At 42.6% G+C, this 72,089-nt stretch overlaps 1 protein-coding gene and 1 long non-coding RNA gene across 2 annotated transcripts; one reads left to right on the top strand and one right to left on the bottom strand.

Annotated features, from left to right (window-relative positions):
• Nucleotides 1-27,110: 27,110 nt before the first annotated feature.
• On the bottom strand, nucleotides 27,111-33,871 carry EDN1 (endothelin 1). Its single transcript, XM_043450608.1, has 5 exons — nucleotides 33,199-33,871; nucleotides 31,471-31,639; nucleotides 29,945-30,103; nucleotides 29,675-29,788; nucleotides 27,111-27,768 (listed from the first exon to the last, which is right to left on the bottom strand). Exons 1-5 carry the CDS (start codon nucleotides 33,260-33,262, stop codon nucleotides 27,666-27,668), a joined length of 609 nt encoding a protein of 202 aa, XP_043306543.1. The 5' UTR covers nucleotides 33,263-33,871; the 3' UTR covers nucleotides 27,111-27,665.
• Nucleotides 33,872-49,386: 15,515 nt separating this feature from the next.
• Nucleotides 49,387-69,679, top strand: LOC122429508. The gene is made up of 3 exons (XR_006266050.1): nucleotides 49,387-49,533; nucleotides 62,646-62,689; nucleotides 69,581-69,679. It is a non-coding gene; the product is annotated as an uncharacterized LOC122429508 (long non-coding RNA).
• The last annotated feature ends 2,410 nt before the right edge of the window (nucleotides 69,680-72,089 follow it).

Here is a 72,089-nt window from a genome sequence, read left to right as displayed (position 1 = left end):
ACACTGGCACCCACTGCTGCATTGTCAAAGACAATTAGAATCCAATTCTTGGAGCTTTTCTACTTACCTTCAATTCAGTACTTCTTAGAGTAACTATCAACTCTACTCAAGGCTACATTCTTCCCTCTCGTCTGTGAGAAAGAAAATAGCAAGGAGAAAGTTTTCCGAGAAGCAAAACTTCTAGATTCATTTAGTGCTTCCCGCCTTGATTTTTTTCCGTATATAAAATGGAGGGAATCCCCATCTTACAATGCTGTTGTGAAACGTGGGGATAAAATATGGAAATGGTCTTCTACTGAGCTTAGTGGGTGGAGGCACTCAGCAATCAGTGGACATTACAATTGACCCTTGGACAACACAGGTTTGAACTTCAGGAGTCCACTTACACGTGACTTTGTTTTCAATATTTTTTTAATTTTATTTTCAACTTTATTTTCAGTAAATATATTGAACAACTTTTTTGGAAATTTGCATCAATTTGAAAAAAAACTTGTAGACAAATTGTATGGACTAGAAATATTAAAAAAATAAAGAAAAAATTAGGCATGTCATAAATGCATGAAATATATGTAGATACTAGCATACTTCATATTTACTACCATAAAATATGTACAAATCTATTATAAAAAATTTAAAATTTATCAAAATATATGCACACACTTCCAGACTGTACCTGGCACCATCTATTAGACTAGAACTATCACAGAGCAGTCAGATTGGCGCTCTTCATCATCAATGTAGGAATCATCATACCTGTAATAAAATATAAATTTCTTATTCATATTTTCATTTTTAATGTCTAGAGTTAGGAATTTGTATAACATGACAATTTTTGTACCGTTTAAGGCAGTACTAATGTATTAATAGGTTGTAGTTCAGTTGCTGAGTTGTGGTCCAACTCTTTGTGACTCCATGGGCTGCAGCATGCCAGGCTCCTCCGTCCTCCACTCTCTCCCAGAGTTTACTCAAATTCATGTCCATTGAGTCGGTGATGCCCTCCAACCATCTCATCCTCTGTCACCACCTTCTCCTCCTGCCCTCAATCTCTCCCAGCATCAGGGTATTTTCCAATAAGTCACCATCAGTGGCCAAAGTACTGGAGCCTCAACTTCGGCATCACCTTCTAACGAATGTTCAGGGTTGATTTCCTTTAGGACTGACTGATTTGATCTCCTTGTAGTTCAAGGGACTCTCAGCAGTCTTTTCCCGCAGCGTAATTCAAAAGCATCAGTTCTTTGGCATTCAGACTTCTTAATGGTCCAACTCTCACTTCCATACATGACTACTGGAAAAATCATCTGTGTGTCTGTTAGTCACTCAGTCACGCTGGACTCTTTGCTATCCCATGGACTGCAACCCACCAGACTCCTCTGTCCATGGGATTTTCCAGGCAAGGATACTGGAGTGATTTGCCATTTACTTCTCCAGGGGATCTTCCCGATCCAGGGATCAAACCTGGGTCTCCTTCACTGCAGGCAGATTCTTTACCAACTGAGCTATCAGGGAAGCCCAGAAAAATTATAGCATTGACTAAATGTATTTCCTCTTCCTTGTAATTTTCCTAATAACATTTTCTTTTCACTCTTGCCATGGGAATGCAGAACATAATACATTTGTTGTTCAGTCGCTCAGCCGTGTCTGACCTTTTGCCACCCCACGGACTGCAGCATGCCAGACTTCCCTGTCCTTCACCGTTCTCCCAAAGTTTGTTCAAATTCATGTCCACTAATTCGATGATGCCATCCAACCATCTCATCCTCTATTGCCCTCTTCTCCAATTGCCCTCAGTCTTTCCCAATATACAAAATACGTGTTAATTGACTGTTTAGGTTATAGGTAAGGCTTTTGAGCAGCAGAAAAGTAGACTGTTTGTAGTTAAGTTTTGGGGGAGTCAAAAGTTATACTTTGGACTTTATAAGTGGTCAGTTCCTAACTTCTGTGTTGTTCAACGGCCAACTGGATTAGCATTATCATATATAGCATTTGTAGTGCCTTATTTTCTGAGATTTAAGTTCTAACCCAAGTATCTTTGATCTATCAAGAAAACAACCCAAGCAACTGCTGTTGTTTCTTCTCCTAGGTGGTGACACATGGTAGGAGGGACAGGAGAGAAGCAGTCCCTAATGGGATCAAACTCTACATCCTCATTCCCATCCCACCTGGCTGGTTGTTTATATGGTACTTATTCCAAATCTGTTCTTGGCTCCATGACTTTCTATTTTTCTTTCCTCTAGCTCTTCTTCATTCTCTGCTTTGTTCCCTGAGTTTTCACAGTTATTCTTTATGCTCCCAGCCTAAAGGGACCTTTGTCATCTGAAACAGGAAGTGACCTGGGTCTCAAGCCTTGGAAGGATAGACAGGCTGAATGATGGATAACAGCGCACACTTACCTAACTTCTTCCTCACCCCACCCACCTACCCAGGGTTCCTTGGCTTGGAATTTCTTGTTCAGAGGCCAGCTTTGCATCCCACCTCAAGGAGGTGGCCAGACCAACTGTCTCCCTCCTGCCTCCCTCAGGAAATCTCATTAGATAAAACAAAGCACATCACTGATGTGACCTGCTCCAAGCCAAGAAGAGAATGAATAAGGTTATTTGAAAACAATTCCCTGGTGTCTCAGTGGTAAAGAATCTGCCTACCAATGAAAGAGACACAGGAGACGCGGGCTCGATCCCTGGGTCAGGAAGATCCCCTGGAGAAGGAAATGACAACCCACCCCAGTATTCTTGCAGGGGTTATCTCTTGAACAGAGGAGCCTGGCAGGCTGCAGTCCATGGGGTCGCAAAGAGTAAGACATGACCTAGCAACTAAACAATAATTTTTAATTCTCAAGGGAAACCTTAGTGGCTGGCTAGGTTTTCACTCTGTTTCAAATCTCTCTTCACATTCTATGGTCTCTCCCTGTACAACCTCATTCATTCACTCATTCATTCATCCATTCATTCAATATTTATTTTTTGGTTATCTACCTTATATCAAGGGACTACTGTAGGATTTGGAGATATAACAACTCCAATAAAACCTATGCTCCTGTGAATTTACATTCTAACAATGTGGGGGTGGCAGACAAGAAACAAACATATAAACTCTGCAAATTAAAGGGAGCCAGGTCAGGGGTGGGGAGGGAGAGTGGAGGAAAGCTCAGCAAGGAAGGGATATTGGCAGCAATAAGATGGCATTTTTGGTGAAAGAAAGGGAAGATGAGTTAGGTGGACTTCTGAAGGAAGAGTATCCATGAGAACAAACAATGAACGCAAGTGGGTGACATGAAAAAGGGCTTCAAAGCGATCGAGCCAGAAGGAGAAGAAAGTCAGATGGATCAGAGTAAGAATCAGGGGAGTGGCAGGAGCGGGGCTCAGAGAAGAAGCCAGGGACCCACCCAGTAGGGCCTTATGGGGGTGGTTGAGAAAAGGGATTTCATTTTAAATGAAGTGGATACTATTGGAGAGTTTTTAACGGAATGCAATCTGACTCAGGTTTTAGATCATTTGGGCTACAGGGTGGGGGGAAAAATGAGACAGCAAGGGTGAAAAAGAGGAGATGGGTCAGGAGGCGGTTTCCTCTGTCCAGATGGTTGATGTTGTTTGCCATTGGCAGTGACGGAGTCCATGCCAGTTGTCACGCTCACCCCAGCCTCCCACCAAAGCAGATAGAACGTCACACGGGTTCTCAGATTCTTAAAAAATATACACAAAAGCCGTATCATCCTGAGTCTATTTTACTGAGGACTCCTTTGAGAGGCCGGCAGAGGAAGACTATTTATCTCACAAACCCCACAGGGAGCCATGTTGAAAACATCAATTGACTATTACACTCTCCTACTATTATGTTCTGCTGGGAAAGATTGAAGGCGGGAGGAGAAGGGGCCGACAGAGGATGAGATCATTTTATGGCATCACTGACTCAATGGACATGAGTTTGAGTAAACTCCGGGAGTTGGTGATGGACAGGGAAGCCTGGTGTGCTGCGGTCCATGGGGTTGCAAAGAGTTGGACACGACTGAACAGCTGAATTGAACTAAACTGAATTTATGTTCCTCTCTGGATAGCTCTCTTCTCCTCCCTCCAGAACCCCCACTCCCTATAGACTTACGATTTCCTTCCTCCTTACTGTGTGAGGATACCCATCTCTGCCCCAGATTCTGCTCTCACATTATAAAACCCCCACAGTGTTTGAAAAATAAAGCACCCCACCAGTTAAAAATATCTACCCTCCCCTCAAGGCAAAGCAGAAGCCATCCATTGGTATTGTCAGTGTATGTTTGCAATCTAACTCCCTGCCCCAAACAGTTCATCCAAACAAAATGTTTTCTCTAAAAAAGAATTCAGCCAGTTGAAATATTCTACATCTTGCCACACCTATATTTCACATATATTTCTTTTAGTCTTTCAGTGAATCTGTTTGTTCATGACAACATCCTTCAAAGGACTTAAACTTCCTAAGAATAGGCAATCCTGTCTAGCTCCACATGCCCATCATTTCGAGCACAGGCCCATCACTTAGCAAACAGCAGTGGAATAGAAACGAATGGACTGAAGTCTTTATCTTGCTATCATTTTATGAACCACATTGTATAGATCTGGAGCCTATGGGTTGATGCTTTTCTGAGTTTTGTACACTGCATGTGAACTAATAACCTGGGATTTCAAAGTGGAGTGCAAAAGTTTAGTGTCAATTGTTCTTGTCTGAGACACTAATAAAATCTTCACCTTTCTTCTTCTCTTTTTTCTTCCCTTCATTCCTGGATCAGGTGCGGAGGTTTCCGAGCCTTCCTCTTGCTTTGCCAATTCGTACGCCTGCAGCATTCCCGGGGTGAGGTGGGGAATATCAGTGTTCCATGGACACTGGAAACAGGGATGGGGGCCTACTGCCTTCATGTTCTGCTATTCAGCACCTGGGACATGTTTCTCTTACCCCCACACCAGGATGGACGCTTTCCTGGAAATTTGTCTAATTTCACTGAGCAGAATGTGGATGAATTAATTCGCTAAGTCCCCATGACCTCTCTCCACCTGGTTTCAGCGCTTTGTGTGAAGGGTGCCCCGTAATTACTGTGGATCAGCTGCCACCTGTTCACTTCCACCACCTCCGCATCAGCAGCTCAGTGAGTGTAGAGCCGAGGATGGAAGGCAGCCACAAGGTTGGCATGAGAAACCAATCAGCTGAGCTGTGACCAACCCACAAGCTCATCTATGAGTCCAGTCTTTAAAAAAGCAAACTGTGAAGCATAGAGGATCTCTAGCATCTAGCCTGATCTATGTAGAATGGCAGGCTTTAAAATTTAGTGTGTTGATATTACTAGATATTTTTATACTAAATAAAAAACATCTAGCAACCTCAATTGTTTAGTTGCTCAGTAGGTGTCCAACCCCATGGACTGTAGCCCACCAAGTTCCTCTGTCCTTGGGATTTTCCAGGAAAGAATATTGGAGTGGGTTGCCATTTCCCTCTCCGGGGCATCTTCCTGATCCAGGAATTGAACCCGTGTCTTCTGCACTGGCAGGTGGATTATTTACTATTGAACCACCTGGGCAGTCCTTGGAACCTCAGTAAATCATTGAATTCTATGGTCAGTAGATTATGAGCCATATGAGGGTTAAAGGCTGGCTCCAATTAACATTATTCCTCAGAATAACCTTGCATGCTGTCTGTCTCTTGGCAGGTGCTGAATTAACTTTTCTGGAGTGAATGAATAAATAATGTCCTGTGTGCTTCCTCCAGGCTGGCTTTATCTTGCTAATTACAGAGAAATTATGCTTAATCATGTTCTTGAAGATAGCTGGAGAAGAGGATCTCACCATATTTCTTAGTCTTAACAGTGACTGCCTAGGAATTCTTCCTGCTGGGAGTCTTTATGACTCTCTGGCATGTCTCAGAAGCTACTATACGTTTAAAGATTGTCATATCATCACCCCATTCCTGTTCCTTTCTCTTAAACCACTTTTACAAATAAAAAAAAAAAAAAAGAAAGAAACACTTCTAATTCCAACAGAAAAAGCCTAATTAGATGCCTGGATGCTGAAACAAAAGCTTAATGAGTGAGCTCCTGTTAACACCCTTGGGATGTTGCCAATGTCCCTCCTCAGCTGAATCTCCCACTGGGAGCTGGCAGGGCGCCGACCACCCAGGAAAGTGATAGACAAACCAAATTTAATGCCTTGCCCCGAGGGCTTACTGCAAACTGGAAACGCAAGGCAGGGCCGCAGCCAGAGCAGAGAGTGGGGTAACCTGCTAGGCTGTGTGTGGGGGGGCGTGGGGGGCTCCCTGTCTCTGTTTCCTCACTGCATCCTTGCTGAAGGAGCAGAGGAGGAGATGGAGTCTCAATTAGTCACCAGCAGCTTCAGCCTGTATCTACTGATCTTATCTTCATGACGATCACACAGTCAGAGCTGGAAGGGTGCACACCTCTGTCTCCTTTCCCAGCGTGAACATGAAAAGAGACCCACATGGAGGGAAATAGGAGAAACACTGATCTGAACCCTGTCCTCCACTGACGAGATCGGCCTTCCTGAGTCCAGACCTCATGAGAAATAAAGAGCACATGCTTGCCCCATGATCTCAGACAAGGTAGGTGCACGAAGATCAACAAAGATCCAGGGTTTCAGATTACAGATTCCCTCTTTCTAAGTCAGAATCATGCAGCCCTGTTTGGCTGAATAAAAAGCGCTATGAGGATAACAAACACTGTCTGTGGCCTCCTTAGGCTGAGTTAACAAGTTTTACGCTGGTGAATCACACCCGGGACACATCTTGTCCCCTGAGCCCTGGAGAAAGGAGTCGTTAGGCACTGAATACCTTTCACTTTTTTACACTTCTTCCATAGACTGACCTTTTTATTTGAGATGGCCTTTCCCCTCTCTGACTTATGTGGTGGTTTGATGGTTTAGTCGCTCAGGTGTGTCTAACTCTTGCGACCCTATGGACAGCAGCCTGCCAGGCTCCTCTGTCCATGAGATTTTCCAAGCAAGGATACTGGAGTGGCTTGCCATTTCCTTCTCCAGGGGCTCTTCCTGACCCAGGAATGGAGCCCAGGTCTCCAGCATTGGCAAGTGGATCTTTTGCCACTGAGCCCCCTGGGAAGTCCTTCCCCTCTTTGACTTATAGGGTCATTTAAGAGGACCCCATTCATGCAACATATCTGGGGGTGAATACTTTGAGTGGGACCGTGAGCAAATGGACCCAGCTGGGGTCCTATGTCAAGGTGGGTTTCAGGGGACCAGGTATGTGTTCCAAATACTCACCCATGCTGGCCACCTGGCAATGGCACATCCCCACCCCTCCACCAGAACTCTTAAAACTACAGCAATTTTAAGAAGGCACCCAGGACATCTACTTTAAAAATCAAATGGGTAATTAGGGGACAATAATGAAAAGGCTTCACGAAAAGATGAATAAATTGTATTTCATCCATTCATGAGATTCTCATTATTTATGAGTCTGAGCAGCTTTTTAAAGGAAAGCAAAAACTGCTAGAGCTTTCTGTGAGAAAGTTGTATGACAACACACAGAACACAAATATACATGCCCACACATACACACGTGATTTACTTAAATTGTTTGAATTGGAATATATTTGAAAAACATTTCCCCACTAACTATTCAAGCCTCAGTGAAAAAGCCTCAGGACTCAAGCATTATAATAAATCATCCATTCAAATATTTACATCAGATAACTAGAGCAAAAATAACAAAAATAAAAGCCAGCAACCCACGTAAGTCTAACTCATAATACTTCTCTGTCTGGGTACATTGATGGTAAGACTTGCATCTTGTCTCCAGAATGATTTTAGAAAATATACACTTCTTCTGGTAATTGGTTTTAAAAACACCGAGTTTCAGCAAGTGAGTTAAATTTATTACTCTAGACTATGCCTAATCTGTTGTTTATCTTTTCAGGATTTAAACAGCATTTGAGGCGATGCTTTCAGAATAGCCAAGATCAGGAACAAGGCTTCACTGACTTGCTTTTCTGTTGAGCAGATACTGAGAAGGATCCCCTAAAAACAAAATCCGAGTGTGTGCATGCTCAGTCGCTCAATCGTGTCTGACTCTTTGCAACCCCATGAGACTGTATCCCCCCAGGCTTCTCTGTCCATGGGGATTCTCCAGGCAAGAATACAGGAGTGGGTTGCCATGTCCTCCTCCAAGGGATTTTCTCAACCCAGGGATCAAACCTGAGTCTCTTGCATTAGCAGGCAGATTCTTTACCACTGAGCCACCCAGGAAGCCCTAACATCCATGTAGTTGCCAATATATTATCTCAGGGCCCAACACAGTGGCCAGTCATGAATGTGGAAATGGTTTTGCAAGAACACCCAAACAAAGTAAGGAGATACTTGACCTAGTTAACTTCAAAATTCAGGATATAACTGTATTAACTCTTGGGACATGTATTTCACATGCCTTAGTCCTTTAACAAGTACTGGAATGCAGACACTGGAATGCTTGGGGAAAGGCTTTATAGAGGGGACCTACCAGATGGCAGTTGGCTTCTAAATCTTATCCCCTGAGTCATTCACTCATTCATGCATTCATTCTGTCAACATCTATGACCAACCTGACTATGGCAAGTCACTGTGGCCAGGGATGTGTTGTGTGTAAATACACTCACTGTTTTCCTGGGATCAGGGAGATAATACATCTATTTTTCCTTTCTCTACCATTTCTTTTTGATTTTCTTGGTAGCCACCCCCAGCTGAGAACCACTGATTTCAAAGAGGTGGGCAACAGAAGGTGGTTTGGATGGCAGAATAGGGAAACACTTCAGAGAAATTAAGAAATAGGGAGTTGCTTTATTTTTTTAATGGTTCGTATAGAATTTCAGTTGCCAGATACTTTTTAAATATTATTTTTAGACATTTGCTTCCTGCTGGGATAAAAAATATAGAAGATTATTGCTTCTACCTTTACAGCAAATCACATCCAGAGAATCTATGTAATTGTAGTTGTAAGAAACCTATGAAAGAACCATGGAGCAAGAAAACCTAAACAAGATGAATTTGAGGACAGAGAAGCCCGTGGCCTTGACTGAAACCCTGGCCTAAAGAGGAGTCTACTGAGGAGGGAGTGCGGAGAAGTCAGCTGAGCTTTCGAGAGACTTCTGATCCCAGAGGTTAGCTGGGGTGGTGGACTGGAGTCTCAAGGAGCCCTAGTCACACACTGAGTGTCTCACCGTCTCATTCTTTCCTCCAGGCCTTCCCCAGGCACATGAGGCCGTGCACAGAAGTCTGGGAGCAGGGCAGTGTCCTGAGGGACTCACATGAGATACACGGGGGCTTGACTAGTTCAAGGCAGAGGCTGCCAAGGGCTGGAGGCAGGGCAGGAGAGCTGATACGAGCCCAGTAAGGCGCTCTGGGTTGGAAGCCGGAAGCAGGGTAGGAGCCGTACAGGATGGACCCCTGAGATACCCCAGGGCCTTGCTGAGAACAGCCCAGTGGCCTGCTGAAGGCTGGAGTTAGGACATAAGAACTGAGATAAAGCCTTTCATGGTACCCTTACCCACAGTCACCACCCGTTTGGGTGTAGGACACAAGGCAGACTCTTAAAGACCGGAGGAGAGAACCAGAAGGAAAACCTGGTAGGGAAATCCGGCCTCCAGACTGAAAGGTAGAGAGAGCAGTCTCAAGAGTCAGAAAGCTGAGTCTCCAAGCCCAGGTGAATAAAAAGCCCCGAGGGTGTCTTCAAAGATTCAAGCCAACGGTGAATGGAAGCTCATGAGGCATGCCCACTACTTAAGCCTGAAGGGAGAGTGGAATAACCGAGAACACTGCCCCATCCTTCAGGCCTTGCGCCAAGCCCCGCTGGGAGAGGGTTGGAATCCTGAGGAAGGCGAGAGAGGGTCATGTGCCTGTGTGAGGGCAAAGCCGGAGTGTGAAGAAATCGGTCGAATCCATCTAGATTCCAGAACCTGCACAGAGAATCAGGCAGGAACAGCCCACTGCCAGAAGGGTCGGAGTGAGGGGAGGAACCTCCCGGAAGCTCAGCTCCACGGGGCCCGTGGAAGGCTGAGGGAGGAGCCTGGAACCAAGCCTGGACCAGACGCCAGGGAAGGGGCACCGTTGTCGGCCTGTGGGGTCGGGGCAGGGAAGCCGAGAAGGCACCGGTGCAGGAGGCCCGTGAGAGCCTCCAGGTGGGCCGGAAGCGCGCAGAGATGCCCACTCACCCGGCTCCACACCCAGTGCCGCCCATCTCCGGAGTAAGGGACAAATGCCGAGAGAGACGCCCTCCTGCTGTGGAGGGACCGGGGACTCCTGAAGTCTGCGGGCTGAACAGGGGCCTGCGGGACACTTTCTGGGACCCCGGTGTTCATACGAAATAGGAGGCTGCAGAAAGGCTATGCTGGGAAGGGTGTGGTTTATGGACATAACCCCAGCGACTCAGAGCCTAATCTACCCCAACTGCAATCGTTACTGACCAAACCACTCTGCTAGAAGTTTGACAGAAGATGAGACATGCCCTTTCCTGAGTGGAAATAAGTTTGTCTTGGTCTCTTTCTTTGGCCACCTGATGTGAAGTGTTGACTCACTGGAAAAGACCCTGATGCTAGGAAAGATTGAGGGCAGGAGGAGAAGCGGGCAACAGAGGATGAGAAGATGGTTGGATGGCATCACTGACTCAATGGACATGAGTTTGAGCAAATTCCGGGAGACAGTGAAGGACAGGGAAGCTGGCCTGATGCAGTCTATCAGTCTAGGGGGTCGTCAAGAGTCAGACATGACCTAGCAACTGAACAACAGCTTGCTCTTTTAAAAAGCACATCATTTGCCATTAAATCTAAAGTTGAGAGAAAGCAAGAAAACAAAAAAGCAAAAAAGAAATTATTGTCAAAAGAAAGGCGGTATAACTAGACCTCAAGAAATATTGGTATTTTCAAAAGGAACTTGAAAGTTATAGCTATTATAATGTACACATAAATAATATATTCAATCCTTGATGAAATATTAGTATATAATATCTAACAACATGCAGACAGTCATAATTAACAAGTAAAAGCCACAGCAAGTAGGTCTTATCCAGATATGCAAGATAGATTATTTCACAAGGCAAAGTTAAAAATCAATGTAATTTTCTAAATCAGAAGAATAAAGAAAAAAATATCTCAATAGATGCAGAAAATGCACTTGGCAAGATAAATCCCCCACTCATGATAGAAAACTACCAGAAACTAGAAATAGAAGAAAACTTTCTTGATCTAATTACAAGCTACTGTTCAAACTAGTAACTTTGAATGTTTTTCCTTTAAGATTGGGAGAAAGGTAAAAAAATGTCTACTCATTACACTTCTAACATGGACAATTCATAAAAACATTATGCTTAGCAAAATTTAGCCAGACCCAAAAGAATACAAATTGTATGACTCCAGAGCTATTGAGGAACCTGGAAGGCTATACTCCATGGGGTCATAAAAGAGATGGATATGACTTTGCAACATTACTAATTTATGACAAGAGAAACCAGAATATGATAAGAGAAATAAATTTTCCTCTAAGTCCCATTGGACACAGGGTGAGGAAAGAAGGAGTGTGTGTGTGTGTGTGTGTGTGTGTGTGTGTGTGCAATTGCGTCTAGCATAGTAGAGATACAAAGTTCCTCTGGCCCTGGGTCAGATAGTCGTGGAATTGACCGAGTGGAAGGACCAGTGGAATTGACCAAAAGAAAGCAAATGCTTGGTTTGGTCTTGAAGTCGAGACCAAAGACATACTGCCAAGGGATGCTCATCCTCACCCCTGGTTTCACGTCACAGGTGGAGAGAAAGACGCTCTTAGGGAGCTTACTTCTGTCGGTGAGTTCTAGGAGTCACATTCTCCAAGCTGCTCAAGGCAGCCAGTGATAGATACCAAAGAATTGCACTCGCACAGGCCAGTCTTCCCTGGTGCTGTTTCTTTTCCTGGATGTGCATGTTGATGGGTGTGACCAACAAAGAGAGCTTAGAGTGAAAACCAAGCATTAGTAAGAAATCGGAGTTGAGGGTTCCCTTTTCTCCACACCCTCTCCAGCATTTATTGCTTGTAGACTTTTGGATAGCAGCCATTCTGACTGGCGTGTAATGGTACCTCATTGTGGTTTTGATTTGCATTTCTCTAATTATGAGTGATGTTGAGCATCTTTTCATGTGTTTGTTAGCCATCTGTATGTCTTCTTTGGAGAAATGTCTGTTTAGTTCTTTGGCCCATTTTTTGATTGGGGTCATTTATTTTTCTGGAATTGAGCTTCAGGAGTTGCTTGTATATTTTTGAGATTAATCCTTTGTCTGTTTCTTCATTTGCTATTATTTTCTCCCAATCTGAGGGCTGTCTTTTCACCTTACTTATAGTTTCCTTTGTAGTGCAAAAGCTTTTAAGTTTCATTAGGTCCCATTTGTTTATTTTTGCTTTTATTTCCAATATTCTGGGAGGTGGGTCATAGAGGATCTTGCTGTGATTTATATCAGAGAGTGTTTTGCCTATGTTCTCCTCTAGGAGTTTTATAGTTTCTGGTCTTACATTTAGATCTTTAATCCATTTTGAGTTTATTTTTGTGTATGGTGTTAGAAAGTGTTCTAGTTTCATTCTTTTACAAGTGGTTGACCAGTTTTCCCAGCACCACTTGTTAAAGAGGTTGTCTTTTTTCCATTGTATATCCTTGCCTCCTTTGTCAAAGATAAGGTGTCCATAGGTTCGTGGATTTATCTCTGGGCTTTCTATTCTGTTCCATTGATCTATATTTCTGTCTTTGTGCCAGGGAACCCTCTTACACTGTTGGTGGGAATGCAAACTAGTACAGCCGCTATGGAAAAACAGTGTGGAGATTTCTTAAAAAACTGGAAATAGAACTGCCATATGACCCAGCAATCCCACTTCTGGGCATACACACTGAGGAAACCAGATCTGAAAGAGACACGTGCACCCCAATGTTCATCGCAGCACTGTTTATAATAGCCAGGACATGGAAGCAACCTAGATGCCCATCAGCAGATGAATGGATAAGGAAGCTGTGGTACATATACACCATGGAATATTACTCAGCCATTAAAAAGAATTCATTTGAACCAGTCCTAATGAGATGGATGAAGCTGGAGCCCATTATACAGAGTGAAGTAAGCCAGAAAGATAAAGAACATTACAGCATACTAACACATATATATGGAATTTAGAAAGGTGATAACGATAACCCTATATGCAAAACAGAAAAAGAGACACAGAAATACAGAACAGACTTTTGAACTCTGTGGGAGAAGGTGAGGGTGGGATATTTCAGAAGAACAGCATGTATACTATCTATGGTGAAACAGATCACCAGCCCAGGTGGGATGCATGAGACAAGTGCTCCGGCCTGGTGCACTGGGAAGACCCAGAGGAATCGGGTGGAGAGGGAGGTGGGAGGGGGGATCGGGATTGGGAATACATGTAAATCCATGGCTGATTCAAAGAATAAAAAAAATTAAATTAAATTAAAAAAAAAAAAAAAAAAGAAATCGGAGTTGATACATCAGTGTGGAGTGGGTGGGGGAGGAGGGAGTGGGGACAGCATCTCCCATGTCAAGCGTATTTCCCATTAGTTACAATGCTCTGTATTCTCTGATATGTCCTTTCCCAGGCAGGAAGTTCTTTGTGAGACAGGGGGACGTGAGCTAGCTCGTGGGAAAAAAATGTCCCAGGCTGTGAGCAGTAAACTGGCTCATTCCCAAGCAATGTCCTCCAGGTGTGCCACGAGAGATGAAATCACCTGGCTCATTTTACCATCTTCAGGATGGTGTCAAGACCAGACAAACCCAGGCAACATGTACAAGGAAGTTAACCTGAGACACAGCAATGGTGCTCATGGCGCCTTTTGTAGGCAGCCAAGATGGGGACCTTATTTGGGGCGGGGGGAATGTTAAGGAGGCCTTTACTCCAGAAAGGAGAGTGAGGTCATGGACCAATGAAATGAGTTGCATCATGTGAAATGCACAGCTGATGGCCAGACAGAACCAAAGCATCTATGCCCCTGCAGCACGCTATAATTCTGGCACCACTTCAAACTATCCTTCTGCGTATATTTGTTTGGCACTTATTTACTGAAGTAAGGGGGAGAAAAAAAACAAAACAAAACTTCTTTTGGGGAGAGAGAAGCTTTCTTGAAGTATAAGACACAGAAAAGAGCATATGTCATAATGGACAGCTCGAATTCCCCCAAAGTCAACACAAACATGTTTTCCACACCTAAAGCAAGAAATAGAATATCACAAGCCCCTCAGGCTCTCTACCACTCTTAGCACGCAGTCTTAGCACACATGCTAAGTCGCTTCAGTCGTGTCTAACTCTTTGTGACCCTATGGACCGTAGGCCGTCAGGCTCCTCTGTCCATGGGATTCTCCAGGCACATATACTAGAGTGGGTTGTCATGCCCTCCTCCAGCGGATTTTCCCAACCCAGGGATCGAACGCACATCTCTTATATCTCCTGCATTGGCATTGGGTTCTTTACCACTAGCGCCAACCTGGGAAGCCCCTACTAGTCATGACCACCTCTCAAAGCGAGCAACTGTCTTCACTTCTAGCATTGACACAGCTTTCTTCCTCATGAGGTTGTAAGACTCTCTATGTTCACATGTTACAAAGTTTATCACTTGAACTTATTGGGAATTATCTTCCATTTTGTGGCTTCTTTGGTTGTCCACAGCTAGAGAGTAATGTTTATTTACACTCCTAAGTAAAGGTTAGCAAATAATTACAGAACTTTGTTCCCTAGAAAGACCGTCTCATCATGCTTTGTTTGGGTTCAGAATGGCGGCGGCCTGTTACTGCTGACTCTGGGTGCTTTCAAGGGGCTGGACTCAAGTGCCTTGTCCTGGCTCTAGTAACATGCTAAGTCACTTCAGTCTGTCCAACCCTGTGCGACCCCATAGACGGCAGCCCACCAGGCTCCCCCATCCCTGGGATTCTCCAGGCAAGAACACTGGAGTGGGTTGCCATTTCCTTCTCCAATGTGTGAAAGTGAAAAGTGAAAGTAAAGTCTCTCAGTCACGTCTGACTTGTAGTGACCGGATGGACTGCAGCCTACCAGGCTCCTCCGTCCATGGGATTTTCCAGGCAAGAGTACTGGAGTGGGGTGCCATTGCCTTCTCCACTAGTAACATATCCATGTACAAAAAGTACAGGGATAAGTTGATGTTATTGCTTTGTTTTGCATACCACTAAACAACCAAAATTTCTTTGTCAGTTGCATTTTTTTTATGATGAACCATCATTAGACATTTCACTATTTTTAAAAAAGTAATAACATGGTATATTAATAAAATATTAGTCATTAAAAAGAATGAAATGATGCCATTTGCAACAACATGGATGAGCCTGGAGATCTTTATACTAAGTGAAGTAAGTCAGAGAAAGACAAATATCATATGATATCACTTACATGCGGAATCTAAAATATGGAATCATTTACAAAGCAGAAACAGACTCCCAGACTTAGAGAAGGAACTTATGGTTACCACGGGGAAGGACTGGGGTGATAGATGGGGAGTTTGGAACTGACATGTATGAGATTGCTGTATTTAAAATAGATAAGCAACAACAACCTACATATAGCACAGGGATCTCTGCTCTGTAATAATCTACATGGGGAAAGAATTTGAAAAAAAAAACAACAGATACATATACATGTATAACTGAATCACTTTGCTCAATACCCAAAACTAACACAACATTGTTAATCAACTGTACTCCAATATAAAATTTTTAAAAATATATATTTAATTAATCAGTAATAAGTTAACCACAGAGATTTTATCTATTGTCATATGCAGGTAATTTTTTGGTTTGTTTTAAACTCTGTAATCCCATAGTCATTCCACTTTGCCAACGAAGGTCCATAAAGTCAGATATGGTTTTTCCAGTAGTCCTATATGGGTGTGAGAGTTAGACCATAAAGAAGGCTGAACACTGAAGAACTGATGCTTTCAAATTGTGATGCTGGAGAAGGCTCTTGAGAGTCCCTTGGATTGCAAGGAGATCAAACCAGTCAATCCTAAAGGAAATCAGTCCCGAATATTCATTGGAAGGACTGATGCTGAAGCTCCCGTACTTTAGCCACATGATGTGAAGAGCCAATACATTGGAAAAGACCCTGATGCTGGGAAAGACGGAAGGCAAAAGGAGAAGTGAGTGGCAGAGAATGAAGTGGTTAGATAGCATCACTGACTTCAAGACCATGAGTCTGAGCAAACTCTGGAAGATCGTGGAGGCCAGAGGAGCCTGGTGTGCTGCAGTCAATGGGGTCGCAAAGAGTTGGATATGATTTAGGGACTGAACTCATGAACTCATGAAAAGGGCTATGTCAAGTGCTTTTGGGTCCAGAGTTCCAACGGTGTTGCTTAACAACTTGGAGATCATACCAGTGGAATGAATCAGGATTTCTAGACTCTAGTTGAGAAACAGTTGGATTATGACACCAACCAACAGTTGGATTATGACACTGCTAACTCCAGACTGAACAGAATAAGACTGAATTACGTAACACTGAACGAACTGATGAAGAAAGACTGTGTTTTTTGTTTGGTTATTCTAATAACTCAATTTTTTAAATATATATAGGGAAGGCCTTTCTTTTTCCTCTTAAGCTTTCTATAACTCATGGTAATTGAGTAGACTTTTGTAAACTGAAATGAAACATTTATACATGATATATTTTCCCTGCTGGATTCTTCCAGAATTCAGAGAAATCTTGCTAAGTATTTTTATTCCTATGACAATGTACGTGCATAGGTTCAACACAAATGTCTCTTTCTTGTTACTGTGACATAATTTAAATCTTAAAGTATGCAACCAAGGTCTTACCTGGAGTGCCCTATTTGACTCATTTAATCATATATGACCAGATACTTTCAAAGAATGAAGGGTGGCTTTATGAAACCATTGTTCACAAGGCCCTCGTGGGCAAATAGGTCTAACACTGGCTTACAGATTCCCAGCCTCATAGGTGAGTAAGAAGGTCTCTTCATGGTTGACCAGGAATCTTAGGATACTGGGGAGACTTGAAGAAGAGAGGAATTTGCCCAAATTTATAGCTACTCCAGGCAAAACCTGGTAGCAAGTTCTTGACTTGACCCCCTAGCTTTAAAAGGCTTTTATAAAAGCCCAATCCGAAATTCCTATAAAACAGTCCAGAAAGCGACTTAAAATGGCCTACTTGATACATTACCATTCTTGCCATGTCTATCTAAATATGTATGTTAAATTTAATGAGACTAGGCTGATTTTGCCCTCAAGAATAATCTTTCTTTGAGTTTCTCGTTCATCAAAAGTATGGTGACTGTAGAGGGGAATTTTCTGTTTTAATGGAAAACAGTTTGTTATATAGCACAACCTTCCAGGATATCAGATTCTAGCTCTGTTCATTGCTTTTGAGATATTTTAGATCTCTTTTCAAACTGGATAACTAATGCAGATACAAACTCTGTCTTGTCTGGTGGAAAGTTAGTTGACCTTCTCCCCAACTCTGGAAAAATCACTTTGGGTTCCTGACTGTAAATTGAACCGACTCCTGTTACCGTCCCAAATAGTCAACCCTTATCAGATTTTTGATCCTTCAAATTTCCTTCAAGGTCTGACTATAAGCCTTCAAACTAATGTTTTCAGTTTTTCTCTCTGATCCCTAATGCAGTGTCACTGTGAACTTAGAGCACATTACCCGAAGTCCCTACGGCATGTTTCCCTAGAACTTGCAGAAGCACTGTGACTAAAAGCCCAATGACCTGATGTGAACTTGGAAGGACTGACCATCATATAAGACCATTCACAGGTCTGATTTCCCCCTGGAAAAGGCACTGTCTGGACCACTCAGCAAACTTGGTGGAATTCAAGGGTCCAGGCATGCCCTATAAATGCCAGGACCAAAACCACCAACATCCCAGTTCAAGAGTTCCAAGAAACTCACTTAGCAGTACTGCATACCTGGAAGATATTCCTCCACTGACCTCCTGGAATCCACTGGGCTGATTAATACAATTTGTTATATTAATATTTCCCTTTTTGTGTGTCTGGCGTCCATTCTTTTTAAAGGAATCTGATCTTCAGGACTCTAAAACCACAGGCCTTTGTCATCACTTTTGTACAGTTCAGCTGATTTTACAGTAGCAGCATGAAGTCACCTTGAGAAACTATTTCTGAGATCTTGCTTCACTTCACTCAGAAGGTTTAGGATTATTGTCTGGTTACTCACTGATGATGCTTGTTCTTCTTGAACAAAAGGAGAACAATGTTGAACTTGATCTGAGCCTGTGTTCCCAAAGCGTAAGAAGTCCCCCTCAGGGTTCTGAGAAATAGCTAACCTCAAATGGCCCTGCATCTCTCATATTCCCCTCCACCCCTTCTCTACAATTCAGAGAAGACCATCTCCATCTCTCTCATAACTCCCATTAGACTCAAGGACAGCTTCCTTGTTTACCTGCTTCAATAAAATCCCAAGCCTCCTTCCTTTTCTTGAAACATTCTCTCTCAATGAACAGTGTCCTTATTGCAGTAACCTGCATAGAATTATCTCCTTAACTTCCTTGTGCATGTTATCTTTCACCAAACTGAGGGGCACCATCAATGGCCATTTGATCAGAGCAAAAGGAGCGGTTATTGTTGTTGTTGTTTAATCACTAATTTGTGTCCGACTCTTTGTGACCCCATGGACTGCGGCGTACAAGGCTCTTCTGTCGTCCAGTCTCTCTCAGAGTTTTGCTCAAATTCATGTCCATTGAGTCAGTGATGCTATCTAGTCATCTCATCCTCCACCATTCCCTTCTCCTTTTGCCTTCAATCTTTCCTAGCATCAGGATCTTTTCCAGTGCATTGGCACTTTGCATCTGGTGGCCAACGTATTGGAGCTTCAGGTTTAGCAACAGTTTTTCCAATGAATATTCAAGGTTGATTTCCTTTAGGATTGACCAGTTTGAACCGGTTATGGGGGGAAACAAATCAGTAAGCAACATACTCTACAAGGTGATTGCCAGTGGTATCGTACAAATTCTTCCAGCCTAAAGAAGACACTCAAGTTGACAGGGAGTTAAGCAATCCCTACCCATACTTTAAGTGGGAATTCACAAATCGGTGAAAGGACATTTTTGACCATGTGACAAACAGTACGAAATTAGCAGAACACTTGAGCTATACAATAAATTCCACTTTTGGTTAAGTACAGAGACTTCTAGTGGAATCATTTCATCTTATTAGCCACAAATCTAGTTACATTTTCCAAATATATTTGAAATGTATTCAAGTGGATCTATTTTTATTTTTAAAAGCACATCCCCAAATTTCAAATCCAGTTGATGTCACTTGAAACTAAGATATTGCAGTCCCATTTATTGTTGTTATGTTCTTTAAAGATTTTCAATATCACTGAATTACTTATCCTTTCTGGATTTTAGCAGGATAATTTAGCAGAAGAATCAACATCACTTAGGAAGATAGAATTTTTATTCTCTTAATGTGGTCATGATGCTGGAAGATTTTTAGTATCATTGAATTAAATATCCTTTCCAAATTTTAGTAGGATAAATTACCTCTTGATAAGATAAATACCTGCTTACTTACCTTTCTGATGAATCAACCATATGAGCACATTAGGCTACCCTCTTCTTATCAAGTTCTCCATAGATGAAGTATTTTATTGAGACTCTTCCATACTTTTGATTGAGTTATAAAACTCTTGAGTGCTTTCTTACTTAGGTAAGGCCTCAAGGCCCATCCTCCTAGTCTTTTCCCAGAAACCTACACACTTCCTGTCTCCTCCCCTAGGAAGAGTACCTCACTGTCACTTTTCCATCAATCTAGGACTGGTTCATCCCACAGTGTAGCCTTTATTGCCGAATTCTCCTTAGTCACAAAGCTTGGTGAACTAGTTTATCTGGGTCATACCAAGCTCTGCCTTTTAATTAACTGCCTGACCTTGGACAGCTTACTACTTAATCTGTCCCTGAGTTTCCTCATCCATAAAGTAGAGCAAATGAAAGTGCCTACTTCACTCTGTGATAGTAAGAAGGAAATGAGTTGATGCCTGCACACCTCTCAAGAGAGTATTTGGCATGCTGCATAAATATTAGCTATTACACGTTTGCCACCTTTGTCTTGGTGGGTCCCCTGAGGTCTGGGAACATGTATTGTTCATTCCCTCTAAGCTCCAGACCCACATACCCAATTGGCTATTTCACATTTGACTTGGTTGAACAAAGCATATCTATACCCTCAACTCACTATATCCTCGTTGAAATACCTACAGATGAGACGAAAATGATACTTGCTGCTGCTGCTAAGTCGCTTCAGTCATGTCTAACTCTATGCAACCCCATAGACGGCAGCCTACTAGGCTCCCCCATCCCTGGGATTCTCCAGGCAAGAACACTGGAGTGGGTTGCCATTTCTTTCTCCAATGCATGAAAATGAAAACTGAAAATGAAATCACTCAGTCATGTCCAACTCAGCAACCCCATGGACTGCAGCCCAACAGGCTCTTCCGTCCACGGGATTTTCCAGGCAAGAGTACTGGAGTGGGGTGCCATTGCCTTCTCCAGTGATACTTAGGGTTGCTTCAAAGTCATCCAGGAAGGCAGAGTGTTAGTAGAGGTGAAACAGTATCAGTCAAATTTTGACAACTGGGACTTTCCTGGTGGTCCAGTCATTAAGAATTCGCCTGCTAATGGAGGGAATGTGGGTTTGATCCCTGATCCAGGAAGATACCACATGCTGCAGAGCAACTAAGCCACAACTACTGAACCTCAATGCTTCAACTACTGAAGCCCTAGAGCCCGTGCTCTGCAACCAGAGAACCCACCACAAAGAGAAGCCCACACACTGCAGGAAGATTAGCCCCTGCTCACTGCAGCTAGAGAAAGCCTGAGCACAGCAACAAAGACCCAGCACCACCAAAAAAAAAAAAAAACAGTTCTTAAAAAAGAAAATGTTTGCCAACTGTTAAACTGTATGATGTGTATGATGGCTTTATTATACTCTTCTCTCACATGTGGGCTATGTTTGAAAATATTTATAATAAAGAATGAAGAACTCAGAAATTATAATACTGCTTTCAAACCTGTCTTTCTATCTGGCCCTTCTTACTCACTGTCAGTAGATAATATTTTGTACTCTATGAAGCAGAGAGTGAGTGGCAATGGGAGATTTTTTGAGATGGGGAGAAAATATAAATTATTTTTTAAGTTCTTTCTAGCTGTGCATCCATGGCAATTGTGACTGAAGCACAGGGGGAAGATTGTTATTATAGTGGTAATATTGGGGTGAACTGGAGTACAAAGAAAGAGAAAGACTCACCCCAAACTGGGACAATTGTCACTAAAGTGGAGCCTGAATAAAAGAATATTTTAGCCACACATACTCTCCAGAGATCCCTATAAGTGGGTGTTATAAATCTTCTGAAGTCTCATTATTACCTTTGCCTTTCTCTTACTGAACCCTGTCACCCATTTGTACGTTTATTAATTCATTGATATACTATGCCTGAAAAGCTATGCTCAAGGTTGGAGGCACCAGAGAAGGTGAAAGTTCTCTGTCCTTGCCTGGTCTGAAGATAAAGAGATACAGACATCAAGTCTACTTAAACAGGGCCAAGGTCCAGGTCGTCTCTAAGAGACCAAGGTGGATCTGAAATTCTAACCTCCTTCAAGGCTTCTCCTGTTTTAGAGTGATCATACTTCCCAGTTTGCCCATGACAGGCTGTGATCATTGCTAAGAGCATCACCAAGCACCATTTGAAGTGTCACAGATTTAATGAGAAATTATCTGGCTACCTTTTCTGGGTCCAAATTTAATCTAAGAGGCCAAGACCCAATCTTACAAGCAACTCCTTCTTGACAATCTTTTGTCAAATCAGACAAAGACAAAGATCATATACTATCACTTAGATGTGGAATCTGAAATAATGATACAAATGAACTTGTTTACCAAACAGAAACAGATCCACAGACGTAGAGAATGAACCAAGGGGGAAAGGTAGGAGGGGAAAGGATAGACTGGGAATCTGGGATGAAGATGTACACGTAGCTATATTTAAAATAGATAACCAGTGGACTTCCCTAGTGGTGAAGTGATTAGAACTCCATGCTTCCAGTATAAGGGGCTAGAAGTTCTGGTAGATCAAGGACCCTAGTAAGTTCTGGTCTGAGGCAAACCTTAGTTTAGGCCACCATCAAATTGTCCTGCTAAAAACCTCCAAGGAGACCAAGAATACCTTCAGTTCAGTTCAGTTCAGTTGCTCAGTCGTGTCCAACTCTGGGCTCCATGGACTGCAGCACGCCAGGCCTCCCTATCCATCACCAACTCCCGGAGTTTACTCAAACTCATGTCCATTGAGTAGGTGATGCCATAAAACCACCTCATCCTCTGTCGTCCCCTTCTCCTCTGGCCTTCAATCTTTCCCAGCATCAGGATCTTTTCAAATGAGTCAGTTCTTTTCATCAGGTGTCCAAAGAATTGGAGTTTCAGCTTCAGCATCAGTCCTTCCAATGAATATTCAGGACTGATTTCCTTTAGGATTGACATGTTGGATCTCCTTGCAGTCCAAGGAACTCTCAAGAGTCTTCTCCAACACCACAGTTCAAAAACATCAATTCTTCAGCCAGAGGAGATCAGTATATGAGAGAGGTAGGCATGGAGAGTGAAAAGATGACCCAGAGGGATGATGTAGCAAGTTCTCGACCAGGGACCAAACCTGTGCCCTTTGTATTGGAAGCATTGAATTCTAATCACTAGGAAAGTCCCCTGGTTATCCATTTTAAATATTGCCATGTGTACATGTTGATCCCAGACTCCCAGTCTATCCTTCTCCACCCACCCCCCACCTTTCCCCCTTGGTTCATTCTCTACATCTGTGGATCTGTTCCTGTTTGGTAAACAAGTTCATTTGTATCATTATTTCAGATTCCATGTCTAAGTGATAGTAAATAATATTTGCCTTTGTCTGACTTACTTCACTTAATATGACAATCTCCAGGTCCATCCATATTGCTATACACCCCATTATTTCATTCTCTTTAATGGCTGAGTATTATTCCATTGTACATACATACCACAAGATCTTTATCCATTCATCTATTGATGGACATTTAGGTTGCTTCCATTTAGGTAGCTTCTTGGCTACGGCTGAGATATTTACTTTCATAATAGCTAGTAAACAGCCATGGAGCAAGAAGTCTAGAAATTCCATCCTGGCTCCCTTTGGCTTCCCCAGACTTCTGGACTTTTCCACACTTGGAGGTTTAACATCTGGCCTAACTGGAGACCACCAGGAACCTGGTGGAGCCATAGAACCACCCCATGACTGTCCTGGCCTGTTCCAATCGGTCAGTGTCCTTGCTGTGCCAATGATTGTTAATTTCATCCCTGGACACTTCCACAGCAGTTTCGGGTGGAGGCTTGGAATGACTCAGAATATAAAAGAGGAAAATGAGCTGCAGAAAGAAGACTTGGCGTGTCAGAGTCCTGAAGGGCTGCCTCCCAGAGCACGCTGCCTGTCAGGCTGGGAATACATCACTTGCCTCAGTTGGTGACCCCCACAGCTGAGGCCCTTCTCTTCTCACTATCCAAAGGCACCAGCCCTAGATCTTTCTCTGATCATCCCCCAGGGCTTGAGGAAACACTACCACCTCTGCCATCACATTCATCACCATTGCACTCTCTTCCTGTGTGTTGGATCTTCTAGAAGTTGTCAGTGAAGCCCTCATGGCACCAGATTTGAAGGCAGACATTGTAAATTGCAGTGATTTTCTGCCTTCTGTGCATGGGAGTCATGAAGATGAGGCAGTGAACAAGTATCATACAACTGAAATGTTCATGAGCGGGCTTCTGGGCACAGTGATGCTCCTGAGAGGGTACTAAGAAGAATGGGTCTGGCAGCCCTCGCCAGGAAGGCTAGAAGGCACAGCTTCGATGAAGAGTGATTTTGCTTCACCACCTAGAACCCTCTCATAAGGTTTGCTTGAGCCTCTGCCTCCATGGACCTCCAATCATCTCTGAGTGAAACAGCCATGCTCAAGGTCTCAGGCTCCAGAGGTGCTTGCCGTGTGACCTCGGGAAAGTCACTTCCCTCTCTGAGCCTTGGCTTTTTTGTCCGGTAAAGCCAAAGATTGCTCTTCCTTTCCTGAGAGAACTCCTGCTTAGTATGACACTGGTGGTTGTGAAAGCTCTAGTTGGTCAGTCTAACACCCCGAGCATCCCAGGGAAATGCAGGCAGGAGAAAGGGCAATGGTTTCCATCACACAAGAAGTCCATCCCTGGAGTGAGAGTGAAGTGTGCTAGCAGGCAGCTCTCACTTCACCAAAGACCACTTCTCCCCACCCGGGATCCTCTGGTCCGTAGAGCCCTGAAATCAAAGCTCCGCCTGCTCCTGACCATGAAGAGAGAAATAAACGTGAAGAGAGAAATCTTAAGTGAGCTTCTAGAATGCATGCTTTCACTGGAAAAACAGCAAAAATCATGACCGGCCATGCCATGAGTTTTCATCCCTTGAGTAATATTTGACTTTTCCTCTACATACTCCAAAAATATTGACTTACTAAGAACCTTCCAGTTTATTTTACTATGGACTCTCATGCCCTAAGAGCACTGCTTCATGCTTTTTTTTTTTTTAAACTTTTCTTGCTGGTTACTGAGGCAGGAAGCATGGAGGAAGAGGATTTAAGAGTCTGAATAATAATTTTTTTTAAGAAAGAAAGAAAAAGAAAATCTTATCTCTGCTGCTTCCTGTGTTTTGCTTTTGCTCAGTCGCTTCTCCCCATGGCAGCTCCCTCTTAAATATCTTAGATCCCCATCCTCCAAGCTCGGATGCTCACTATTGCCCACCACCTCCACTTCTTCACGTGATCTCAGGCTTGCTCTTACCGGCTGTTAGAGGAGTTCCTCCTCTTCAGTTCACAGATGAGGAAATTCACGATGCCAGGGAATGGAAAAGCTATTCAGGATTAAGCAGGGGCTAAACTCAGGCCAAGGCCCTTGTCAATGTGGGCAAAACTTCACTATCCTCTTGAGAACCGCACACGGAGAAACAGTGTGCTAAATACAGTGAGCTCTATAAGCAATCCCCCCAAAGACGATGGTGCGTGCGTGCGTGAGCAGTTGTGTCCTGCTCCTGGTGACCTCATGGACTGTAGCCCGCTAGGATCTTCTGTCTTTCTCCAGGGTATGTTCCCTGGAGAGCATTCCTTCTCTGGGGTATGCTCCCACCCCAGGGATCAGACCCATGTCTCCTGCATCGCAGGCAGATTCTTTACCATTGAGCCATTCCCAAAGACACTGGACTGTCTCCTAAAAAGAAAACAGTGAAAGATGAAAACTGATGCCTGGAAAGCTGGAAACCCTGCCCAGGGCACTGGCTCTGCCTACCTGAAGACTGTCACTGAACATCCTTCAGACGTGTCACTGTTGGAGAATGGTAACCCCCAGGAGCGGCTATTTGAGGAAAAACCAGGCATTCTTTGAGGCTTCCCAGGTGACTCAGTGGTAAAGAATCTGCCTTCCAAACAGGAGACTCGGGTTTGATCTCTGGGTCAGAAAGATCCCCGGGAGGAGGAAATGGCAACCCACTTCAGTTATTCTTGCCTGGGAAATCCCGTGGACAGAGGAGCCAGGTAGGCTACAGCCCATGGGGTTGCAAAAGAGTTGGACACGACTGAGCGACTAAGGCAGCAAACACCAACACGGGCATTCTTTCAGACCCTGTTAGAGAAAAGCGGTGAAGATTCTCAGAAGCGGATCAAGCTCTCATGGGCTTCTATGGACAAGCATCTGCAGAGCTGTTCTCCCCACTGGGCTGGCAGGTCAGCCGAGGCAAAGTGGAGAGAGGGGAGGGGGCGAGAAGCAGGAGCGGCCTGGAATCAGCATTTGGCATCTCTGCCTCCATGGGCGTGTGTCCAGGGCTGGGCTACCGGGAAAGAGCAGAAGTACTTGGTGTTCCTCAATAAACAAACTTCTTAATCTGAGCAAATAAAAAAGCCACTGGGAGCCCTGACTCGCTCTGAGCGGGCCGTTTTCTCAAAGCGACTCTGGTGTGGAATGCGTGTAATTAGGTACCTTCAGGGGGGTGGCCTTGGCATCACTTCCTTTAGTTTATTAACATGGAGAAAGCACCTCTCACCACACCATCAGCTTAAACTGTTGGATCCTAACAGGACAAGCCAAGTTAATGGATGAAGTCCCTGGAGAGTCTGCAGGTGCGAGGAAGCAGAGAGTGGCTATGCAGGAAAAGACAGAGGTGTGAAAGCTGAATTTTTGTTTTGTGTTTAGTTAAACGCAATGGCAACCCAGTACTCTTGCCTGGAAAATTCCATGGACGGAGGAGCCTGGTAGGCTACAATCCATGGGGTCGCAAAGAGTCGGACACGACTGAGCAGCTTCACAAATGCAATCTAAAAGCAACTTTTAAGATATAAATCAAATTCTCGTTGTCGTTAGCGAAGATCCTTTTTTTCTCCTGATTGTCACCTTTCCAAGAAACCATCTTTAATCATTCCATTTTTTGAATCTTACCACTGTGGCTCACCTCTCAGAAATTTCAGAAATGATTTGGAATCAGTACAGTAGGGGAAAAAAAATATTTATTTTCTAAGGTCATTACCTTGACAGGCAAAACAAAGCATTTTTTCAATTTCATTCAGAAATACATTTAAAAAAATACATAGACCAATATGGCCTGCCCAAACGTATATTTAACATGGTAAATATAAGGAATAAACTGTTTGAATATAAATATCTATAAAAATATAAGTACATCAAAATGTAATCCAACCTCTTCCATGAGCCAATAAAGGAAAATAATTTTACTGCTTTAAAGCATCACCAATGTTTACCCTTCAATATCTCTCCACAACAACCCTATACCATTGTGTTTCCAAAAATCAAGGTAAGTAAGGGAAAGTCTTGATTCAATTGATCTTTTCATTTTTCCTTAGGGAACAGAGCTAGTGGACGACCATGAAAACGTTATATCTACTATTGATGCATTAGACAGACTTCCACGAGGCTAGGATTTAGGATGGGGTTTTTTTCTGGGGGGGAAGAGTTTGGGGAGGCAATAATTAAAGGTGGGAAATGCTTTGTCAGAGTGCAATACAGATGAGGTAGTCTCCTATGCATGAAACTCAGATTCTGATTTTCAGTAGTAACAGTTTCTTTCAGTTTTGCATTTTACGAATTAGAAAAACAAGTCTTTTTTTTTTTTTTTTTTAACTCGAGTGTTTGTCCTTCGAGTGTTTTCAATTTGTGCATTCCTTAGAAAAATCTTCTCGGGGCTTTGGAGTTTCTCCCTGAAATGTGCCAGGCGCCTGAGAGAGACACAGACAGTCCCTTCGGACCCTCTTGGGAACTCCGCCCACAAGTGGAATCTCCTCTCCGCCTCTGGCCGGAGGAGGAATCCCAATCTGCAGGTCACTGGGTCTCTTTGCCTTCTTTGCGGGCCCCATTGTCACCCCCACGGAGGAGAGACGGATGAAAACAGTCAGCTCAGATGCAGACAAATGAAGACTGGCTGGGGGCACTCCTTAACCTTTCCTGGAATGCTTGCGTCCAGGGCGCTGGTCCCCTGCCAGTCTGGAACAAGAAACCGTCTGAGCAGGCAGGACGCGTTTGCCTCGATCCCAGCCCCGTGGGCAGCGCAGAGTCAGGCCCAGGGCTCTCCGTGGACGAGGAGCTTCAGACAGGCCCCCAAATCCCGCCCTCAGTGAGCACGGTTGTAGGTCGCTGTCTTATCTCTGTAGAGCTGGGCTTTCAGCTTGGCAACATGAAAAGATGTTTTGATGCTGTTGCGGATGGCCTCCAACCTATTAAACCAGACAAGAGAAAATAAATTTTTTTTTTTTTTTAGAAAAAATTATTCTTGGGCAAAAGAAACATCCAAAATTAGAATCTGGCACAAACAAATCTAAATCTGGATCCTCAACTTTCACCCTCAACCACGACCGCGTGCTTCTCTACTAACCTCAAATGAAAACAAACTGCCTCTGATGCCTAGGGTGAGGCAGGGTTCGGTGAGCAAGGAGAGGGGGTGATGCGGTCAAATCTACAGGGGCTGGGAATTAAAGAAATCTTAAAGCACGAGTTTAAGGTGGACTAGAGAGACTTTCTTTTCTTTTTTAGCCCTATTCCAAGCACTGTTCCAACTCTGGTGGGATTGTATGGAGACACTTAAACTCAGCAAAGGTTTCAAATTCTCAATCACATAAAGAATTGAAGTGGGCTTTGAGAGGGAAAGGAATTCAAAAGGATCAGGCCTACAGGCAGGACCCAAAGCAAACGTTTTATGGCAATTAAAAATTATCGTTTTTGCAGGTTTAATATTCTCTTTGGGTGGGAAGAACAGTAACATTGATTCAATAGTTGATGTAATGGAAACTAATAGAAAAAAATAACAACTTCCAAGTTAGTTCAGAAAGGGTGGTTTACATAATCTTGCCATCTGGAGAAGCACTGTGCTGTTCTCAGTCGTGTCCGACTCTCTGCGACCCCATGGATTGCAGCCCTCCAGGCTCCTCTGTCCATGGGGATTCTCCAGGCAAGAATATTGGAGTGGGTAGCCATGCCCTCCTCCAAGAGATCTTCCCAACCCAGGGGCTGAACCCAGATCTCCCACACTGCAGGTGGATTCTTTACCATCTGTGCCAGCAGGGAAGCTCAAGAATACTGGAGTAGGAAGCCTATCCCTTCTCCAGGGGGTCTTCCTGACTCAGGAATCGAAACCCGGTCTCCTGAATTGCAGGCGGATTCTTTACCAGCTGAGCTACCAGGGAAGCTCGGAGGGGCACTAGTGGCCTGATTTCATAAACATGGAGAGTTCAAGGTCACGTGGGAAGCGCTGAGCATGGCCTCAGACAGTAGTAAACAACTCAGAAGTCGTTCATGACCTCCTGGCCTGTGCTCAGAACACTTGGATCCTAGAATTTCTTGCTACTGGATTTCTAGGAAAAAAATGCCTCTGACCATGAGAGGGAATCATACGCTATAGGACAGATCTGAAAGCAGGATTCTTCCCCCGTAGCTTGTGAATTTCAGGATGCTTAGGTTGTGGAAGGTTTATCACTATAGACCCCCTCAGAGCAACCCTGTGGTATTACTAATCCAGATCCCTGCTCATGACTGATTAAAAAATAAGAAAGCTGTTGAGAATGACATTGGGTCTCCACCGAATGCATTTCCCTATTAAAAAAGTGAATAAATCAACCTGAAAAACGACATGTTCTAACTCTCACCAACCCTACTTAATGACTTTATTTTCCCTTTGGCCATCTGAATAACTGCTATGTTTTTGAAGAATTTGATTATACGTGATTTAAAAAAATAAATTTTCCCTGAAATGATTCTTAATTTCTCAGGGAAAGCTGTAAATATGTTGACCGAGAGATGCAAAAACTCGACGTGACCAAATGACAGAGGTGTCCCTAGATAGATTTTGTTTGGATGAGTGGTGTGTGTGCTAAAGGGCAGCAGACCGCATTATGTAAGCCACTGTTTCTGAACCGACTTGGAAATTATTGCTATTTTTCTGTTAGTTTCCATTACATCAAAAAAACTTTTGAGAAGGATTCTTTGGCTCTTTTAAATCTAGAGAACACAAAGCTCTCCCCTTCCTCCCTTCCCTTTATATTGTCTCTAAGCCTTTCTCCCAGAGGTAAGAATGACTGCAGGCTCTTTATAGGTGGAGGGGACCAGATGTTCCTAAGAGTCTCTTACCTTCTCGTTTTCCTTCCGGCCACGAGCTGCTGATGAAGACACTTCTCTCCGAGTTTAGAATGGTCTTTTCCTCTCTTTTGGTTGTTCCAGGCTTTCTCCATGGAGTCTTGGTCCCTGTCAAAATACAGATAGAGAGGACATTTCAGCAATAGGAACTCTGGTTGTTCTCAATGTCTCTGCTGCTTTCTTCAAAACAAGAAGACAGCATCACAAGAGGAAGAAGGTCAGGGGGCCAAAAAGCTGATCAAAAACAAAGGTGTTTCTACTCACCTGAGTTCTTTTCCTGCTTGGCAAAAATTCCAGCATTTCTTGTCTGTCTGGCTAGCACACTGGCATCTCTTCCTGTGGACTGTCGCCTTTGTAGGAAAGAAGTCCTTTAAGGAGCGCTTGGACCTAGCAGGGCTCCCGAGTCCATATGGAACAATGTGCCTATTATGGAAAGAGAGAAACAAAAGCTATGAGCATAATTAATCCTCTCCAAAGGCTGCATTCTTTGGGGGCAACCTCCTTCCATTAAGACAGAAGGAGAGCATGAATGGAGGGAAGTGGCTCAGGGCAGTGGAGGGAACAGCATTTGGTAGTGAAACTTAAAAGAGTCAAAGGTGGTAACAGCGCCCATCAATGGCCCTGAGGGTGTGGACCCAACCGGGAGAAAACCACTTTCTCTAAGTCGATGACATTCCATGTCAACTCTGGACACAGTTCAGTTCCTTCTTGACACGGCAGCCTTGTTTTGTGGCCCAAACTATGACATTTCTGCTTTGGTATCTGTTTCATATTTTCTTCCTTTTCTCTCTACTTAGTTAACAGCCCTTGGGAGGCAGGGGACTTCCGTGCAAAACCATGACTCACAAGATTTTGAAAACCGATTTTCAACTCAAGTGATACGCGGATATGCTAAAAGGGGCCCCCGGGGAGGCTGGAGGAGACACACTGCCTGGAGAGCAGTTCATACCATATCTGCACACCTCCGGTGATTTTGGTGATTATCATGTGGCTATAGAAGGACTCTTTGCCAGAAGGCTCTCCAGCAATTTCCAATGTGTTCATTATGATTCTCACCCAAGGAGTAAAGTCCTCCCCTTGGTAGTATCACCTTACTAAATATTAGGCTTGCCGTGGTTTTTGTTTGGTTTGACTTGATTGTATTTGGATTTTGGTCATCCTCGCTATAACAGGACTCTGCAGGTACAATCAGTGCGTTTTTGTTTACAGCTCTTTCTGGTGAATGAATTACTTTGCAGGGAGTAAGGGGAGAAACTGCTCTCTTCACTCTGGAGGCAGAAGAGATATCTGATTAAGGCGTTCCTCCTGCTGTCTTGAAATAGGCTTTTCCAAAGGGCAAGGGCAAAGGAGTCGGGACACTCAAGTTCCAGGTCTCACTCCGCACAAACTCAACCTTGCAAATGACTTCAACAATCTGGGTCTTAGTTTTTTCCAAAAGTAAACTGAGGAGACAGCCTGTAAGTCTCTGTCATCACTTCTGCCTCTTAAGTCTCTACGCCCCCATGAGAAGCACAGGTTGGACTAACCCACAGATGACCTCAGCAGTGGCTTCTTTAAACCCAGGGAATGAGAGAACATTCACCCCTAGGCCTGATACAAAGATGTTCCCCCCAACCCCCGAGATGCGTGACACCTCTGGAGGGGCGTTTTGCCCACGGAGGCACTTTCCTGTGGTCAACAGTGCTACCTTCAGAGACCACGCCAGACAGTAACCAGAGAAACAGGGCTCCGGTCTCCCGTGGAGCCAGAGGGGAGAAAGCCTAGAGTAAGGATGCCCTCTAGAGACTCACTCTGGAGTGTTGACCCAGATGATGTCCAGGTGGCAGAAGTAGACACACTCCTTATCCATCAAGGAGGAGCAGGAGCAGCGCTTGGACCGGCGGGGCCTCCAGGGCGTGACGGGAGCGGGCTTCTCCCCGCCGCTCTCTGCTCCCTCGCGGAGCTCGGTGCCCAGGACCGCTGCGGAGAGAGACACAGCGGGTCAGAGGGAGGTGTCTGCTCCGAGGCCCGGAGGCACACGGGCCACAGCTTGGATGCCAGACCCAGCAGAGCAGGTAAAAGCAGATGAAGCATGCTACCAGCCTCCAGCAAGGAACACAGAGGAGAAAGGATGATTTTTTTTTTTTTCCCCTCCTCAACATGACTTCACCTGTGTCGCCACTGGTTTATCTGCCTTCAGAGAGATTAAACAAGTGCAGGGGAAACAGCTACCTAGAAAAGGACTTACCAGCCCCACGAAGGACACAGCCTTCAAGGAAATACTTAGAAACACTGCGTATGAGACATTTAGGTTGGCTTCTACATGGAACCGAGCGCAGCCTACTGTGGCTTAAAATGGGCTGATGACCAAAACAACCTGCAACTAAATAAGTCATACTGTCTTTCCCTGGACTCAGAGCCACTTCCCTCCATTCAGTACCCACCACTTCCCACCTTGTGTTAAGGCAGGGAGTAGCTCAGAAGAGTGGCACCTTCAGAACTTAGGTGGAAATCCAAAGCTTCGGGGAGGTGACTGGAAACAGAGAAGTCAGCTGAATAGGCAAAACCCGGACTGAAGGGAGCACAAAGCAGCCGCTCTCGGAACCCAGATAAAGGTTCTGTGGGCTTTGGATTCTGATTCCCGGGAGCAGGAGGGCGTGCGTGGGATCTACCAGCTCCCCCTTCCTCACGGCAGCCTTGCCTCCTCTTACTGACAAGTTAGCCCTGCAGCTTATCTGCCCAATTTTGTACATTTCAAATGATCAGACACATTCCAGGATTTTCATTCCCTTGACATCCTTTTCTCTTCAATCGGGGTCACGAAAAGACAAAAAACGTGCACTGACCCTAGAAAGAGAGAAACGGGCAGATGCTCACACACTATCTAAATCCCTCGGTAGCCAAGATTTATTCTAGCTCCCCTCCCAGGACAGGTGAAGAACACTGGAAATGGAGCTCACACTGCTGTGAGCGCCAAAAACCTGCCAAAAGAAACCCAAAGTCAATAATGACAAAGTTTAAAGAAAACATCTGCTTCGCCCTGAAACTGCCTGGAGGGTTTTTTCCCCCAGACTGTTCTGCAGGTGATTTTAGTGTGCATACACTGCTTGAATGACTTGAATAAAATTCCTTGGCTTCGAGTTGAAAAGCATGAATGTTCTACACATTAACACACTATTAAAACAGTATTTGAATAAGATGTAAATAGCTATATGTCCTTTTACCTGTATGAACAGAAAGATTGCAAACACACATTTAGCTGAATTACATCTTGTCTTTAAGTCATATTTTTCAAAACCAAGAAACACACTAGGCAATAATAATCATGTCACTTTAATGCTAGAGGAGCAATGGTCTTCCATGGAGAATTCCACCCCCCCCCCCCCAGAAAACTTCAGGAGCTCTGAGTACTAACTCCCCTGCACTTGATCTCTGAGCGGCAGTCATAAAACTCAGTGGGAGAAACAGAAGCAAGAAAAGCATTAAGGTGGAAAAAAAAGACCGGAGCATTCAAGGATTTTACAAGTCGCCGTGCCTACCTGCTTCTGGAGCTCCTTGGAAAACCACAAACAGCAGAGCGAAAATCATGGGGAAATAATCCATTCTGGGAGGGGGGGCGATTAAAGGAGGGGTTCAAAATCTTTCCCCCTGCAAACTAAACTCGAAGGGGAAAAAAAAAAAAGGGTAGGAAAAAAAAAATCAGCTTCAGTTCTTTCCAAGCGCTTCGGGTTCTCCGGATCTCAAAATGGTACTTCGTCCTGATTGCTGTTTAACGGGGAGAAAAAAAGAAGTTTCTTCCCTGCAGAGAGGCAGAGCGAGCGGTCCCAGTACGCACGCGGCGGCGGCGGCGCGCGGACCCTGGAGGCGCCGGTCCCAGTGCGGAGGCAGGAGCGCTTCTGACCCGGACAGCTCTCGGCCGGCTTTTTATATTGAACCCCTATAGAGTGGGGGTAAACAGCTCCGATTTTATTCCAGCCCCCAGACAATGTTATTGTGTCATTAGTCACCACCAGGCAACGTGCAGCCGGAGATAAGGCCGGGCTCTAGAGGAAATCACTGCTAACTTCAGAGGCAGACGCCGTCTGACAATTCAGGGGCAGGGCTAAGAAAAAGAAAATACCCATTAGAGAGAGACCTTTGGTAAACCTGCCCGTGCGGCGCGCAGCCGTCTGCTTCCCCTTTGCAAGCTGCCAGCCCCGGAGTTCAAGAATCAGAAGAGGGACTCCAGCAAAGTCATACCATTGGTATGAAAAGTATGAGCTCCAGTTTAAATAGATTGTATTGTTGTGTGCGGGGGGAATTTTTTTTATTATTATTATTGTTCGCTTCACTTGCCTTTTATGTCTCTCTGATTCCTTAGTGCTGATCAGACCGGGGGACTCTCTCCCTCCATTCCCCTCCCCACCGACTCGGGGTCAGTTTATCTTGGCAGATAGATCCATACACTTTTCTCTGACTTCTGACCCCCCTCCCCTCGAGTCTGTTGGGCTCGAGTTCTTTGCGTCCACAGTGGGAAAGATCGGAGAAGGATTGGCAAGGAAAGGAAGTTTTTTTTAAAAAAGAACCCTTTTAGGCACATACCCAATCCTTTTAGGATTGCTGATTAGAAACCCCCATGAACTTTTTATTTTTGTATCCACCCTCTTCGCTTCCCCGGATCCCCTCCACCTTGGAGGGGGTGAGGCACCAATCTTAAGAAATAGGCAGAGAGGAACGCCAGGGGGAGACGGAGAGCTACGGGGGCGGATGTTTTAGGACAAAAAGGCACAGCCTCGGCTTCCAAATAAGTAACAGAAGGAAAGGCAGCCACCTGAGGAGGGAGCTTAGGAAGGGAAGGGCTGACGCCTGACCCAGAAAGCAGCCTGCCCCTCGGAATAGTCTACATACTCCCTACATCGGGACATCTTTTCTGGATCATTGTTTTCCTTTGGCTTTTGCTTGTATGTCCAAGGGGTGTCCTTGTGCAGGGTTAGGTGGACATGCCATGGGGGTCGTGTTGGGAAGGAGGAAGTGCCCTCATTGAATAAGGGATCAGATAATGCCTCACATTTAATAATAATGTGTTTATGTTTTCCAAGCGATTTCCTGTCTCTGCAACCATGACATAGCCCCCGAGGTTCCCACAGGGCAGTTATCCGAGGAGGAGACAACCTGCTGTTCCGTGCAAAGCAAAACATGAAGACAAGACACTTGGCCTTTTCAATTAGCCTCATTTTTCAAGTGAGACAGCTGAGGTGCCCAGGATTTCCTGGCTTCCTCAAAGTCCTCTGTGCTGCTGAGTTAGGCCCCTGGGATAAATTTACAGCATCTTTCCTGCCCCAGAGAAAGATGTGTCTGTGTCTCACTCCTGGGGACACCATCAAATAGATGCTTCTTCCATTTCCTCATCGTGTGTCACTCTAAATCCACCTCCACACACCCACCCTTGGGGAGATTCGAACTTGGATTCATTTCTAATACTCGGGAGAATTCCACAGAGCCACCTCCTCCGCCTTCTCTGCTTCCTCTTTACTCTAGAATCACAAGGACAGAATTTTGTCCCCACACCTAAGCTGTGGACCTGGGCACACTGGTCTCCCTGGATCCCCTTGGAGTCACAGTTGGGGGGACAGTGAGGAGCAGTATCAGATCCATAAGGAGGTCTGTCCCCTAAACCAGCCATCGAAGAGCTGAAGATGGGGGAAAGTCAGGAACCCTCCCTCCCCCACCCCCAGGAGAGGCCTCCACCCAGGGGTCCCTGTCTGGGCCCTCTGCCTCCCGCCCTGTATGCTGACCTCTGCCCCGCCCTGGGGGCCAAGGAGGGCCCAGCTTCCCTCAGACTGGCTGCCACCTGGCAGGGAGCCAGCTCTGGCCAGCATCTTCCAAACCTCCTCCCACCAGCAGGACCCAGAAGCGCAGAGAAGACCCAAGTCCCACTCACAGGATCCAAGCTTCCCCCAAGGAGGCAGAGGTGCCCTGGGCAATGTGTCTCGGCAGGAAATGTGTCCCACCCCCATTCTTTTTTTTTTTTTAACCTCCTGCAAAATTTAACAAAACACTGGCCACAGTTAGTACCTACCTGTTTTCCCCAGAAACTACTGCCCAGCCCCTCCCAGTCTCTCTGGGTCCAGCCTGGAATACCCTCTGGCAAAGAAGCCCATCTCTTAACCACCCCCACTTTGGTGAGGTTGCCCCTGCAGGTGCCAGCAGCGCCCAGCGATCAGGTGGAAAAGTGAAGCAAAATGCACCTGCCCACACACCTTCCCACAGCCTGCCGTCCCCTCCTCAGCTGTGTCATCCAGTGAATTATTTAAATTATAAATACAAAACGGAGGCAGCAGCTTCTGCCCCCCTCCCAGCACCCCTGACCTTCTGTTCAAATCAATGCCCGGGGTTTCAGATCCGGGAGGGTCCCGTGGTTCCAAGACCCATCCAGCCCCCATCTCTTTGAGTCTGGAGTTTCTGGGATGCACACAGACAAGAATGGACGTATGTGTGTGTGTGTGTGTCTGTGTGTGTGTCTGTGTTTCCATTTTTCTTTGTGCATCTTGGGGCAATGGCTGTGTCTGTCCTCCCGTCTTGCCTACTGGAGGAGGAAGTGGGAGCCCCTTCCAAGTGCAGAGAAGGCAGCTATCTGCAGGGCAGCTGCCCAACAAAACATTTTGCCAAGAAGCAAGAGCGGGAGGGAGGAAGCACCCCAACAAACCAGTTTTACAAGCTGGATGCTGCCACTGCTTCTCCCCGAAGGCTGGCCGGGGAGGGAGGAGGAGAGGAGAAGGGTAAAGTCACTGGACAAAGTAATAAAAGGGAAGATCCCACCTCCCTGCCCCAGGCCCCAGGCTCCCACCCAGCCCTCCAGAACCCAGCTCTTTGCAGCCACAATCCAGCTCAGAGAGGAAAGGGAAGGGAAGGGAGAGAAGAGGTCAACAAGATGGCTTTTCTCCCCCAGTAGAATAGTTTTCTGTTGCTGTTCTTGCTTTTAAGGTTACACTTGAACACTGGCAACTATTTGATAAAGCTATTTTGTGTGTGTGTTTCTTTCTGTATCTTTTGCTAATGTATTAATAGATAGCTATAAATAAAATACCCTGCTCCCCAAATACAGATGCTACACAGTAGCAAAGGGTACTGTTTTTAGCACTCCTCAGCTTCGCTCTTTCTCAACTTTTGCGTAATAAAATTTGCAACTTTGCCAAGCCAGTAAATTTGGGGTGAGACAATGTGCATTGAGCTCAGCAAAGAAAAAAAAAAAACAAAAAACGGCCCTTAGGTCGCTGGGAGAGCGCAAGAGAAGTAGGGAGCTGGTTTTGTGTGGGCTCGTCGAAGCTGTCCAGGCCACCAGTTCAGTCATGCATTGTTGACTGTTTTAAGTTCCTACTTTGCATAGCACTGTGCACTGCGGGCGTTACCCTGTGACATATTATAACCTCCAGGAGTCATGGACAAACAGCTTCTCCTTCTGTCAAGATCTAATGGTATTTAGCACAGGAAGTTGGATGGTGCTCTGGAGAGCTTCATCCTATGCATCTGAAAACATGGAACGTAAGAGCCCATTGATACGGTAGATGAATGCATAAAGGTGTGGTGTATAGATACACATATACAATTCCACGTGTATATAATGGAATACTACTCAGCCATAAAAGGAAACATGGCTAGTATGAGAGGGTATTATGCTCCTTGAAATAAATCAGACAGATAAAGAAAATGCCATATGATTTTACTTACATGTGAAATCTTAAAAACAACAACAAAAATAACAAAACCAAAACAGACTCATGGATACAGAGACCAAGCTGGTGGCTGCCAGAGGGGAGGGAGGAGAGGACTGAGTGTAATAGGTGAGGGAGATTGAGAGGTACAGACTTCCACTTGTGGAATCAATAGACCATGGGGATTTAATGTATGGCACAGGGAATATGGATAATAATAACTTTGATAATGACTTTGTATGCTGACAGATGGTAATTGGACTCATCATGGTGATCATTTTGTAATGCATAAGAGTATCAAATCACTATGCCGTACATCTGAAGCTAATATAATATTGTAATACAGGTATTTGAAATGTAATATCTACAAAACAGAAACAGCATCACAGACCCAGAGAATGAACTTCTGGTTACCAGGTGGGAAGGATGGGGGAAAGGGATGGTTAGGGAATTTGGGAGTGACATGTAGACACTGCTATATTTAAAATGGTTAATCAACAAGGACCTACTATATAGCATAGGGGATTCTGCTCAATGTAAAAAAGAAAAATAAGTTTCTTGTAAAATGGTGGTTTTCAGGAGATGGAGGTGAGGTGGATGAGGGAAATGGAAGTCATGTTGGTCAAAGGATATAAACTTAGAAAATGAGTAAGATCTGAGGATGTAGTGTGTAACCTGGTGATTATAGTCAACAATATTGTGTTCTATGGCTGAAAGTTTCTAAGAGTAGATCTCAAATGTTTTCACCACAAAAATAGAATGGTAATTATGTGATGTAATGAAGGCGCTAGCTAACACTATGGTGGTAATAATTTGCAACATATAAATGTATCAAATCAACACACCATACCCCTTAAACTTACACAAACTTATGTGTCAACCATGTCTCTATTTGAAAAAAGTTTCTTTTGCACCTCATATAAAACGGCAAAAAATAAGCCAAAGGTCCATCCTTGTTATCAACTTCTGTGTAATAAAAATCCTTTGGTATCCTGCTGAAATTTATAAAGCTACCCTAAGAAAGTAGCAAGAAAATGATTCATTTGAAACTCATTTTCATATTAGAAATCAGAAATCAGGAAGCTTCTAATATTCAATATCATGTGCACATATGATAACTAAGTCCACGTGGGTGCCAACAAGTGATTCTAAGCAGTTTGTATGTTCCAGGCTCAGTTCAGTTCAGTCACCAGGGTCTTTTACACTGCAGGTGGATTCTTTACCAATTGAGCTATCAGGGAAGCAGGAATATGGTGATCCTAGAATGATTCAAGAGCTAATCATGGAATGAAAGAGGCTAAATGGATGTTTTAAAGAATAGCAAAAAGATCTTCAGAGATGAGAGGGATTAGGAGCTGTGGCCAAGGGTCTAAGAATGGGCAGAGAATGTTAGCAAGATGGGTTGGTTATTGGATTTACAGTTTCATTGGATCGAACGATTGATGAAGATATAAGAGAGCAAGATTGTCCTGGTGATGTGTGCAGGTAATTCTAATATCTCAGTGACGCGTCAGCATAATGTTCAATGTCTGAAGGGCTCACACTGTGACATCCTCAGGATGCATATGGGGCACAAAAAAGAAAAGCCACAGAAACCATGAAGAACTCCTTCTTAGTGAATCAGCTGATTTTGACAGTTCAGTGTATGGACTATGTCACCATTAGAAGGTCTGGATTTTATTTGTATTAGAAAAATATTGAATGAGTTAAAATTATTCCCACATTTTGCAAATCTCCTTTTTTGGACTTAGTCATTTACAGTAGGGCAAAGTCTTCACTATAGTGTTAGTTTATTAGCCATTCAGTCGTGTCCAACTCTTTGTGAACCCATGGACTATAGCCCTTCAGGCTCCTCTGTCCATGAGATTTCCCAGGCAAGAATACTGAAGTGAGTTGCCATTTCCTTCTCCAGGGAATCTTCCCACTCCAGGGATGGATCCTGGGTCTCCTGCTTTGTAGGCAGATTCTTCACCATCTGAGCCACCAAGAGTTTTAGAAATGTTCTCTGACTGCCTGCATTTTCTTTTCATCCCCTTCCTTTCATGAGAAAAGATTTGATATAAGGATTATTTTTATTATTCTCATCAGCTGCCCACCAACATGTAATTCAAGTTTTCCTCTTTAAACTAGGATTTTGATGGAAGAAAATTTCTCTTCCAACAATATGTTTTCTTAAATATGAGTATGCAGTGAACTGCATGTGTGCTGACTGTCATCATAGGGAAAAAAAATTGGGAAAGAGAAGGTTACTTATTTAAAGGGGCATTTGGATTCATTTTAAAATGCTAATTCAATTTCACAAGTTCCAGAATATATCTAATGCTAAGGGATTGTTTGATTTGGCATTTCTAGTTCTTTAGTTTGTTCTTTTGATGGGAAAAAAAAGAAAAAGCTTTTTGGACTGGTTACAAGAATAATTTTCCTGGAAATTGATGTCTTTAAATTTTTTTTTTCTGTGAAGTTTAAAAAACATCCATATACTTTTTGTTCATATTCAATTCAGTTCAGCTCAGTTCAGCTCAGTCACTCAGTCGTGTCCAACTCTCTGCGACCCCCATGGACTGCAGCACTCCAGGCTTCCCTGTCCATTACCAACTCCCAGAGCTTGCTCAAACTCATGTCAATCGAGTCGGTGATGCCATCCAACCATCTTATCCTCTGCCGTCCCTTTCTCCTACTGCCCTCAATCTTTCCCATAATCAGGGTCTTTTCAAATGAGTCAATTCTCTGCATCAAGTGGCCTAAGTATTGGAGCTTCAGCTTCAGCATCAGTCCTTCCAATGAATATTCAGGGCTGATTTCCGTTAGGATTGACTGGTTGGATCTCCTTGCAGTCCAAGGGACTCTCAAGAGTCTTCTCCAATACCACAGTGCAAAAGCATCAACTTTTCTGTGCTCAGCTTTCTTTATAGTCCATCTCTCACATCCATACATGACTATTGTAGACTAGACAGACCTTGGTTGGCAAAGTTAATATCTCTGCTTTTTAATATGCTGTCTAGGTTGGTCATAGTTTTTCTTCCAAGGAGCAAGTGTCTTTTAACTTCATGGCTGCAGTCATCATCTGCAGTGATTTTGGAGCCCAAGAAAATAAAGTCTCTCACTGTTTCCATTGTTTCCCCATCTATTTGCCATGAGGTGATGGGACTGGATGCCATGATCTTTGTTTTCTGAATGTTGAATTTTACATCAGCTTTTTCACTCTCCTCTTTCACTTGCATCAAGAGGTTCTTTAATTCCTTTAGTTTGTTCATATTATTTAATATTTATTGATTATTGTCTTTCTCTGACAGTTTTTACTAAGGACAGTGAAATAAGTCAAAAGGCTTTGAAGTACATTTCTTCCCTACATACAACTCACAAGAGCAAAGATGAAGTAAGCCAGAAAGATAAACACCAATACAGTACACTAACACATATATATGGAATTTAGAAAGATGGTAACAATAACCCTATATGTAAGAGAGAAAAAGAGACACAGATGTATAGAACAGACTTTTGGACTCTGTGGGAGAAGGCGAGGGTGGGATGTTTCGAGAGAACAGCATCAAAACATGTATATTATCAAGTGTGAAACAGATCACCAGTCCAGGTTGGATGCATGAGACAAGTGCTCGGGGCTGGTGCACTGGGAAGACCCAGAGGGATCGGGTAGAGAGGGAGGTGGGAGGGGGGATCGGGATGGGGAACGCATGCAAATCCATGGCTGATTCATGTCAATGTATGGCAAAAACCACTACAATGTTGTAAAGTAATTAGCCTCCAACTAATAAAAATAAATGAAAAAAAAAATGAGCAGAGAATGTGGGGTGATGATATTGTGTTTGCTGCTACCTTATTGTGTTGATTCATTGTAGAGAAATATGGGGGAAAGAAAAATGGAACAAAATGGAAGCTTTTAGGAGATGTCTGCTTTTGGCTGAATTTCAGGCTATAGTAAGAGTCCAGGGAAAGCAGTGTCGAAGACTATTTTTTGTCGTTGATTTGCAATATGACATTAGCGTCAGGCAAACAACATGGTATGTGGGCTTCCTTGGTGGCTCAGACTGTGAAGAAACTGCTGCAATGCAGGAGACCAGGATTTGATCTCTGTGTCAGGAAGATCCCTTGGAGAAGGGAATTGCACTCCAGTATTCTTGCCTGGAGAATCCCGTGGATGGAGGAGCCTGGTGGGCTACAGTCCATGGGGTCGCAAAGAGTTGGACACGACTGAGTGACTTATACTTTCACTTTCACTACAACATAATGATTCCGTATTTTTATAGACTACACTTCATTTAAAATTATAAAATATTGGCTATATATCCTGTGCTGTACAATATATCCTTATAGCTTATTTAATTTGTTGAAGTATAGTTATTTCCAATATTGTACTAATTTCTGCTATACAGCATGGTGATGAAGTCATATGGATATACATATTAACTTTCATATTCTTTTCCACTATGGCTTAACCACAGGATGTTGACTATAGTTCCCTGTGCTGTAGTGTAGGACATTGTTGTTTATCTGTTCTCTATATAACCGTTTGCATCTGCTAATCCCAAACTCTCAATCCATCCATCCTCCAGACCCTCTCTGCATTGGCAACCACAATTCCGCTCTCCTGGTCCTTGTGAAGACTCACTTTAAAAGGAGGAAGGGGAGGAGGAAGAAGAGGAGGCATAAATCCTCTGGCCCGGTTCTCAGCCCTCCTTCCTGGGATGTGAGGGAAACAGGGAGCATTAGTTAGAGAATCTTGAAACTGATAATGTCCATGTAAAGCATGTTGTCTTGCTACAAAGTGGAAAAGATTTGGGGAACTGCAAAGTAGCTTGTTTAAAGACTTTCTTCCAAAGTTGTTTCAAGACTAGTCAGGGAGGGCTAACATTTGCTAGATAACGCCTTTTACAGCATTGTTTCTTTCTGGCTGTTCTCTCTCCCCCAACATCCATTCTATTTTTGTACATTATCTGGAAGAAACTATCTTTTTGGACTAATGACCAGGTCTCTGCACGAGCCGCCTCCTTTTTCTCAATTCTCTCCCATCTTCTCCCCTTTCCAAGGAGGATTATGCCACTTGATGGTGACTTGAATCCCACAAAATGGGGCCACAGAGTATAGCTCCCATAGTGTAGATTTCTAGCCAAACAACCACTGCTCCTCTTTGATTGGTTAATATCTATTTATCTAAGTTAAAACATGGATTTTTTTCCCCCTACTTTCAAAGGAGGACGGGAAAACACCTAGGACAGTTTAATCCTAATATACTTGTTAGTTTCTTTCCATCAAATCTATACTTACTTTATTCTTCTTACTTAAAGATAAGGTGATATGGGTTCAAAACCCTAGTGACATGATCTAGAAAGGACAAATAAATAATAAATTCTTAGTAATTTTTCAAAGACTTCCTTCCCTTCCAAAAAACCCTAAATCTGAAAAGAACAGCCACCTTTGGAATAACCACCACCCTCTATAGTAAGAGCAGAAGAATAAAGAACACACTGGAAAAGAAGAGAATTTAAGGATGGAAAATGATGTCATCTAAAATTTAGCTGGAATGCCAAAATATGAGAACACCCAATTCTTCAGAAAGTGAAACTCAATGATATCGTGGTCCAAATGTAATTTATATAACTTATCAGGAACTAGTACCAAATAATTAAACAACCCCTCACTCAGACAAAGTATTTAGGCTGTCTGCCTTTTCCCAATATAAAATGAGAAAATATCACCTGCTACTTATCTCAAGATGCTGACATGAACGTTTGACTGAGGCTGCTTAGTTGAGACAAGCATGTCAATTGGACAGGTTTAATTAGTTAGGTATACACAGATCCACGTCAATTCTTCTGAAGTCAAGGATCCAGATAGGAAAAAAAAAAAAGCAAGACATCATCAAGATTAAATGTAAAAAAGAAGGAAAGAAAAACAGAAGTATAGTTTTATGTAAGCTCTGTTCCTGGATGCTGACAAGGGAAAAACACTTAATATCAGAACAAGTAATGGCAAAGATTTTAATTTGAAAAGTCAAGAAGAAAAAAAAATATCCTGAAACACAGAAGACTGTGTACATGGATGTTTGAAAAAGAAGGAAGGATGAGGCAATCATCATGAAGGCATGGTTCCTAGACTGAGCATACGCAATCTCAGTTCTTGCTGAAAATTTAGGATTCAAGCTATGCCGAGCGCAATGGAGAAAACACGGTTTGTAGATATCTAAAATAGAAAAAAAAAAATGATCAGAGGATAAAACCTCTTTCACTTGAACCGACTGTAATTGTTTCTTTATACAGGATGAAATTTGTTATAGAAGTTTTACATCAGGTTGTAGAGATGCTAAACCAATTATATATAAGTAAAACACAAAAAGCCTTACGTGAAATGATAGTGAATGCAAGGTTTCAATTTTCTTGTATATGAAAATCTGTTAAAAACATCAAATACTGTTTAAAATAGTTGCATGTGTAAGCTGTTCTAAAGTATGAAAATATTAATAATGAAAATATGCTATTAATAAGACCAAGTTATTATAGATGATAAAGAAATGTTCTCTATTGGTTTTTTATATTATTAAAAGTCACAAAAGCAGAGCGGTGCTACTCATCTTCACTGAGAACCCAGGTTTTAACAGACCCTTTTACTACTCTGCTTGAGTGTTTTTGCAAGTTTCAACTCATTGCAGAAGCTAGCTTTTCTTTTCTTTTATTGCAGAATTATATTTTTCACAGACAGACTAAAGCCATCTTTACATTTGTCCTTGGTTATATTCCTCTCTTGCCATTTTTTATGTAGATTTTTTTACAAGCAACTCCAATAAGACTTCTTCCTGGTTTATTATACAAATGTCTTTTTCCTTTTTTATCAGGGTGGCTTCAGATTGGATTTCTCATAGTTAATTAAGCCATATTTTTTAGCCTCTCATTCTTCTTGAACAGTTTCCTTTTTAACAATCTTGGAAGTTAACACCTAATTTTACTGTAAGTTTTGGAGTCAACTTTCTGGAAACCAATGGTTTGTATCTGCCCTCGTTCAAGATTTCCCTGCTTACACTGTTGAAAGGAGTAGTAGGTTGCAGTTTCATTTAAGCTTCTTCAGCATTTTTATTTCACCAGTCATATTTCCTATTCAGTTCAGATTTTCCTACTGGCATCTTTCTGAGAAATGAGAGCAAGAGGATGTAAAATGAAAGATAAGAGGGAATCGGGGCTCAGACTCCCTGACTTACCAAAATTTACCCTAAACCAGCCCAACTTCACTCTCTCTGAACCCTCCTCCCATCTTTCCAGCTTCCCAGGAGTGAGAGCACTCATTTTAGCTCATATCTTGGTTTACAAGCTCATCACCCTCCATCCCGGCACTTCATCTTCTAGTTCTCAGCTTAAACTGACCTCTAGCTTTAAACTCAAACTGACCCATCCCTCACGATGACACTGCACTGCTCTGGGTAGCTTCAGGAGTGGATAATAAATCTGCCCTTCCCACGTCCATTTCTAGGGACCACAGGACCATGTTTCTAGAATGTACCTCTTTTCTGCCTCTGGTACCATATGTTGCAATTTTTAAAAACTTTTTATTTTATATTGGGATATAGCCAATTAACAATGTTGTGACAGTTTCAGGTGAACGGTGAAGGGACTCAGTCATACATAGACATGTATCCATTCTCCCCCAAACTCCCCTCCCATCCAAGCTGGCACATAACATTGAGCAGAGTTTTCTGTGCTACACAGTCAGTACTTGCTGGTTATCCATTTTAAATATAGCAGGGTGCACATGTCCATCCCAAACTCCCTAACTTTGAAAAGCACTGAGCTTGAATTGCAAATAGAATTGGCACTGGTGAGAAAAAAAAAAAAAAAAAAAAGCGCATACACAATTCCTGTCTCTTTAGATCTTTAAGCCAAACAAGTAAACAGATAAAATAAAAATTGACATGTTTGGCCAAAAGCTATACAAGCAGAGAAAGAAGGGGAATATAGAAATAGAAACATTCAGGTGGAAAGACAGTATTCTTTCAAAAAGCAAGCCAAGTGTTTAGTTTTATAAAGGACACAAGTAATCAAACTGGGTTTTACAAGAGACTTTTTTTAATATAAAATTTGAAGGAAAAGTAAATATGTGGTGTGAGTGACATATATAAAAGGTCTACGTGGCTGTGACTAGACTCTGAAGGGAGAGTGGCTAGGAATTAAAGACCCTTGGGGACCCCAAGGAGTTGCCCCAGCAATGCTGTTGCAAGGAGGAAGACCAGAAGACCACAGCACCTTCTGGACCTTACGGAGTTCAGGAAAAGGAGAGGGACTGACCAGCTACCCAGTGACCTGAGAAGGCAGAGATTTGATGTGCTGTGCTGAATTTTAATTCAGAGCAAATATTCCATGAGGTTACCTTGGTAATTATTGCAAATAATAAGGATTGCCAAGAAGCTTTGTGAGCTGTGAGCTGTCAAGTCTAACTACACCAACAGTGAGTATGTAGGGGAGAAATTGGGGTCTGCTTCTCCTCCTAGATACTTTCTAGCCAGTTTTGGAGATAAAATGCAAACCAGTTCATTTTCAAAGTCATTAAGTGTTCCAGTAAAAAATTTCATGCAGAGGAAAGTAAATGAACAGCCAGCATTATAATAAAGGGATAATCTGAATTTTAACACATAACTAATTTCCAGTCCCTCCTTCCTTATCACTCCAGATAACCAAGAGTCCAAAAATAAGAACCACGTGTCAGTCCTCCAGATGCTGCCTGAATGGCCAAGGGGCCGTGGAGCTGCAGGAAGCACAGGATGTCTAGGACTCCAGTGAATCCCAGCTCCACTTCCTCCCCGATTCCATTTCCGCCTCTGGAAAAGGCAGATGGCAACCCCAACCCGGGGGCCCTTGGCATCTCTCACCCTATTGTCTTCTGAGATCTTCAACCTGTTGGGCTGATCCAACTCTATCTCTTTCACAAGCATCTCTTCCTCCAACATCTCCTGAAATATTGGAATTTCCCCGGGGTCCTGCCCTTGGCTTTTTCCTTTTCTCACCAACCGATCATTTCTGGGCAATTCCATCCTGTTTTTTTTTTTTTGTCTTCAGGACCTCTATAAACCGACCATTCCTAAATTTGTTTCTTGCTAATTATATGACCTTGGGCAAGCCACTTATCCTTTTCATTTTCCATTTCCTCCTCTGACAAGAGTGGTACTTACATCACTGGGCTGTTATAAGAACTGAGTTCCTATCTGTTGAGCACATAGAATGGTACCTGGCACATAGTTAACGCTCAATAAATGTTAGCTATTGTTTTATCACCATCCTCCTAGGGGCCTGAGCCAGCAAGGCACAAGTCATCTTTGACGCCTCTGTCTCTCCCACCCACACCTCCCCAGTTGCATCCATTCTGTCTCCTGGAATCACAGCCACTCCTTCTTTGCTCAACACCCTCGTGACCCGTCCCCTGTGTCCAGTCTCACTTTCTTCATAATCTGCTCACCGCATTGCAAGACAGTGAACCGAGCTTATTTTATAACTTACTAGAAGTTCCAGTAAAGAGTGTCATGGGGAGAAAATTAGGCTGAGAGCCAGTCTCATAGTCAGGGGATCATAGGAACCAACATGTGTCGCAAGGTTCCCAGTCCTTCATCCTTTATCATTCCAGACAATCAAAACTCAAACAAAACTCATCACCTGCCTTTATTCAGCATGCTGAGATTTATTTTCATGAAATGCAAAATGAATCTTGTATTTTTCTTCTATTTCAAGCCTTTGTTGCTTTCCCACAGCCATCAAGATAAATGGGAAGTCTTTAATATGGCCTTGCCTCCCAGCCTTACATATTTGAGCCTCGTCCTTGAACTTGTCAAGCCCTCTCTTGCTTCCAGCAGCTTCCTTGTGTTTCTCTCCTCTCCCTGCAATGAAGCTGTCTCTACAGTTCTGCACCAGTGTTTCAAAACTTACGGTGAATGACACCTCCTTAGGGAAGTCTTGGAAAAGTCCACCGCCCCCACACCCCCCCACATACGTATTTATCCAGCTTGCTCTGACTGCCTGGTTGAAGGCTTGGCATCCTTCAGCTGAGATTAAGCAGAGGTGCCCCTCCTAAGAGCTTCTGCATAACAACTCTGTACAGAGTTCTTGCGTAATAGTTATTACACCCGATCATAATCACCAGTTGTTCTCCTGCCTCACCTTCTAGACTGTAAATTCCTTGGCGTAAAGGAATGTACTTTATTCATCTTTGCGTCCCAGCCTTTGCTTAGTAACTCACTTTTAGAAGGTACTTGGGAAAAACAGATTTTTAAGCACAAAGTGAATTCATGATGCACATAAACTTCTTAACACAATGTCTGCACAAACGGTCACAGGGTTCCCTTCTCTTTCCCCTGTTGGAGCACGCCAGCTGGAGAAAAAATTTCCCTCCTAGAAATTGTTGTGAAACTATCAACATCTTTGTGTAAATAGCAAAACTCTGTGTGTTTGAATTCTTCTTGTATGCATGTACAGGCTTGGTCGCACGCGCGCGCACCCCCCCAAACACACAAGCCAAGCCCCTCGCACTCCAAGTCCTCACTTTATACCCTAACCAGCTAATTAAGAAGGGAACCTTGGGTGCGAGGCCTCTGCCTTTTAAGTGCCTCCTACAGCTTTCCCAAAATAGCCTTTGTTTATCCTTCCTGAAGGCGTTTGCCCTGGACCTTGCTGTGAAGGAACCGGGGGAAATTTTCTGTTTTTATGAGTTATCATATTCATGGTCAAGTCCAAAGGTGGGGCGGAAAGTGAATTTTGGTTACAGCAGAGGAGAAAAATACTAACTGTAGATCTCCTGTGTCAAGTGAAAGATGTCTATTTTAATCAGGATTTTATAACAAAAGAAATATGTGTAAGCAAGCCAAGTCTCTCTCTTTAAGGATTCATGCCAAGACTCTGTCCCATCCCTCTCCTGCCTCCTGAGTGAGAGGTGGCTTCAGGGCCACTGATGACTCATTGGGACTATACTGTCTGTCTGCTCCTGTGACTCTTAAGGAAAGCTGTGTGCAGAGAGGGGAGCAGGCTGCCAGCAGCAGGCAGTCAGCTGCAGGGCCCTGGAGCCCAGTGGCCCACGTGTAAGCAGGAGGCCTTGGGGGGACTCCATGGATACCACTGCAGGGGCTCTTGGGACAGAAGTTTTATTTATTTATTTATTTATTTATTTTGGTTGTGCAGAGTCTTCGTTGTTATGCACAGGCTTTCTCTTACGGCTTTTATGGGCTTCCCTTGTATTTCAGTCGGTAAAGAATCTGCCTGCCTTGCAGGAGACCTGGGTTCGATCCCAGGGTTGGGAAGATCCCCTGGAGAAGGAAATGGCAACCCACTCCAGTATCCTCGCCTGGAGAATCTCATGGACAGAGGAGCCTGGTGGGCTGCAGTCCGTGGGGTCACAAAGAGTTGGGCACGCCTGAACGACCAACACTTACTTGCTTACTTACTTACTTCTCTTGTGGTGAGCAGGGGCTTCTCTTCGTTGCGAATCATGGGCTTCTCACTGCATTGGTTTCTCTTGAGGAACACAGGCTCTAGGCTTCCCAGCTTCAGGGGTTGCAGCACACAGGCTTGGTAGTCCTAATGCATGGGCTTAGTTTCTCTGAGGCATGTGGAATCTTCCCAGATCAAGGATCTAACCCAGGTCCCCTGCATTGGCAGGTGGATTCTTATCCACTGTACAACCAGGGAAGTCCAGGATGGAAGTTTCTGAAGGTTGCATGGCATCTTGGCATATCACTAAACATTTTCATCTGGAAGGAAATTGACTAGTAGCTTATACAGTTTACATCATGGGTCTTTAAGGATATACAGACCAGCACCAGAAGAACAACTTCCAAAAGTTTTGAGTAGTCAGAACCCAGTCCTCCCACCAATGAACCAGAATTATTCCCTAATCCCAAGGTAAAGAGATAATACGAGAGTGAAAATATAAAGCCTGGGTGGAGGCTATGGCCATCCCACCCTGAACACGCCCAATCTTGTCTGATCTCAGAAGTTGAGCAGAGTTGGGCCTGGTTAGTACTTGGATGGGAGAAAGCCGGAGTGGAATCCCAGATCTGACACACACGGGCTATTTTCTTCGACAGTTAGCCTCTCTGAGGCTCAGTTTCCACAAGGACCTGGGGAAAAGCTCCTTAGTTATGATGGAAGTCAGTGAGACGAAGATTGCAAAGCCCCCCACACAGCGCCTGGCCAAGAGCAGGTGAGCCGATGACTTTAGTATATCCTGGAAATATTTATACAGCGTCTCTTATGGACCAGGCCGTGTTCTGGATGCTGGCAATACAGTCATGAACCATACAGGCCCTGAACGCATATCCTTAAATTCCAACTGGGGGAGAAACACAACAAATTAGGATTTGGGTTGAAATGAAATCAACATTTTGGACTGTCTCATTGCTTCCCAGGAGCACCGCTTTCTGTGGCTTTGCCCTGCAGGTCAGCGGAGTTGCTACCGCAGCAATGGGACTGCCTGCCTTTTGCCCGACAAGGAGGTCGTAGCAGTTTCCCAGCGTCTCAGTGGGTGTCTTTCATGCCAGGATCCCCATTAAATAAACGAGAGCAATTCAGGGGCCTATGATAATAACTGGACCAACACCAGCCCAGGACTTAATTCTCTACAACTCTCCTCTGCCTCTTCTGCCATCTCCGCAAGCTCCCTGTCTTTCACTTTTTCTTTCAAATCTATCTTTGGTACCCAGGCCCCTAAGAGCGCAGCTCAACAATTACTAGCTCCCTTTTTGCCCTTGACATTTGTTCTGAATTATTTTGCACGTATCAATATGAAAAGGCAGGAGGCGGTCACATGATGAATTGTCCCTGACTCTAGTCTGCTTGCTTCCCTAACCGAGGTCCAGATTCCACCACCTCCTCCTCATCTCCCCCTGTCCCAAAGGTGAAAATGTGAGCTCAAATGATGTGTCTGATATCTGCTTCCCTTTTGTTACTAGTCAGTTTTCTAGGAAAATCTTCTGTCAAGCAGTGACCAGTTTCCGAGTCACTGGGAAGGGGTGGGAAGGGGTGGAAAGGGTTCCCTCAAGTTTATATCCATCTCAGTTGCATTTTTCATATAGACTTTTGTTTCTGTTCCCCATTCACCTATGACCTATTTCTTCAACTTCATTTCTTCATTTCTTCAACTCTCACCTAGCTTAGTCATTTAGAATGTTTAAACATAATTAGTTGCTACCATGGGGACAGACAGCAAATATAACCAGGGCATAATAGTCACTTGGAGGGATATTCAATAAGGAGGGTGGCGTATTATTTTACCAAGGCTGCCATAACCAAGTGCTGCAGAGGGCTGGGTTAAAGACGGGAATGGGTGGTCTGGCAGTCCTGGAGTCGAGACCCCGAGGCCAAGACGTCTGCAGGGTGGTTGAAGGAGAGACCGCTGTCCTTGGTCTGTGGATGGCGGCCTTCTCACCGCCTCCTGCAGGCCATCACTCTGCGGGCTCAGGCCTGATGTCTCTGTGCGTCCTGGTCCCCTCTCTTATCAGGACATGCGTCACTGGGCTAAGACTTTGTTGTTGTTCAGCCACTCAGTCGTGTCCGACTCTTTGCGACCCCATGGGCTGCAGCACGCCAGGTTTCCCTGTCCTTCGCGGTCTCCCTGAGTTTGCTCAAACTCACATCCATTGAGTCAGTGATGCCATCCAACCATCTCCTCCTCTGCCGCCCTCTTCTCCTCCTGCCCTCAATCCCGCCCAGCATCAGGGTCTCTTCCAATGAGTCGTCTCTTTGCATCAGGTGGGTTAGGACCCTAACAATCCTGTCGTACTTTAGTTACCTCTTTAAAGCCTTATCTCTAAATACAGCTTCAGTCTCAGAGAAGAAGTAATACCGTGTAACGCCCGTTTTATGTGGAATCTAAAAAGAAATGATACAAATGAAGTTAATTACAAAACAGAGACTCACAGACTTAGAGAACAAACTTATGGTTGCCAGGGGGAAGGGATAGTTAGGGAGTTTGGGAAGTGTGTTCATATACACACTGCTATATTCAAAATGGATAATCAACAAGGACCCAGTGCATAGCCCATGGAAGTCTACTCAGTGTCATGTGGCAGCCTGGATTGGGGAGGGTTTAGGGGAGCATGGATAAATGGATGTGTGTGGCTGAGATCCTTCGCTATTCACCTGAAACTACCACAACATAGTTAATCGGCTATATACCTCAGTATAAAATAAAAAGTTTAGAGTTGAGAAAAAAGCATAATAAATACCATCCCATTCTGACGAATGGGGAGAGGTAGGGCTTCAGCATGTGAATTTGGAGGGGACATAATTCAGCCTTTAACATGTAGATTCTTACTTTCATTCAGATAACACATTCAGAAATTATTACACATCAGCTCAGGCACCTTGTCTGGCATTGGACAAGGTCTGGTCCAAAGCTTCCTACAGCCCAGGCAGACCTCCCATCAAGACCTCCCATCACTGCTGGCATCCAGGAGGCTTCCTCCAAAGCTCTGTCCTCCTTGGAGCTGCTGCAGTAGTCCAGCCCATGCTCATCACTGACTCGACATCCCCATCACCTTCGTGACAGGGCTAAGAGGTACAGCCCTGTCTTCTCTCCTTGTTCCCTGTGTGCCAGACTTGTCTCTTCAGACAAATGAGATCGCGATGGAGCAAAGTTGAGAGTGTGGTTCACAAAGGAAATTCCCAGTTGGGAAATCAAGGGCCCTATGATATCAGATTCTCCCCAAAAAGAGGCCATTATTCAGACTATGAAACACGTGGGCAGAGAAGGCTGCCTTAGTCACCTCTTACTGTCTTCATCTCCTCCTACTCCCAGCTCGTCTTCCCTCCCCACTCTCCTCATCCGCATCTGAGGACATTGCCACGCCTGATATCTAGAACATCCTCTCTTTACCCACCCTCCCTCCAACCCACTCACTGAATTTAAACAAGACCCTCGAATTATATCTCCTCTTATATACTCTTCCTTCATCTTTAGAAAAGTAGTTATCCTTCAGGACCATTACTTGGCTTCTACTTGTCCGCATCTCATCTCTCACTACACACACGACACTCAGGGAGGCTAAGAAGCTTTTTCAAGTTTATACAGCTCTTGGGGGGATGGATTAATGCTCAGGTTGGTCTCTCACTCCTTATCATGATAGCCTGCTCCTAATCACATGCTTCAGGTACCTGGGTTTTCTCACTAGACTCATTGGACCTTTGATGAGCAGAAACTGAGACACCAGAAAGATGAGACTATTCATACCATTATCAGAGCTTGCATATAGCTCAATGTTGCTTTAGAAATTGCTCTTTAATCTTTTTTTTGTTTCTTTGTTTGGCTGTGATGGTCTTAGTTGCCTCATGTGATCAAGCTCCCTGACCAGGAATTGAACCTGGGGGCCTCGTGCTTTTTAGGAGCTCAGAGTCTTAGCCACTGGACCACCAGGCAAGTACCTGTTTATTCTTTACTCAATAGAAATTCTTGGACGTTACCGGTGAAATAGTTATATAAGAACTATTGTTAAATGGCATTTTGTCTCTTAAAAGGAAATAATACCAAATGTTTCAGTGAGTTGCAAAGAAAAAGTTCAGTCTCACACCTGAGATTAAGGAGAGTTAAACTGCCACGATCCCGTCTCCTTTCACTCACTTTAGAAATCAAGGCAACAGAGTTTCATATGCAAAGTTCAGTTTACAAAGACAATTTCAAAGAAACACATTTTTTTTTAAACAAAGACCTGGAAAGCATAGAGAAAATGATTACGCTGAGACTAAGAAATGGTTCGGAAAAGGAACACACAGCAGAGAAATGTGAGAAGCATAAAGAGTAATCCATTTAACCCTCTCTTCCAAGATCTCCTGGTGTTTGTGTAACTTCAGCCCAAGCATCAGTAACAGTCAAGTTGATTTATGGCGGTGAAAGATATTTTTTTTTTCCGTGAGAATGCTGATGATGGAAGTCCAGTATTAGGAAGACAGAAGTCTGTGTACAAACCCAGAGTGGTGGGCTGGACAATGTCCAAGAGGTGAATGCCCACAGCCTTGGTGAGGGCAGAGGTAACCAACAGAACTTGGGTGTATTTTTGTTCTCCTTCAGTAATTTGCAAATATACATCCTTTGTAACAGATTTCTTTTGTGTTAATCCCACAAGGAAATTGCTTCCACTGATTTTGATAGATGTGTTTGTAGATAAATGATGCAGAATATGATTTCTTTGGAACGCTGGACAAACTCAGTTCTGTAGATTGACCAAAACGTCTATTTGTAAGTCCAATTCAGAAAGTCAAGTGCAGTAGCTGGGGATTCTGGAATGAGGTCACAGCTGGTCCAAGAGGGTGTGAGCTGCTCTGAATCTTGGTTGTCAGAAGACTCAAGTGCATTCACTAATATCTACAGGAACCATTTCTCAAAAGGTGGGCCAACAAAACATTAAAAGTGCTAATGATTCTAAGGTTGTAGGACTGTCTCCTGCACAGGAATATGGTTACTCTAAAGATACTTGTGCACACTGACTCTTTACAATTACCCAAAGAGAAATAAGAAAACATCTGTAAACATGCTCACCTCCCTCAACCCCACCCACTTTGAATTATGCCCAGGTTAAACATAAACACTTTGGGGGTGGGGAACCAAAACTGTCTCAGGTGGATAGTTGGAACTTCTGTGTGTCTACTTCTAAAGGGTGAATCCCTTTTGTTCCCTGTTTTACCTTCCTTCACTATTTAACTCTTGCCCCCTCGGTTTAGTCCAAAATGATAGCCATTTCTGCCAGATGTTTCCCTCAACAGTGGGGTAAGATTCTTTCTGCCAGAAAGCCAGATCCATACCTTGCTCCACCCTGACTCAGAACTCAGCCCAGAGTTCACATTGCCCTGGAACATTCCCACGCCAGCACCCAGCTGTCCCAGCTCTCTTGAGCCAATGTTGGATCTTCCATCTTTACTGGGTGCATCTTGAACCCTCTCTCAACTGTGCTTTTTGCTTTAACAAACACATAATTCTAAATCCATCCTCCTTACCACTTCATTTTCTTGCAAAGCATTCATTCAAATGACTAAATCATAGGGCTTTCCCCCAAATATTTGTGCATGAAGTCATGCTTAAAATCCTGATAAGCAAACAGGTGGACCTGAGCGAGTTGAAACAAAAGTTTGTGGAGGCATTTCCACAGTTCATTCCAAAATTTCCTTTGTAATCCTGGGGCTGTCAGTTACACCCTCCTGGTTCTGTGGAAGCCCTGTGTCTTTCCCCCTCAACTCCCAGAATTTCTCATCCTCAGGATCATTAAGGAAAAGATTTCTGGTGTCTCTGCCCTTCATTCTGAGCGGAGGAACCTGTAGGACATCCTCCTCTCTGATCCTCCCTCTGCCTTGTTCTGAGAGCCAAGAAACCTTCAGAAATTTGGAAATGTTGCCTCAAATACACACTCCTCTCCCTCATCCCAGCCGAAACCTCTGGATTTCCCCTGATGACATAATTTCCCTCGTCATTCTCAAGGTGCCTCACTCCCCACACACCCTTTCCCCAGAACCTTAGATCTGGGGCCATTGTTTGCAGCTCCTTGTGAACTTTCAGCCTTTCTCTGTTAATACCTCTCCCCTTCCTTGTCAGTTTCACATACCTACCAAGCTCCTCATACCCATTGATTCTCACCTGTCTTCCTTATTGCTTGGACGCCTCACCACCATCATTACATTATAAAAAAAGCCCCTGGGACCCACGTGGGGCACTCATGCCGCAGAGGGTTATCCCTGTGAGTAGCTGAGCTGTAGTAATTCAACACTTGGAACTTTGCGGCGTGTATGCTGTGTCTTTTGATTTCCAAATCGTTTTGAGGGCAGACTTTGCTTGCTCTATCTAGGTCTTATGAAGATGATATGTGGAACATGGCCCAGCTGGTTGACAATCATGTGGTTTTCTTTTTACGTTTCCATTTATTACATCCTCAGTTTTCGATGCGTGAAGATAGCCACTTCTCTCTTTGAGGTGTTTCCCAAAAGTAGATTTCAAAAACTGTTCTACCAATAAATTTCAAGAAATACTGAGTACTCCACAATCTAGTAACAATTCATGAGTAAATGGACAATTAAATCACCCCCAATATTTCATATAAATATCACTGAGTAGAATCCTAGAGCATAACTCTGTATGATGTCTCTGGTTGCTTCATTAGGAGAAATTTCTAGAAGTAAAACATGGGGTCAAAGTCTTTGTTTATAGCTCTTGACACATATTGACAACTTGCTCTCAAGAGTGGTTGTAACCATTTACCCTCCACCAGCACTATATGAGTGTCTCACCACACCCTTTTTTTCTACACAATCTTTTAAACAAATCTTTGCAGAGCAACCAGCCCAGATTGGAGGAGAAAATCCTAGGATACTAGGAGGGTAGTTTAAGTCCAGGTGAGGATTTGCTAGCCTGCTTTGAAAGGACAAAGAGTTAAAAAAAAAAAAAAAAATCCTTGGCTATGTGATAAAGGCAATTAGTGCTATAAAAAAATAAAAGCAATCAGAAATTCCAGGGGATCAGGGGGCAAACGACTGTAAAAGACATATAATCATAAAACATTCCCTGGTTTTGCAGGGAATGATACTTACATGGTCATAACGATGTAATGATTTAACTTTAAAAGTGATATAATTGCAAGGGTAGGAGAGGAGAAGAAAGTGTATTGTAAGAGGGCTGAAATTATATTTGTCACAGCAGAGATCAATAACTGAGGTATAAAAATAAAAACAGGGAAAGCAATTTAAGCTTATTGCTCAGAGATATGAACATAAATATGAGAAGAAATAAAGAGTTAAGTACTTGCCTTCAAAGAGTGGGACTTGGAAGAGGGCTAGGAAAACAAACAGCATGTTGATTTGAATTGCCTTGCTGTGTGTGTTCAGTCCTGTCCACCTCTTTGCGACCCTTTGGACTGTAGCCCACCAGGCTCCTGTCACCATGGAATTTTTCAGGCAAGAATACTGGAGTCATTTGCCATTTCCTCCTCTAAGGGATCTTCCAGACCCGGGGATCAAAGCTGCATCTCCTGTGTCTCCTTGCATTGTAGGCAGATTCTTTACCATTGGGGAAGCCCTTGATTTTAATTATGAGGCCTTTTTAACCAGGAGCATTTTAACTTTCATAAAATGTGTTTTAAAAGTATTCTAACATGTTGAGATGATTGGAAATCTTTATCAATTTTTAAATTTTTTATTACTTTGAATTAATATCTTTATAAGTCAGAATTCCATATTTCTTTTGTAATGTGTCTGCTCATGTACTTATTTAGCAACAGATGTTACTGGTTTTCTTACTGATTTTTAAGAACTTTTAATATATTTGTTTACACATTTTCTAGGAAATGTTTTACCCAGCTTATTGTTTCTTTTGTATTTTGTTTCTGCTGTTGGACAACATGTCAGCAAATATATTAATGTTTACATTTTTGTATAGAAATTTCCAATTTAATTTATATTTTCCTTATTTCTAAGTGTTTGATTCTTTATCTCAGGTGGTGTAGAAGTAAAGAATCCACCTGCCAATGCAGGAGATGCAAGAGATGTGGGTTCAATCTCTAGGTTAGGAAGATTCCCCTGGGGCAACCCGATCCAGTATTCTTGCCTGGAAAATTCCACTGGCAGAGTAGCCTGGGGGGCCACAGTCCATGGGGTCACAAAGAGTTGGACACAACGGAGCATCCATGAGTTGTTGTTCTGGTTCTTTTCTTGATAGCTTATTCTTTGTTTTTTGTTTTGTTTTGTTTTTGATAAATACTTATGGAACTTACTATGTGCCAGGCATTATTGTAAGGTCTGATTCAATCAATGGTATATGAGAGAGAGGGGGCTCTTAATTATTTCTCCCCAAACAGCTAATCTTTCTATGGTATTTACCACAAATATCATCCCTTTTCCATAGATTTGAAATATATTTCCAACAGTTTATTTTGTTTCAGATCTATTTTTTTCCATTAAAATCATACTATCCTACTTAATATTACTTTGTAATATAGTTTATATGTGAGAGCAATTTCTTCCCATCACTTTAATTTTTTAAAAAAATTCTTAGCCAATTTACCCACTTAATGTCTAGCTAGTCTTTTGATATTTTAAATGTCAAAATAAGTTCCATTGGAATTGTGACCAGAACTTTCTTAAGCCGACAAATTTAATTAAGAAACATTTACTCAGGGCTACCCTAGTGGTCCAGTGGTTAAGAATCTGTCTTGCAAAGTGAGGGATGTGGGTTCGATCCCTGGTCAGGGAACTAAGATCCCACATCCAGCAGAGCAACTGAGCGTGGGCTCTGAGAGCCACAACTGGAGAATCCATGCAGCCTCCATGAAATATTCTGCATGATGCAATTAAGACTGATGTTGCAAAATAAATGCATTTTTTAAAAAAGAAACATTTACTCTTCACAATGCTAGTTGGTCTCAGTAGTTAAATTTCAGTTCAATTCAGTCACTCAGTCGTGTCCGACTCTTTGCGACCCCATGAACCGCAGCATGCCAGGCCTCCCTGTCCATCACCAACTCCCGGAGTTTACTCAAACTCATGTCCATCAAGTTGATGCCATCCAGCCATCTCATTCTCTGTCATCCCCTTCTCCTCCTGCCCCCAATCCCTCCCAGCATCAGGGTCTTTTCAAATGAGTCAACTCTTCACATGAGGTGGCCAAAGTATTGGAGTTTCAACTTCAGCATCAGTCCTTCCAAAGAACACCCAGGACTGATTTCCTCTAGGATGGACTGGTTGGATCTCCTTGCGGTCCAAGGGACTCTCAAGAGTCTTCTCCAACACCACAGTTCAAAAGCATCAATTCTTTAGTGCTCAGCCTTCTTCACAGTCCAACTCTCATATCCATACATGACCACTGGAAAAACCATAGCCGTAATGTCTCTGCTTTTTAATACGCTGTCTAGGTTGGTCATAACTTTCCTTCCAAGGAGTAAGTGTCTTTTAATTTCATGGCTGCAATCACCATCTGCAGTGATTTTGGAGCCCAAAAAATTAAAGTCTGACACTGTTTCCACTGTCTCCCCATCTATTTCCCATGAAGTGATGGGACCAGATGCCATGATCTTAGTTTTCTGAATGTTGAGCTTTAAGCCAACTTTTTCCACGCTCCTCTTTCACTTTCATCAAGAGGCTTTTTATTTCCTCTTCACTTTCTGCCATAAGGGTGGTGTCATCTGCATTTCTGAGGTTATTGTTATTTCTCACAGCAATCTTGATTCCAGCTTTTGCTTCTTCCAGCCCAGCGTTTCTCATGATGTACTCTGCATATAAGTTAAATAAGCAGGGTGACAATATACAGCCTTGATGTACTCCTTTTCCTATATGGAACCAGTCTGTTGGTCCATGTCCAGTTCTAACTGTGGCTTCCTGACCTGCATACAGGTTTCTCAAGAGGCAGGTCAGGTGGTCTGGTATTCCCATCTCCTTCAGAATTTTCCACAGTTTATTGTGATCCACACTGTCAAAGGCTTTGGCATAGTCAATAAAGCAGAAATAGATGTTTTTCTGGAACTCTCTTGCTTTTTTGATGATCCAGAGGATGTTGACAATTTGATCTCTGGTTCCTCTGCCTTTTCTAAAACCAGCTTGAACATCTGGAAGTTCATGGTTCATGTATTGCTGAAGCCTGGCTTGGAGAATTTTGAGCATTACTTTACTAGCATGTGAGATGAGTGCAATTGTGCGGTAGTTTGAGCATTCTTTGGCATTACCTTTCTTTGGGATTGGAATGAAAACTGATCTTTTCCAATCCTGTGGCCACTGTTGAGTTTTTCAAATTTGCTGACATATTGAGTGCAGCACTTTCACAGCATCATCTTTCAGGATTTGAAATAGCTCAACTAGAATTCTATCACCTCCACTAGCTTTGTTCGTAGTGATGCTTTCTAAGGCCCACTTGACTTCACATTTCAGGATGTCTGGCTCTAGGTGAGTGATCACACCATCATGATTATCTGGGTCGTAAGGAGCTTTTTTGTATAGCTCTTCTGTGTATTCTTGCCACCTCTTCTTAATATCTTTTGCTTCTGTTAGGTCCATACCATTTCTGTCCTTTATCGAACCCATCTTTGCATGAAATGTTCCCTTGGTACCTCTAAGTTTCTTGAAGAGATCTCTAGTCTTTCCCATTCTGTTGTTTTCCTCTATTTCTTTGCATTGATTGCTGAGGAAGGCTTTCTTATCTCTCCTTGCTATTCTTTGGAACTCTGCATTCAAATGGGAATATCTTTCCTTTTCTCCTTTGCTTTTCACTTCTCTTCTTTTCACAGCTATTTGTAAGGCTTCCTCAGGCAACCATTTTGCCTTTTTGCATTTCTTTTCCATGGGGATGGTCTTGATCCCTGTCTCCTGTACAATGTCATGAACCTCCGTCCATAGTTCATCAGGCACTCTGTCTATCAGATCTAGTCCCTTAAATCTATTTCTCACTTCCACTGTATAGTCATAAGGGATTTGATTTAGGTCAAACCTGAATGGTCTAGTGGTTTTCCCTACTTTCTTCAATTTAGGTCTGAATTTGGCAATAAGGAGTTCATGATCTGAGCCACAGTCAGCTCCCGGTCTTGTTTTTGCTGACTGTATAGAGCTTCTCCGTCTTTGGCTGCAAAGAATATAATCAATCTGATTTCAGTGTTGACTATCTGGTGATGTCCATGTGTAGAGTCTTCTCTTGTGTTGTTGGAAGAGGGTATTTGCTATGACCAGTGCGTTCTCTTGGCAAACTATCTTTCTAATTATTTAAATCTTATTTTAAAACTCTAAGCTGCTAAAATTTTTGAGTTGCTAATGAACTCCAACTCTTGAGTTTGCACAAACTCCAAGAGATAGTGAAGAACAGCGAAACCTGGCCTGCTGCAGACCATGAGATTGCAAAGAGTCAGACATGAATTAGTGACTGAACAACAATAGTGAACTCACACAATGACTCTGAGAATATTTCAGTTGGTGCATAGGTTTTCTGCCATTTTATTTATGCCATTTGTTAATAATGCTGGGCTTTCCCAGTGGCTTAGATGGTAAAGAACTTGCCTGCAATGCAGGAGACCCAGGTTCAATCCTTGTCAGGAAGATCCGCTGGAGAAGGGAATGACTTCCCACTCCAGTATTCTTGCCTGGAGAATCCCAAGACAGAGGAGCCTGGGTCGCAGGGTCGCACACGACAGAACGATAACACAAATAATGTTACCTCCACTACTTCAGGAATCATATCTCATTTCTATTTAATGATCTAAGGCATTAGCTGGTATTTACTGAGCCATATTAAATAGAGGGATACTGAATACACAATTTGGACGACTGTAGAAAACCAAATGTTAAAAATTGCTATTTACCCAAGCCATGGCAAAGTCATATATCATCAACATCAAACAAATTGCAGGAAAACAAAGTTAATCTGAGATTTTATTTAAAATTATCATTATAATTTTATCACTAACATTTTTAGTAGTCAATTTAAAATTTGATACTATGATTTAAAGGCTGATAATTCCGCAGCCCTGCTAGACACTAAATTACTCCTGTGGGCATCACACTGCACATTGATGATAATAAATAAATGCTCGCTTTCAGCAAAATTGGCAGAGGAGAGAAATTTTCTGGCTAGTTATACAAGAATAGTCACTGCTTATAGGCACCACCAAACTTTCCTTCGTCTCTGACAGTAGCAAAGTCAGTTTCCTTTTCTCTAACTCCTAGCCTTGGAGATTTGATTGATGGTGACTTAGTTTCACTAAATCAATGGCACCAACTTAGGCTGTGTACACGGCTAGAGTAACAGCTTTTGAAATACTTTCAGAATCATACTTGAAATTTTCACTTTCACTTTTACTATATTTCTAGTAGGCTTTACATTCAAGTAAGTCATCTGACAAAAATTTGTCCTAGAGCTTTGAACCTAAAAATGGGAAAATGGAATGTAATCAATTTTCAAGATAACAGAATAATCAATCTCTGATTTTTCTCTCTGCATCTCAGCTTCTATTGCCTATAAAGAAATTGCTATAGTCTTTTCTGGAGTGTAGTGATAGGAGTGTTTTTTATAACAGGAATCATGTAAGAAGTGTTTGCACTCAAGTTTTACCAGTTTGATTATTTCTTGAGTAGGCTCCAACGAACAAACTACTTTCCCAGAATTAGAACACCAAACAAGCACTTGGTGGCTAGTACATCCCACTGGGCGGGTGGGTGTGGTTATTGGTTATTTGTAACCTGCAGCACTGACACTTTACTTGGTTCAAGCAGCCTTTTTATACATAATAGTTACATTCCTACTTTTTTAAAATATAGGAAGCCCATTCCAAAATCTCTTATCACCATGAAGTTCATCTTTGATTAAAGAATAGGAAGAGTCTTGTCGTCTTTCTTCTGGGGTAGGTAATTCTGTTAAAATACACTGTGTAGAATTAGTTTTCCAAACACAGCTGAGGGGTATGAATAAGAGAGTGTGTGCCCATGATTTCGAAGTCAATTATAGCCTTCATCGTGTTTGCCCATCAAGGATAATAATTACCTTTACTGATTTTCCATTCATCACATTCGTTATCTGTGTCCTCAAATCTCTTATTCAGCACATAAAAGAGAAACATAACTAATTCGCTAGGAATCCACCATGTTGTCAAATTTAAAAGGACTTCCGGTGGGTTCTACATGTCTCAGTGACTGAGATACAAGATATAGAAATAGCATATTTTAAAAATTCAGTGAACTTTTGCTGACAGTAAATGGAATTTAGGAAAATATTTCTTAGTGATATACATACTAAGAGTGGATTTTGTATCTAGGATTCATAGATTGTACAAATCTGAATAATCCTTCGTTTTCAATTCCTGAAAAGGATTACCAGTCCACAGCAAACATTTTGACAAGTTTTAGAGTAAAATTTTTACCTTTGAAAACTCAGAGATATGAAGGACTATCTTCTTACAGTATTCTTGTGAATACATTTTCTAAAGGTAGATTAGCAACATCAACTGAGGCTTAGCTCCTCATTTTTCTCTTACCTTCTTCTCTCTTAGTCTTCACTGTGTCATTCTAAATCATCAACATTATTGTTGGCCACAAGTTTTGAGAGTTACCTCCCTGTGGAAATTTAAGGCAGTAATGTTGACATTCTGCTGTTAACTCATCTTCACAAGAGATGAAAAATTCCCAAGCGGCATACTTTCCTGAAATATCCCCAGCTGACGCAAAGTTAAATAACTAAAAATTCAATACGGTTCTTAAAGATGATTTTATTCCATGAGGTGAGTACTAGCAATGCAAACAATCCTATGAAGACTACTAGCAATTTGTAGTCTAATTCCATTGTTCTTATGCTGTTATCTATTGTTTTTATAGACCTCCACTGGTGCAGAATGGATATCATCATGTCACAGACTCAGGTAAACCACAGCCAGCATCACTTGGTGAAGGATGGAGCTCATGCGGAGAAAATCCGCAGTTTCCTCTCCACCCTTGTGGCATCCTGGGGAGGGTGGATGCTCTCCCTGGTCACAGCCGCATGCACCCTGGGACTGTGTCCCAGGAGAGGGACTCCGTGCCTTGTTACTCTCTCTTTGACGTAGGGGTGCCTATTTTGAGTTCCGATGACAAGCAGTTTCAATTCACACCAACTTTTTAGGGGAGTGCAGGAAAACACTAGTTTCTAAGCACCCGGGTGAGAGAAATTTAGGCACAGATCCCCTCCTTAGCACATGTACGTGTGTGCTAAGTCACGTCAGTCGTGTCTGACTCTTTGCAACCGCATGAACTTTAGCCCACCAGGCTCCTCTATCCGTGAGCTTCTTGAGGCCAGAATACTGAAGTGGATTGCCATTTCCTCCTCCAGGGAATCTTCCCAACCCAGTGATTGAACTTGCGTCGCTTATCTCTCCAGTATTAGTAGGCAGATACTTTATTTACTATAAAGTAGTATACTTTATAGTATAGGCAGATATTTTAGCACACCTTAGCACACACCTGCTAACAATGTCTGGTTCACTCATGAATTTCTGCTTATCTCCACAGATATGATGTCCTCCCTAAAGTTATTTAACAAACATTTCCTCTCAATTCTTATGTTAGACTAAACCATAAAAAAGGTTGACATTTGCTCATTTTGTCATACAAATGAGAATCTCATAGGAGTTAGCCCAATGTTAACTGTGAATCATCTCTGACTAGATGTGACGATCATTTACATAATCAAATAATTTTCTGGTCGGGCCAGATCTCAGGATGCCAGAAATCCAGCTGAAGCAGGTATTTATCTAATCAGGCTTCAAAATTCAAAATCAAAGAAAAACACACCAGCAGATCTTGGTCAATCATAAGGCAAAACTGATGCTCAGAGCATTTCTATGCTCAGCCTCATAGTACTAATGCTGATTTTAATAAGAAAAATCTTTGCTGTTTAGCTATCAAATATTCATTAGCAATTTGAATAACTCACGCTTGTGCTTTTGTTTTATGGGAATATTTGTCCAGAATGATTTTGAAATGGTTTTCTGAGCTTTACTATTTTTTTCCTCATTAGATACATTTATGTAATATGCTAACCTATTTCTCTCATTAAGTCATTCTTGAATTCAGAATAAATTTGGCTTGGGTGCAGTGGGTGGGCATCTAAGGTGCTGTTATATTTAGATTGTAATTTTTAACATTTTAAAGATTTCTGTAGTTGTATTCAAAGATGAAGTTGGTATTCACTTCAGGAATTTTGAGTTATTTATTCAGCTTTTCAGCACAGTCATTTCATCATCATAAGATGAATGTGATAGTTTTTTAATTTAAGTGCAGAAATGATCTGCACTGTGAAAAATGTGAAAATCTGTAAAGCTGTCCAGCTTAATATCCATTTTATAAACATGATTTTTTGAGAACTTTTCACATTTTTTCCATAGTATTAGAGTTATCAGATTTCTTAATTATTAAGACTATTTTGGTCAACATGTTTATCTAGGAAATTTGTCATTTTAAAAGATGTTCTAAATCTTAGATGTTTTTGATATCTGTTATCTTTTCTCATATCAAATACTTCGGTTGTGTGTATGCCTTTCCCCTTGGTTGTGTTTTACAAAGATGTGTACATTTTATGTGCTGCATGTTCCTTTCCAAAGAAATATCATCTTTCTGATTTTTTTTTAATCATGGCTGAGTCCTTCTGTTAATCTACTTTTGCATATTTTATTATTCTCTTTGCAAGATTCTTAGATTAAATTCTTGCTTCATCTTCTTTTTTTTAAGCATTTATTTATGTATTTGGCTGCGCCAGCTCTAAGTTGTGACACATGGATTCTTTTAGCTGCAGCATGTGGGATCTAGTTACCCCAAACAAAGATCGAACCTGGGCCTCCGGCGTTGAGAGCTCAAAGTCTTAGCCACTGGGCCATCAGGGAAGTCCCTCTTACTTCCTTTTTTCTTATTTAATAATAAAAACCCTTCATGGCTGAGCTTTGGCCTCGGGGCAAGGTCCACCGCTTCTTGGGGTTTATTAATATAATCTAGTTTGGCTTGCAGATAAACCAGCAGGCTATTCTAATGAGAAAGGTGATCTGACAGGGCAAGTTCCAGGTTCTAGTGGAACACTCAGAATGGGAGCTCACCCAGATCTGCTAGAGGGTGAGTGACAACAGCTTGGAGAGGTGATCAAGAAGCAAACCATAAAGGGTGATGTTCTGGAGTCTGGGCAATGGAATGTCAATGGGGTTTTATGTTTAAGCATGACATCGTCATTTTTTGAAATGATTGTTTTACTTTAAAAACTTTTGAATGATTACTTTGATGTCCCTGTTGAGAAAGATGACTTTGGAAGACGACTTTGATCTCCCCAGGAAGAACAGATTTGATGGAAACAAGACAAGAGGCAAAGGAACCAGTTTGGAGACTGCTTGAGGTAGAAAGTCAGATGAGAAATGGTGGTCCCCTCCGTGAGCAAAGCAGTGGTGAGCGTGGAAGGAAGCAGATGGTTGAGATGTGTTTAGAAGGTGGAAAAACAGAACTTGGAGAGTGATGAATTGGGAGTGTGGGGTGAGAGGAGAGGGAAGAATGATGTCCAGGTTTTAGCCTTTGACTTTGAGGCTGTAGGGCCCTTCTCTGAGTCAAGGATGCAAGAGCAAAAACCAAGTCAGATGAAGAAAAAGGTTGCCTTGGGATACTCTGACTTTTATTATTATTTATTAATATAAATTGTTCTTTTGTCCCATTTAGTGCTGTTTACTTTGACCTCTATTTTATCTAAGAAATAATTTTTCTGTCCTTTGGTGTGTTCACATGTGTGTAAGTACCTGAAAGTAAACAAAATTTTTTCTTGTCTCATAAAAATACAGAACTTATCCTTCTTGCTCACTTCTTTTTTCTATCTACCAATCTATCCTTTTCTATCTATATTCCAATTAGGGTTAATAAAATCTCAGGTAATGTGCCTAAATTGTTGCTATGGTGTTATTTTGTATTATGCCTTTCACTTATTTTATCTTGCTCATTTTCTCATTCTTCTGCTAGAATATAAACTCTAAGAAGAAAGAGCTCACACTTTTATTTGATTTTTGTCTGTTTAATTTACTGCTCTAATCTGTGTAGAACAGCGTCTACATTATTTGAGTGATCTGCCAAATTATTTGTGGAAAAAATAATTATTTTTCTGTTATGTATCTTTTCTTTCTCTTTTCTGACAGCTGCATTCAGCTCTTAAATCACTAGTTTCACTATTCCTTGCTAATCTGCTCCTTACACAATTCAAGTTCCAATGTTATTCAGTGCTTGGTTGCCTATGGTATGAGTTGAAGCATTTTTTTTCCTCTCAAAGAAAGTGGGGGAGCATATTTTCTGATCCCCACCAGAGTGACGACATACCGAGTGTAGTTTGGTCACAATCCTGTAAGTTGCTCCATTGTCTTCGGCATTTAGGGGTTTGAAGAAATATTCTGAGGTTACTGGGACTTAATTTCTTTTTTGTAAATTTATTTTACTGAAGTAGAGTTGATTTACAAGGTTCTGTTAGCCTCTGCGTGCATGCTCAGTCACTTCAGTCGTGTCCAGCTCTCTGTGACCCCATGGACGGTAGCCCACCAGGCTGCTCCGCCCATGGGATTCTCCAGGCGAGAATACTGGAGTGGGTTGCCATGCCCTCCTCCAGGGGATCTTCCTGACCCAGGGATGGAACCCGTGTCTCCTGAGTCTCCTGCATTGCAGACTGATTCTTTACCACTGAGCCACCTGGGAAGCCCTGTGTTAGCTTCTACTGTACAGCAAAGTGATTCAGTTACTTTTATATATATATTCTTTTTCATATTCTTTTCCACTGTGGTTTACTACAGGATATTGACTACAGTCAATAGTCAATACTGTATCAATAGCACCTTGTTGTTTATCCCTTCCTTATATAGTAGTTTGCTGGATTTCATTTCTTTTTATGTGACCTCTTTGTTTTTCTTCTTGGATACAATTTGGGTATTTTTCTTTATCTCTTAAATTTAAAATTATTGGTTCCTAGAGGACAAGTTCATTCGTGTTTGCATATCTGGCAGAGCGTGTGGCTTCTGGTAGGGGTGGGGTGAATATTGGATAAACACATACATGAATAAAGACATAAATTATGTTTGGGTAAACTTAAAACCACACCACCATTTCTCTTCCTGACTATCAATCTCAAGTTCAACTGACATTGATACAACTTAAAAGTCAGGCATGCTACCTTATCTTCTTGTAGAATTACCAAGACCAGAAAGTTCTGGAAAGTTCACCACTATTGGAATTCAAATCAAATTAGCCCCTCTTTCAATACCTTTACTAGCTAACAAACTTTAGAGTCTTGCTCAAAATGCTTAACATTTTACCTTAGAGTGTTGACATGATAAGAGGCAGAAATGGAACCTAATTTTTAATTTATTTTATGATTTGGGTGAAACAAAAGTATTGTCAATGGCACAAATTATGTGTGAAATGAAAATATCTTTCTCCTGTTTTCCTTTTTGATCCTTCCCTTGGCTGCCCCAAAGTTGGTTTCTGTAGTAGATATAGGATCCCACTGGAATCAGCATATATTTACACAATATATCAGGAACATTTATGTTACCACCAGGTCTTAGGAGCAAGTGAGATGGAGAACAAAGCAAACTGAATCCAAGTCAACCAGTACCTAACAGGTGTATTGATCTAGCCTAACATAAATGCAGAAAGCCGAAAGGATATTTTAGTTGCATACTTATATATACACAATTAAACACATGCAAATTAATTTTTAAAGACTTTTTTGATGTGGACAATTTTTAAACTCTTTGTTGAATATGTTCCAATATTGCTTCTGTTTTATGTTTTGGTCTTTGGGCAGCAAGGCATGAGAGATCTTAGCTCACAAAACAAGGATTGAACCTGCACCCCCTGCAATGGAAGGCAAAGTCTGAACCACGGGAACTATCAGGAAAATCCTTAAACACGTGTAAATTTAAAATGCATTTCTGTCAGTCACCTAAGAGTGCATGCATTTTAGACAATATGATAATCTCTTTGGAAATTCAGAAGACAGAAGTTGCAAGTATGACTTCATCAGCAACACCTTGAGTTTGGAGAGATATCCATCAAAGGAATGTGATCCACGTATATAGTGTGATTCTTGATTTTACTTGTTTTATTGACTGCAGAAAGGCCTATGTCATTTATTGCTTTCATCATGTAAGACTGCAATGCTCCTACTAAAGGTATTTATCACTGGTCTATTCATTTTATCAAATGGTGAAAAGACTGTTGATAGTCAGTTGACTAGGTTTTGTTGAGGATGACTCAACAAAGAAACATCTTTTGCTTTGTTTCATTTTAATATCCTTTGAGTTACATGTGAGTATTGTGACGTATAGTTTATCAGTATCCTTCTAATTAACTTTAGAGGCATAGCAGCAAGGGTAGGTCTCCCCTAACTATGGTTTTTTGCTGGCATGTGCCTTTCATCAGTCCAGCATCCCTTTATTTTGCATTTGCAGTAATTTTAGAGACATCTGCCCTCAGATTCATGCTAACCTTTCAGTCTCAGGAAACATGGCTTGATCTATGTTACACCAGTTAAACAGAAAATACTTGCTGGATTTCATTCTGCATTTGAACGATATTATAAGCAATGATGGTATGGATAACCTGTTGGTATGTACAGATATGCCAGGAGCCACTGGAAATTCGTGCTTAGTGACCACTGGACTTATAGAACACAGCAGTAATTGACCTCATCCTTTCATTCCAAATCTTAGAGAGGGAATCTTCTGAAAGAAACCCTTTAAAGGGGTGTTATCTTTTAAAGAACATTTTTATGATGTGTCAAAAAGAGTATTTTTATGGTAAAATGAAATCTGGACATAGAGGAGACTAAATGAGTTCCTGATGAACAGTTGAAAAGTTTGCTTAGATGTAGGCAGGAACAGGCATTCCCTATGTAATACAACATGAAACTTCTTCAAAACTCAATCTTATCCAAAATGTTTTCCATGTAACATGACAACTTTTAGCAATGCTGAAAGTTTCTATTCATTGATAATGGCAAGAAACCCAGAAATTTGGGATTATTTGAGCTAAGAGTTGAAGTGAGCTGAGCCTGAAAATACTTCTCCAAGTCAACTACCTGCAAAACTTTTAGCTGTATTCACTGCTGGCAGCTGCCATAAACACCTGTATCTTTTGTACCAATACACAAAAAGAATGCTGTATATCTCTTATGATTTGGATGAAGCAAAAGTGTTGTCAATGACACAAATTATGTGTGAAATGAAAATATCTATCTTCTGTTTTCCTTTTTCATTCTTGCCTTGGCTGCCTCAAAGTTAGTTTCGGTCATAAGTATAGAATTCCATCAGAATCAGCCACAATCATTTATATTTACACAGTAAGACTAAAAGTCATATTGACAAAATTCCAGGGTCAAGTCTAATTTACAAAAGAAAACAAAAGCAGAGAATACCAAGCAAAACATACAAAAATACCTGCACTACCTTTATCCAACTTAAGCCGCTGACAACAAATGTGGCACAGTAGTATTTCCAACACTCAACATCTGTGAAGTTGATTTATCTTGTATACTTCTGAGGAATCTTGTTCAGTAGGAGTGGGAAGGTAAAGCACATTTTTTAATGTCAAAAATGCTCTTGAATTTTAATTTTACTTTATGAATTATAACCTCTTACCTTCTACACATGCATACATGTATATGTGTATGTACAGGCACACATATTCTGAAAAGGTACAGAAGATTGCTTCATGGAAGAATTTTAGCCTTCCCTTGACCTCTGGTAATTTCCTTGCTTCGCCCACAGGCAAGCCTGGTTCTGGCAGTCCCTACTGTCTGATGGAGGAATGTCCCAAGAAGGCCATAATCAGCCATGGTCGTAATCAGCAATAGGAATTTGCTTGTCGTAAGTCACAGTGAAATAAACAATAGCACACCCAAGTGCTTACCAAATCTTGCAAATAAGGACTCTGGCTTTACCAGCTGTTGCCAAACTTTTCAATGCCTCTCCTTCACTCCAGGAGGCACCCAGTCATAAATTTATGAAACAAACTTCCTGACCGTTTCCAAAACCAATTTCTTACCTCTGGTGAAGGACAATTTGCAAAAGAGCTGTATTGCTGGTCTCAGATTAGCCATGCTTTCTCAGTGGCTCTCACGCCATTAACTCTGTCTTGTCTCTAAATGCACATTATTCGAGAGCCCCTAATAGGAATGTGTCATTATATATCATTGGGGAGACATTCATTACATATCTCTGAAAATCTGCTTTCTGGAAATTAACCAATCAGTCAGTATTAAGCTCATGTTCATGTCAAGCATTTGAAGCGCAAAGCACTTTACAATCCCTATAATGTAGCTCTTCCAAGTAGAAGATTTGAACCATTCTTAGAGGGGACGTGTGATATGCTGCCAAAAAGAAGACCAACTCAAGCTCACGTGATATTTTATTCATGGAAAAAAAAGAACATACACCTCAACATTCAGTCTAATACACAGTAAACGGAACCTTTGCTAGATCGGCAGCAGCAGCAGAAATAGAAACTCAGAAATGCAGGATCTGGGGCTCTATCCAAGACCCGCCAGGTCAGAATCTGTCTTTTAACTAACCTTTCAGGTGATATGTAAGAACACTAAGGTTTGATAAAGAGGTCATAGGCTAACTTTGACTCATTCATGTCTAACCTTTTTAATATTTGTGCTAAATAATAAAATGACTGTGGTTTTCCCTGATGGTTCAGCAGGAAAGAATCCTTCTGCAATGCAGGAGACTTGGGTTTGATCCCTGGGTCAGGAAGATCTCCTGGAGAAGGAAATGGCAACCCATTCCAGTATTCTTGCCTGGAGAGTTCCATGGACAGAGGAGCCTGGCCAGCAACCGTCCATGAGGTTGCAAAGAGTCAGACATGGCTTAGAGACTAAACAACTACAACAACAAGAAGACTGTAGCACCACTGTTTCAAAAAATATTAAAGTTAGAGAATTAAACTTGAGCTCCAAAAATTCATCTATCACCATGTTATAAAAGATGTGCCTTTTTCACTTTCCTGTGCAGGTATGCTAGCCATACCACCTAGCTGTGACTTCAAATAGTAACAGCAATGGTGTGAATAAAGTTGATTTGTCGCAGCTAACTTTGGTTTAAAAAACCTGGTGCAACAGAAAGCCGTAAACCTTACACATGTGGTTTTCAGAAAATTCCACAGGCTAACTGAAATAAGCTACACCCGGTGATTCTCCTGAAGTTTAATGACATATACTAAAATTAAAATTATCTCTGGACAGGCAGGTAACAGAACTGCTCTCGACAATTTACTGTCATCCAGTGAATTGTAACTCTTCTCCTCGTTTCCACTCTGCTTGGATCATGAGGATATTCAAACAGATAACTCAGGTCACGCCTGGGCTGTGATGTGGCTCTGCACGAGGGGTGGAGACTGAGCTGTGGGTTGCAGGCTAAGAAGTGAGCCAGAGAGATCAAAAGGAGGGGAGGAGAGTCTGAGCCCAGGCTGCCGTGACAAAATTCCACAGACTAGGTGGCTTAAACCACAGCCACCTATTTTCTCACAGATTTGCAGGCCGGCGTTCCCAGATGAGGGTGTCAGCCAGTTAGGTTCCTTGTGAGATCTCTCCTTCCTCACTTGCCAACAGCTTCTTGAGTGGTGCCCACAAGGCCTTCCCTCTGTGGCCCAGAAACAGGCAGATTTTCAGGAAGAAAGGGTTTGGGAAAGAGAGACAGTTGGTGTTTCCTCCTCTGCTTATAAGGACACCAGTCCCGTCAGATTGAGATCCCATCCTTATGAGCTCATTTAGCCTTTATTCCCTCCTTATATTCTCTGTCTCCAGATCCACTCACCCTGGGAATGAGGGCTTCAACATAGTAACTTGATATTGGAGGAGATACAGTTCAGCCTACTTCACCCTCTGGCCTGCCAGCACTTACATCGTTCTCATAGGCAAAATACACCCACCCCATCCCAACAGCCCCAAAGTCTTAATTCCTGCCAGACTCAACTTTAAAGTTGAAAGCTCAAAGGCTCATCTAAATATTATCTAAATCAGTTATGAGTGAAACTTGAGATGTGATTCATCCTGAGACAAATTTCCTCCAGTTATGAACCGTGTGCATGTGTGTGTGTATGTGTGTGCGTGCGTGTGTGTGTGTGTGTGTGCGTGCGTGTGTGTGTGTGTGTGTGCGCGCCTTGCTCAGTCATGTCCAACTCTTTGTGACCCCATGGACTGTAGCCCACCAGGCTCCTCTGTCCTGTGAAACCAAACTGTTTGCCCCCCAAATACAATGGTGAGATAGGCATAGG

This window comes from Cervus canadensis, chromosome 28, assembly GCF_019320065.1.
Source record: "Cervus canadensis isolate Bull #8, Minnesota chromosome 28, ASM1932006v1, whole genome shotgun sequence".
Taxonomy (NCBI): domain Eukaryota; kingdom Metazoa; phylum Chordata; class Mammalia; order Artiodactyla; family Cervidae; genus Cervus; species Cervus canadensis.
The sequence above is the reverse complement of the archived record's forward strand: the minus strand, read 5'-3'. Positions and strand labels throughout refer to the sequence as shown.

What these genes read in the sequence shown, in the direction of transcription:
- EDN1 (XM_043450608.1), bottom strand. Translation starts at nt 33,262, where the DNA reads ATGGATTATTTCCCCATGATTTTCGCTCTGCTGTTTGTGGTTTTCCAA. An exon ending in CAAGCAGGAAAAGAACTCAG is followed by an intron (nt 29,789 to 29,944) that starts GTGAGTAGAAAC and finishes GTATTTTGACAG; the next exon opens with GGACCAAGACTCCATGGAGA. An exon ending in GCCGGAAGGAAAACGAGAAG is followed by an intron (nt 27,769 to 29,674) that starts GTAAGAGACTCT and finishes CTGGTTTAATAG; the next exon opens with GTTGGAGGCCATCCGCAACA.